Source organism: Canis lupus, chromosome X (genome assembly GCF_048164855.1).
Source record: "Canis lupus baileyi chromosome X, mCanLup2.hap1, whole genome shotgun sequence".
NCBI classification, from domain to species: Eukaryota; Metazoa; Chordata; class Mammalia; order Carnivora; family Canidae; genus Canis; species Canis lupus.
The window spans coordinates 58,215,281-58,287,369 of NC_132876.1; the positions used below are offsets into that span (position 1 = coordinate 58,215,281).

At 38.8% G+C, this 72,089-nt stretch overlaps 1 protein-coding gene and 2 pseudogenes across 6 annotated transcripts in view; 2 read left to right on the top strand and 1 right to left on the bottom strand.

The window, feature by feature from the left end:
* The first annotated feature begins 7,676 nt into the window (after positions 1-7,676).
* LOC140628480 (neuromodulin pseudogene) lies at positions 7,677-24,774 on the top strand (annotated as a pseudogene).
* A 19,394-nt stretch (positions 24,775-44,168) lies between these two features.
* Positions 44,169-72,089, bottom strand: part of APOOL (apolipoprotein O like) — a 245,795-nt gene continuing 217,874 nt past the window's right edge. For all 6 annotated transcript variants that reach the window (XM_072817926.1, XM_072817927.1, XM_072817932.1 and 3 more), the window contains one exon: positions 44,169-44,374. In XM_072817926.1, coding sequence (XP_072674027.1) covers positions 44,184-44,374 — 191 coding nt within the window. In that variant the 3' untranslated portion in view covers positions 44,169-44,183. The remainder of the gene's footprint in view (positions 44,375-72,089) is intronic.
* On the top strand, positions 45,620-47,957 carry LOC140628394 (RNA-binding protein EWS pseudogene; annotated as a pseudogene).

Below are 72,089 nucleotides of genomic sequence, written 5' to 3' on the forward strand. Positions count from 1 at the left end.
CTGAAAAGGAGAAAATTACATGCAAAATGGAACAAAATATAAATAGAATTTGTAAAGAGGAAGAAAGCAATAGAGAACTTAATACTTTAAAGATACTGTTTGGTTGTCTTTGAACCTCCATTCCTCTTTTTTCCTCTGGCCACTTTCAAATTTTTCCCTTAATTTTTGGTTTTCAGCAGTTTAACTGTGATGTGCCTAGCTGTAATTTTCCTCATGTTTGTATTGCTTCAAGTTTGCCGAGTTATTGGCAACTGTAAGTGTATGTTTGCAACAATTCAGTGAAATTTTCATTCTTTATTTCTCCAAATATTTTTTCTGACTCCATTTCTCTGGTATTCCAACTTATTTGTAAGCTACACTGTTTCCTTATAGTCATCTTTATTTCTCTGTCTTTAGATGATACAATATCTTTTGACCTATCATCAGGTTCACTGGCACTTTCTTTTGTGACCTGCATTTTGCTATTGAGTCTATCCAGTTCTATTTACAATAGCCAAGACATAGAAGCAACCTAAGTGTCCATTGATAGATGAATGGACATTATATTATATATTATGTATTATATATATAATGGAATATTACATGCCATGAAAAATAATGAATCTTGCCATTTGTAAAAACATGGATGAATCTAGAAGGTATTATTCTGAGTGAAATAATTCAGAAAAAGACAAATATATGATTTCGCTTATATGAGTTATGTAAAAAACAATACAAATGAACAAGCAATGGAGCAAAACCAGACCCATAAATACAGAGAACAAACTTATAGTTGTCAGAATGGACAGGTGGTAGACAAAATGGGTGAAGGAGAGTCCGAAGTACAGGCTCCTAGTTATGGAATGAATAAATCACAGGGATGAAAGGGACAGCATAGAGAATATGGTCATGGTACTGTAAGAGCATTGTATGGTGACAGATGGTAGCTACTTTTGTAGTAAGCACAGAATAGTGTATAGAGAAGTTGAATCACTATACTGTACACCTGAAACTAATGTAAACTTGTGTGTCAGCTAACTTCAATAAAAAATGAAAAAGTGAAAAAGTATGTATTAACACACAATACAATCTTTAAAATTATCCTTTAACAGAAGACATGAACAGACATTTCCCCGAAGAAGGCATGTAAATAGCAGACACATGAAAAGATGCTCAACATCACTCATCATCAGGAAAATGAAAATCTAAACTATGATGAAATATCACCTTACACCTTCCAGAATGGCTAAAATAAAAAACACAAGAAACAACAAGCTTTTGTGAGGATGTGGAGAAAAAGGAACACTTGTGTACTGTTGGTGGGAATGCAACCTGGTGTGGCCACCGTGGAGGACAGTATGGAATATCCTCGAAAGGTAAAAATATCACTACTCTAACATCCAATAATCACACTACAGAACACTAATAAAAAGTATAAAACACTAATTCAAAGGGATACATACACCATTATTTTACAGCAGGATTATTATATCTTTATTTAAATTCAATTAATTAACCTATAGTGTATTATTACTATTCTAAGGGTAGAATTCAGTGATTCATCAGTCTTATATAATACCCAGTGCTGATTAATTCACATGCTCTCCTTAGTGTCCATCATCCAGTTACAGAATCCCCCCACCCCTGCCCCTCCAGCAACCCTCAGTTTGTTTCCTATGATTAAGAGTCTCTTATGATTTGTCTCCCTCTCTGATTTGCTCTTGTTTCATTTTTCCCTTCCTTGACATATGATCTTTGGTTTTCTTTCTTAAATTTCACATATGAGTGAGATCATATGATAATTGTCTTTCTCATATTGACTTATTTCACTTACCATAATATCCTCTACTTTCTTTTTTCTTAAAGATTATTTATTTATTTGTTTATTTATTTATTTATTTATTTATTTATTTATGATAGACAGAGAGAGAGAGAGAGAGGCAGAGACACAGGAGGAGGGAGAAGCAGGCTCCATGCCGGGAGCCTGACGTGGGACTCGATTCTGGGACTCCAGAATCGCGCCCTGGGAAAAAGGCAGACACCAAACCGCTGAGCCACCCAGAGATCCCTAATATCCTCTACTTTCATCTATGTCCTTGCAAATGGCAAAAAAAAATTTTTGATGACTGAGTTGTATTCCATTATGTGTATATGGTATGTATATATATGTAAATATATACACTATACATATATATACATACCATATCTTCTTTAACCATTCATCTGTCTATGGACATCTGGGCTCTTTCCAAAGTTTGGCTATTGTGGATATTTCTTCTATAAACATTGAGATGCAGGTGCTCCTTTTTTTTTTTTTGTCTTTTTTACTGGTGTTCAATTTGCCAACATACAGAATAACACCCAGTGCTCATCCCCTCAAGTGCCCACCTCAATGAGCGCCACCCAGTGATCCCCAAACCCCACTCTCTTTCCCTTCCACCACCCCTAGTTCATTTCCCAGAGTTAGGAGTCTTCCATGTTTTGTCTCCCATTCTGATATTTCCTAACCATTTCTTCTCCCTTCCCCTCTATTCCGTTTCACTATTATTTATATTCCCCCAAATGAATGAGACCATATAATGTTTGTCCTTCTCCGATTGACTTATTTCACTCAGCATACTACCCTCCAGGTCCATCCAAGTAGAAGCAAATGGTGGGTATTTGTCATTTCTAATGGCTGAGTAATATTCCATTGTATACATAAACCACATCTTCTTTATCCATTCATCTTTCGATGGACCCCAAGGCTCCTTCCACAGTTTGGCTATTGTGGACATTGCTGCTAGAAACATCGGGGTGCACGTGTCCCGGCATTTCACTGCATCTGTATCATTGGGATAGATCCCCAGGAGTGCAATTGCTGGGTCATAGGGTAGGGCTATTTTTAACTATTTTTAACTCTTTGAAGAACCTCCACACAGTTTTCCAGAGGGTCTGCACCAGTTCACATTCCCACCAACAGTGTAAGAGGGTTCCCCTTTCTCCCCATCCTCTCCAACATTTGTTGTTTCCTGCCTTGTTAGTTTTCCCCATTCTCACGGGTGTGAGGTGGTATCTCATTGTGGTTTTGATTTGTATTTCCCTGATAGCAAGTGATGCAGAGCATTTTCTCATGTGCTTGTTGGCCATGTCTATGTATTCCTCTGTGAGATTTCTGTTCTTGTCTTTTGCCCATTTCATGATTGGATTGTTTGTTTCTTTGCTGTTAAGTTTCAGAAGTTCTTTATAGATCTTGGACACTAGCCCTTTATTCGATACGTCATTTGCAAATATCTTCTCCCATTCCGTAGGTTGTTTTTTAGTTTTGTTGACTGTATCCTTTGCTGTGCAAAAGCTTCTTATCTTGATGAAGTCCCAATAGTTCATTTTTGCTTTTGTTCCTTTTGCCTTCGCGGATATATCTTGCAAGAAGTTGCTGTGGCCGAGTTCAAAAAGGGTGTTGCCTGTGTTCTCTTCTAGGATTTTGATGAAATCTTGTCTCACATTTAGATCTTTCATCCATTTTGAGTTCAACTTTGTGTATGGTGCAAGAGAGTGGTCTAGTTTCATTCTTCTGCATGTGGATGTCCAATTTTCTCAGCACCATTTATTGAAGAGACTGTCTTTCTTCCAGTGGATAGTCTTTCCTCCTTTATCGAATAGTAGATGACTATAAAGATGAGGGTCGACTTCTGGATTCTCTATTCTGTTCCATTGATCTAGGAGTCTGTTTTTGTGCCGGTACCACACTGTCTTGATGACCACAGCTTTGCAGTACAACCTGAAATCTGGCATTGTGATGCCCCCAGATAAGGTTTTCTTTTTTTAAAATTCCCCTGGCTATTCTGAGTCTTTTCTGGTTCCACACAAATCTTAAAATAATTTTTTCTAACTCTCTGAAGAAAGTCCATGCTATTTTGATAGGGATTGCATTAAACATGTAAATTGCCCTGGGTAACATTGACATTTTCACAATATTAATTCTGCCAATCCATAAACATGGAATGTTTTTCCATCTCTTTGTGTCTTCCTCAATTTCTTTCAGAAGTGTTCTATAGTTTTGAGGGTATAGATCCTTTACCTCTTTGGTTAGGTTTATTCCTAGGTATCTTATGCTTTTGGGTGCAATTGTAAATGGGATTGACTCCTTAATTTCTCTTTCTTCAGTCTCATTGTGAATGTATAGAAATGCCACTGACTTTTGAGCATTGATTTTGTATCCTGCCACACTGCCAAATTGCTGTATGAGTTCTAGCAATCTTGGGGTGGAGGCTTTTGGGTTTTCTATGTAGAGTATCATGTCATCAGCGAAGAGGGAGAGTTTGACTTCTTCTTTGCCAATTTGAATGCCTTTAATGTCTTTTTGTTTGATTGCTGGGGCTAGGACTTCCAGTACTATGTTGAATAGCGGTGGTGAGAGTGGACATCCCTGTTTTGTTCCTGATCTTAGGGGAAAGGCTCCCAGTGCTTCCCCATTGAGAATGACATTTGCTGTGGGCTTTTCGTAGATGGCTTTTAAGAAGTTGAGGAATGCTCCCTCTATCCCAACATTCTGAGGAGTTTTGATCAGGAATGGATGCTGTATTTTGTCAAATGGTTTCTCTGTATCTATTAAGAGGATCACATGGTTCTTGGTTTTTCTCTGATATGATGAATCACATTGATTTTTTTATGAGTGTGAACCAGCCTTGTGTCCCAGGAATAAATTCTACTTGGTCATGGCAAATAATTTTCTTAATGTATTTTGGATCCTATTAGCTAGAATGTTGTTTAGAATTTTTGCATCCATGTTCATTGGGGATATTGGTCTGTAATTCTCCTTTTAGGTGGGGTCTTTGTCTGGTTTTGTAATTAAGGTGATGCTGGCCTCATAGAACGAATTTGGAAGTACTCCATCTCTTTCTATCTTCCCAAACAGCTTTAGTAGAATAGGTATGGTTTGTTCCTTAAACGTTTGATAGAATTCCCCAGGAAAGCCATCTGGCCCTGGACTTTCGTGTCTTAGGAGGTTTATGATGACTGCTTCAATTTTCTCCCTGGTAATTGGCCTGTTCAGGTTTTTTATTTCTTCCTGTTCCAGTTTTGGTAGTTTGCGGCTTTCCAGAAATGCGTCCATTGCCTAACTTATTGGCGTATATCTGTTCATAATATGTTTTTTAAAATCATTTGTATTTCCTTGGTTTTGGTAGTGATCTCTCCTTTCTCATTCATGGTTTTATTAATTTGAGTCTTTTCTCTCTTCTTTTTAATAAGACTGGCTAATGGCTTTTCTATCTTATTAATTTGTTCAAAGAACCAACTCCTGGTTTTGTTGATCTGTTCCAAAGTTCTGGTCTCGATTTCATTGAGTTCTGCTCGACTCTTTATTAACTCTCCTCTTCTGCTGGGTGTAGGATCTATTTGCTGTTTTTTCTCTAGCTCCTTTAGGTGCAAGGTTAGCTTTTGTATTTGAGATCTATCCAGTTTTTGGATGTATGCTTGTATTGTGATGTATTAGCCCCCTCAGGACTGCTTTTGATGTATCCCACAGATTTTGAGTTGTTGTATCTTCATTCGCATTACTTTCCATGAATTTTTTTATTTCTTCTCTAATTTCCTGGTTGACGATTTCATCTTTTCGCAGGATGGTCCTTAACCTCCACTTGTTTGAAGTCCTTCCAAACTTCTTGTTGTGATTTAGTTCTAATTTCAAGGCATTATGGTCTGAGAATATGAAGAGGATGATCCCAATCTTTTGATACCGGTTCAGACCTGATTTGTGACCCAGTATGTGGTCTATTCTGGAGAAAGTTCCATGTGCACTTGAGAAGAATGTGTATTCAGTTGAGTTTGGATGTAAAGTTCTGTAGATATCTGTGAAATCCATCTGGTCCAGTGTATCATTTAAAGCTCTCATTTCGTTGGAGATGTTGTGTTTAGAAGACCTATCGAGTGTAGAAAGCGCTAGATTGAAGTCACCAAGTATAAGTGTATTATTATCTAAGTGTGCCTTAATTTTGGTTATTAATTGATTGATATATCTGGCAGCTCCCACTTTCGGGGCATATATATTGAGGATTGTTAAGTCCTCTTGTTGCATAGATCCTTTAAGTATGATATAGTGTCCCTCTTCATCTCTCACTACAGTCTTAGGGGTAAATTTTAGATTATCTGATATAAGGATGGCTACCCCTGCTTTCTTTTGAGGACCATTTGAATGGTAAATGGCTCTCCAACCTTTTATTTTCAGGCTGTAGGTGTCCTTCTGTCTAAAATGAGTCTCTTGTAGACAGCAAATAGATGGGTCCTGCTTTTTTATCCAGTCTGACACCCTGCGCCTTTTGATGGGGTCATTAAGCCCATTCACGTTCAGAGTTACTATTGAAAGATATGAGTTTAGTGTCATCATGATATCTATTTGGTCCCTGTTTTTGTGGATTGTTCCATTGGACTTCTTCTTAAAGGGGAATTTTAAGAGTCCCCCTTAAAGAAGTCCCCCTTAAAATTTCTTGCAGAGCTGGTTTGGAGGCCACATATTCTTTCAGTTCCTGCCTGTCTTGGAAGTCCTTTATCTCTCCTTCCATTCTGAATGACAGCCTTGCTGGATAAAGTATTCTTGGTTGCATGTTCTTCTCATTTAAGACCCTGAATATATCCTGTCAGCCCTTTCTGGCCTGCCAGGTCTTTGTAGTGAGGTCTGCTGTTACCCTAATACTCCTCCCCATAAAGGTCAGGGATTTCTTGTCTCTTGCTGCTTTAAGGATCTTCTCTTTATCTTTGGAATTTGCAAGCTTCACAATTAAATGTCGAGGTGTTGAACGGTTTTTATTGATTTTAGGGGGGATCTCTCTATTTCCTGGAGAATGCCTGTTTCCCTTCCCAGATTAGGAAAGTTTTCAGCTATGATTTGTTCAAATACATATTCTGGCCCTCTGTCCCTTTCAGCGCCCTCGGGAACCCCAATTAAACATAGGTTTTTCTTCCTCAGGCTGTCACTTATTACTCTTTTTTTTTTAAAGGTTTTACTTATTTAATCAAGAGAGAGAGAGAGATAGAGGCAGAGAGAGAAGCAGGCTCCATGCAGGGAGCCTGACGTGGGACTCGATCCCGGGTCTCCAGGATCACGCCCTGGGCTGTAGGCGTGCTAAACCGCTGAGCCACCTGGGCTGCCCTGTCACTTATTACTCTTAATCTATCCTCATGATCTTTTAATTGTTTTTCTCTTTTTTCCTCAGTTTCCTTCTTTGCCATCAACTTGTCTTCTATGTCACTCACTCGTTCTTCCACCTCGTTAGCCCTCGTTGTTAGGACTTCTAGTTTGGATTGCATCTTATTCAATTGATTTTTAATTTCTGCCTGATTAGATCTAAATTCTGCAGTCATGGAGTCTCTTGAGTCCTTTATGCTTTTTTCTAGAGCCACCAGTAGCTTTATAATAGTGCTTCTGAATTGGCTTTCTGACATTGAATTTTAATCCAGATTTTGTAACTCTGTGGGAGAGAGGACTGTTTCTGAATCTTTTGTGGTGTGATTTTCCTTCCAGTCATTTTTCTCTGTGCAGAGTGGCTATAAACAGGAAAAAGGGGGAAAGTGGAGGGAAAAAAAGGGTGGAGGAAGCAAACAGAACCCAAAAATAAGGGGGAGTATACTCTCATTCTATATACTGTAAATCCCTCAACTTTCCTTGGAACTTTCAAGTGCTGCTTTGTCAATAACTTGCTATTCTCCTGTCCTTCCACATGGTCTTCTGGGGGGAGGGGCCTGCTGTGCTGATTCTCTGGTGTGTGCACCTGGCAGAGCTGCCCAGCCCCCTGCCAGGTGCACGGCTCATTGGGAACTATGTATCCTGTGAGACCCCTGCTCAGTCCCAGGTACAAGGTGACACCAGGAGGAACAGCCACAGTGGAGGCGGTGAGCTCTCCAACTCTGGAATCAGCTTCTGCTTTAACTACCGCATCTCCCAGTTGGCAGGGAACCTCGATGCTCTGGGGATGGGGGGTGCCGATCTGCACAGCTCGGGGCTGGCTGGCGGCCGGAGTGTCCTCACTATCCTGGGCCCTCTCAGCCTCCGCCTGTCCCAGGGGAAGTGCCGGATCTTGAACTGTGTCCCCCAATTTCCCTTGGCCCTGGGGCCTGCACCCCTGGAATCATGCTCCCAGGGCCGCACAGCCCCCTCCGTGTGCAGAGCAGCTGCCTCATCGGTCGCGCGAGCTGCTCCTGGGAACGCACTGGCCGCGGGCTCCAGCCCTTTAGGAAGCTTGGCCTGCAGTGTGTGGGGCGCTCTTTCCGGGGCGCAGGTCCCTGTTAGTGTCCCTGGGAGCCTGAGGGCATCCCCGCCCCTCCTGGGATCCTGCCCGAGCTCCCTGAGAGCGCCTTTCCATCTAGGAAGATTGGAAAAGCTCCTCCTTCTCTGGGACTGGGCTTCCTGTCCTGGGGGCACTCACCTGGTAGGCCTTAGTGGGCTCCTCTCGGGGCCCCTCCTCCTTGGATGCTTTTTTATTTCTTTATTTTTTTCCGTCTTCCTACCTTGATAGAACCCGAACTCTTCTCACTGTAGCATTCCAGCTGTTCTTTCTTTAAATCTCAGGCCAGGGGATCCCTGGGTGGCGCAGTGGTTTAGCGCCTGCCTTTGGCCCAGGGCGTGATCCTGTATTCCCGGGATAGAGTCCTGTGTTGGGCTCCCTGCATGGAGCCTGCTTCTCTCTCTCGATCTCTCTCTCTCTCTCTCTCTCTCTCTCTCTTTCTCTCTCTCTCATGAATAAATAAATAAATCTTTTTTAAAAAAAGAAATCCTTTAAAAAAATAAATCTCAAGCCAAATTCATAGTTTTTCAGGATGATTTGAAAGTTATTTAGGTAAGTTGGTGGGGACAGGTGACTTGGGGACCCTACTCTTCCACCATCTTGCCCCGCCTCTGATAAGTTCTTTATAGACTTTGGATACTAACCCTTTATTTGATAAGTAATTTGCAAATATTTTCTTTCATTCTTTAGGTTATCTTTTGGTTTTATCTATGCTTTCCTTTGCTGTGCAAAAGCTTTTTATCTTGATGAAGGCCCAATAGTTCAATTTTGCCTTTGTTTCCCTTGCCTTTGGAGACCTTTATAGCAAGAAATAGCTGCAGGAGGTCAAAGAGGTTGTTGCCCGTGTTTTTCTCTAAGTGTTTGATGGATTCGGGTCTCGCATTTAGGTCTTTCATTCATTTTGAGTATATTTTTGTGTATGATGTAAGAAAATGGTCCAGTTTCATTCTTCTGCATGTGGTTGTCCAATTTTCTCAACACCATTTGTTGAAGAGGTTGTTCTTTTTTCCATTGATATTCTTTACTGCTTTATCAAAGATTAGTTGACCATAGAGTTGAGGGCCCATTTCTGGGTTCTCTATTCTGTTCCATTGATCTATATGTGTCTTTTTTTGTGCCAGTGCGATGCTCTCTTGATGATTACCACTTTGTAATACAGCTTGAAGTCCAGGATTGTGATGCTGCCAGCTTTGGTATTCTTTTTCAAATTTCCTTTGCCTATTCATAATGTTTTCTAGTTCCATACAAATTTTAGAATTATTTGTCCCAGCTCTGTGAAAAAAAATGTTGATGGTATTTTGATAAGGATTGCACTGAATATATGTATTACTCTGACATTTTATCAGCATTTGTTCTTCCAATCCATGAGTATGAACATTTCTCCATTTTTTTGTGTGTCTTTCTCAATTACTTTCATGAGTGTTGTATAATTTTCTGAGTACAGATACTTTGCCTCTTTGGTTAGGTTTATTCCTAGTTATCTTACAAATTTTGATGCAATTGTAAATGGGATTTATTCTTTAATCTCTATTTCTTCTGTCTCATTGTTATAGTATAGAAATGCGACTGAGTTCTGTGCATTGATTTTGTATCCTGCCACATTGCTGAATTCCTGTATGACTTCTAGCTAATTTGGGGTGGAATCTTTGGGTTTTTCACTTTTTTAAAGATTTTATTTATTTGTTCATGAGAGACACACAGAGAGAGGCAGAGACACAGGCCGAGGGAGAAGCGGGCTCCTTGCAAGGAGCCTGATGTGGGACTCGATCCCGGATCATGCCCTGGGCCAAAGGCAGACACTCAACCGTTGAGCTACCCAGGCATCCCTTTAGGTTTTTCACATAGTGTGTCATGTTATCTGTGAGGAGTGAGAGTTTGACTTCTTTCCAATTTAGATTACTTCTTTTCTTTTTTTTCTGATTAAGTCTTTTTTTTTCTTGTTTGATAATCTTTTTTTCCTTTTATAATTTATTTTTTTGTATATCTTTTATTGGAGTTCGATTTGCCAACATATAGTATAACACCCAGTGCTCAACCCATCAAGTGCCCCCCTCAGTGTTGTCTGACTGCTGAGGCTAGGACTTCTAGTACTATGTTGAACAACAGTGGTGAGATTCTGCAATCACAGTTGGCAGCTTGAAGAACTGGAGACTTGGAAATGCACTGACAGGCTTAGAACACACAGGGACATCCCTGTTGTATTTCTGACCTTAGGGGAAAAGTTCTCAGTTTTTCCCCATTGAGAATGATATTTGCTGTCGGCTTTTTGTATATGGGTTTTATGATATTGAGGTATGTTCTCTCTGTTGCTACAATGTGAAGAGTTTTAATCAAGAAAGGATGCTGTACTTTGCCAAATGTTTGTCCTGTATCTATTGAGAAGATCATATGGTTCCTGACCTTCTTTTATTAATGCAGTGTATCATACTGATTGATTTGAAGATGTTGAACCATGCTTGTAGACAAGGAATAAACTCCATTATTCATGATGAATAATCCTTTTAATGTACTGTTGGATCCTATTGGCTAGTATCTTGGTGAGAGTTTTGGCATCTATGTTCATCACGGATACTGGTTTATAATTCTCCTTTTTGGTGGGATCTTTGTCTGGTTTGGGAATTCAGGTGATGCTGGCCTCATAAGAAGAGTTTGGATGATGTCCTTCCATTTCTGTTTTTTGAAACAGCTTCAGAAGGTAAGTATTATTGTTCTTTCAATGTTTGGTACAATTCCCCTGAGAAGTCATACAGTCATGGATTCTTGTTTGCTGGGATTTTCTGATTACTGCTTCAATTTGCTTTCTGATTATGAATCTGTTCAGGTTTTCAGTTTCTTCCTGTTTCAGTTTTGGTAGTTTATATGTTTCCAGGAATGCTTCCATTTCTTCTAGATTACCTAATTTGTTTCCACATTGTTGCTCATAATATGTTCTTTTTTAAAAGAAGGATTTTATTTATTTATTTGAGAGAGAAAGAGGGAGAGTGCAAGCATGAGTGGGGAGGGAATGAGAAGCAGGCTCCCCACTAAGCAAAAAGCTCAATTTGGGGCTTGATCCCAGATCCCAAGACCATAACCTGAGCTGAACGCTGATGCATAACTGAGTGAGCCACGCAGGTGCCCTGCTAAAAACATGTTCTTATAATTGTTTGTACTTCTTCAGTGTTGATTGTGATCTCTCCTCTTTCATTCATGATTTTATTAATTTGAGTGCTTTCTCTTTTCTTTTTGATAAGTCTGCCCAGGAGATTATCAGTCTTATTCTTTCAAAGAACTAGTTCCTAGTTTCTTTGTTCTGTTCTACTTTTCTTTGGGTTTCTATTTCATTGATTTCACTCTAATATTTATTAATTCTCTTCTCCTGCTGGGTTTATGCTTTATGTGCTCTTTTTTCTCCAGCTGCTTTAGGTGTAAGGTTAGGTTGTGTATTTGAGACCTTTCTTATTTCTTTTTTTTAAGATTTTATTTATTTATTCATGAGAGCGAGCAAGAGAGAGGCAGAAACACAGGCAGAGGGAGGAGCAGGCTCCCCACAAGGATCCCAATGCAGGGCTTGATCTGGGACCCTGGGATTATGCCCTGAGCCAAAGGCAGATGCTCAACCGCTGAGGTGCCCAGGCATCCTGAGGCCTTTCTTATTTCTTGAGAATAGTTGACATTGTTCTATACTTCCCTCTTAGGATTGCCTTTGCTGCATTACAAAGGTTTTGAACTGTTAGTTGTGTCTTCATTTTCATTTTTTCCATGAATTTTTAAAATTATTCTTTAATTTCCTGATTGGTTCATTTATTCTATAGTAGGATGAGCTTTAACCTCCAAGTATTTGAGTTCCTTTCAAATTTCCTCTTGTGATTGAGTTCAAGGTTCAAAGCATTGAAGTCTGAAAATATGCAGTGGATAATCCCAATCTTTTGGTACTGGTGGAGACCTGATTTGTGACCCAGTATGTGATTTATTCTGGAGGATGTTCCATGTGCACTTGAGAAGAATGTTTATTCTGTTACTTTAGGATGAAATGCTCTGTATATACCTTTGAAATCCATCTGGTTCAGTGTGTCATTCAAAGCCCATGTTGCCTTGTTGATCTTTTGTGTAGATGAGTTGACCACTGCAGTGGGCAGGGTGTTAAAGTTCCCTATTATTTTTATATTATTATTAATGTATTTCTTTAATTTTGTTATACATTGGTTCATATAATTGGTGCTTCCATGTTAGGGGCATAAATTTTTTTTGTATATTTTTTATTGGAATTCAATTTGCCAACAATAAATATTTACAATTGTTAGATCTTCTTGTTGGATAGACCCATTAATTATGATATAGTGACCTTCTTTATTTCTTATTAGTCTTTGGTTTAAAATCTAGTTTGTTTGATATAAGGATTACTACCCCAGCTTTCTTTGATGCCCGTTAGCATGATAAATGGTTCTCCACCTCCTCACTGTCAATCTGGAGGTGCCTTTGGGTCTAACTTGAGTCTCTTGTAAAGAACATATGGATAAGTCTTAGTTTTTTATCCATTCTGATTCCTTGTGTCTTTTTATTGGATCATTTTGCCCATTTACATTCAGAGTACCTATGGAAAGATATGCATTTAGTGCCATTGTATTTCCTATAAAGTCACTGTTTCTGTATATTGTCTTTCCTTTCCTTGTTCCTTTCTGGTCTATGTTACTTTTGGGCATTCTCTTCTCTTTGAGGATCCCCTTTAATATTTCTTGTAGGACTGGTTTAGTGATCACAAATTCTTTTAGTTTATGTTTGTCCTGGAAACTCTTTATATTTCCTTCTATTCTGAATATCAGTCTTGTTGTATAAAGTATTCTTGGCTGCATGATTTTCTCATTTAGTACCCTGAATATATCATGCTTGTCCTTTGTGGCCTGCCAGGTCTCTGTGGATAGATGTGCTGCCTGCCTTATGTTTCTACCTCTGTGGATTATGGACCTCTTGTCCTGAGATGCTTTTAGGATTTTCTCTTTGTCTCTAAGTTTTGCAAGCTTCACTCTTATATGTTGGTGTATTGACCTATTTTTATTGATTTTGAGGGGGGTTCTCTGTTTCTTCTGGAGTTGAATATTGCAGCATTTTTTTACAGCAGCCAAATTATGGAAGCAGCCTGAATCTCAATTGTTAGAGAAATGGATAAAAAATGAGAGGTATATATCTATAGACAAATAGATACGGTTAAGAGTCCAGTTATTATCATGTGCACTGAGTAATGTTTTGAATCATTAAATTGTACATCTGAAACTAATATAACACTATATGTTAACTGTAATGTAATTAATATTGAAAAACTTGATACAAATATAAATAAAATACAAAGAACCATTTAAAACTAGTATAATAGAGCCTTAATCTCCTTTAAAAATTCATTTAAAAATCTCCTTTAAAAATACACTTTGCTATTATATGTTTAAATTATTCCTAGCCAGAAGCGTCAAATCTAATGAAATTTAGTGGTTGGTTTTTAAAATTTTTTATGTTCAGAAACACTTTTATGTTTTTTCTAAAGTTTTTATTTAAATTCCAGTCAAGAGGGACACCTGGGTGGCTCAGTGGTTGAGCGCCTGCCTTCAGCCCAGGGCGTGATCCTGGAGTTCCAGGATCGAATCTCACATCGGGCTCCCTGCATGGAGCCTGCTTCTCTCTCTGCCTGTGTCTCTGCCTCTCTCTCTATGTCTCTCATGAAAAAAAATAGATAAAATCTTTAAAAATAAATAAGTAAAAAATAAATAAAATAAAAAAACAAAAATAAATAAATAAATAAATTCCAGTTAACATACAGCGTAATATTAGTTTCAGGTATACAATATGGTTACTCAACACTTCCATACAAAACGGGTTGCTTGTCACAACAAGTGCACTCCTTAATCCCCATCACCTATTTAACCAGTCCCCTCATCCACCTCCCCTCTGGTAACCATTAGTTTGTTCTCTATAGTTAAGAGTCTGTTTCTTTGTTTGCCTCTCTCTCTCTTTTCTTCTATATGCTTGTTTGTTTTGTTTCCACATATGAGTGAAATCATATGATATTTGTCTTTCTCTGACTGTGTATCAGATCTAGCAATTTTTGTGTTGGAGTCTTTCAGGTTTTCTAAATAGAATATCATGCCTCTGCAAATAGTGAAAGTTTCACTTTGTCTTTGCCAATTTGTATAACTTTCATTTTTTTGTGTTCTCTGATTGCTGTGGCTAGGACTTCTAGTACTATGTTAAACAATGGTGGTGAAAGTGAATATCCTTGTCTTATTACTGTCTGAAGAAGAAAAGCTCTGATTTCCCCATTGAGCATGATATTAGCTGTGTATTTTTCACATATCATGTTTATGATGTTGAGGTATGTTCACTTTAACCCTACATTGTTGAGAGTTTTTAATCATGAATGGATGGTGTACTTTGTCAAATGCTTTTTCTACATCTATTGAAAAGATCACGTTTCTTTTTTTAAAGATTTTATTTATTTAGTCATGAGAGACATAGAGAGAGAGGCCAGAGATACAGGCAGAGAGAGAAGCAGGCTCCATGCAGGGATCCCAACGTGGGACTCGATCCCATGACTCCGGGATCATGCCCTGGGCCAAAGGCAGGTGCTAAACCGCTGAGCCATCCAGGGATCCCTTGAAAAGATCATGTTTCTTATCCTTTCTTTAATTTATGTAGTGTGTCACATTGATTGATTTGTGAATACTGAACCACTTGCAGCCCAGGAATAAATCCCACTTGAATGTGGTGACTGATTCTTTTAATGTACTGTTGGATTCATTTTGCTTGTATTTTATTGAGAATTTTTGCATCCATGGTCATCAGGGATATTGGCCTATAGTTCTCTTTTTCTGTAGTGTCTTTATCTGGATTTGGTATCAGGGTAATGCTAGCCTCATAGAATAAATTTTGAAGTTTTCTTTCTGTTTCTCCTTTTTGGAAGAGTTTAAGAAGAGTACATATTAACTCCTCTTTACATGTTTGCTAGAATTCACCTGTGAAGAGATCTGGCCCTGGAGTGTTGTTTATTGGGAGATATAATGACTGATTCCATTTCTTTGCTGGCTATTAATCTGATCAAGTTTTCTATTTCTTCCTGTTTCACTTTTGGTAGTTTATGTGTGTCTGGGAATTTACCCATGTTTTCCAGGTTTTCCAATTCATTGGCATATTGTTTTTCATAATAATCTTTTATAATTGTATTTTTCTGGTGTTGGTTATTTCTCCTCTCTCACTTTTCACTATGAACTTGAATCTTTCTCTTTGATAAATCTAGCTAGGATTTTATTGATTTTATTAATTTTTTTCAATGAACCCGCTCCTGGTTTCATTGATCTGTTCTCCTGTTTGGGAGGTTTTGTTTTGTTTTTAAGTGTCTATATAATTTATTTCTGTTCTAAACTTTATTATTTCCCTACTTCTGCTCACTTTAGGCTTCATTTTCTATTCTTTTTCTAGCTCCTTCTTTGTATAAGGTTTGGTTTATTTATTTGAGATATTTCTTGCTTCTTGAGGTAGGTCTGAATTACTATATACTTCCTTCCTAGGACTGCTTTTGCTGCATCCAAGAGTCATTGGACCATAATGTTTTCATTTTCATTTGTTTCCATGTATTTTTTTATTTCTTCTTTAATTTCCTGGTTGACCTATTCATTCTTTAGTAGCATGTTCTTTAACCTCCATATATTTGTGATCTTTCTAAATATTTTCTTGCGATTGACTGTAAGTTTCATAGCATTGTGGTCAGAATATATCCATGGTATGGTCTCAGTTGTTTTGTACTTTTTGAGGCCTGATTTTTGACCTACTATGTGATTTATTCTGGATAATGTCCCAACTGCACCTGAAAAGAAAGTGTAGGGCAGCCCCGGTGGCTCAGCAGTTTAGCACCACCTGCAGCCAAGGGTGTGATCCTGGAGACTCTGGATCCAGTCCCACATCAGGATCCCTGCATGGAGCCTGCTTCTCCCTCTGCCTGTGTCTCTGCTTCTCTCTCTCTCCTCTCTGTGTATTCTCATGAATGAATAAATAAATAAAATCTTTAAAAAAGAAAAGAAAAGAAAGTGTATTCTGCTGCTTTAGGATGAAATGTTCTGAATATATCTGTTAAGTTCATCTGGTCCAGTGTGTCATTCAAAACCATTTTTTCCTTGTTGACTTTCTGCCTAGATGATCTGTTCATTGATGTAATTGGGGTGTTGAAGTCCCCTATTCTTATATTATCTACAATGAATTCCTTTATTTTTATTATTGTTTTACATATGTTGGTGCTTCAAAGTTGGGTGCAAAAATATTTACAATTGTTAGATCTTCCTGTTGTATAGACCCCTTTATTATGATATAGTGCCATTCTTCATCCCTTGCTAGTCTTTGGTCTAAAAATCTATTTTGTTGGAGGAGGGGCAAGATGGCTGAAGAATAGGGTCCCCAAATCACCTGTCTCCACCAAATTACCTAGATAACCTTCAACTCATCCTGAAAATCTACGAATTCGGCCTGAGATTTAAAGAGAGACCAGCTGGAACACTACAGTGAGAAGAGTTCGCACTTCTATCAAGATAGGAAGGCGGGAAAAAAGAAATAAAGAAACAAAAGGCATCCAAGGGGGAGGAGCCCCGCGAGGAGCCGGGCTAAGGCCGGGGCGAGTGCGCCCAGAACAGGAGAGCCCCGTCCCGGAGAAGCAGGAGCTGCACCAACCTTCCCGGGCAGAAAGGGGCTCACAGGGAGTTAGAGCAGGACCCCAGGAGGGCGGGGATGCCCTCGGGCTCCCTGGGACACTAACAGACACCTGCGCACCCAGGAGAGTGCCCCATACCCTGCGGCCGAGCTCCCTAAAGGGCTGCCGCGCGCCCCGTGGGACCCGGAGCAGCTCGGAGGAGCTCGGGCGGCGGTTCCACGGAGAGGGGGCTGCCCGGCCGGGAGCCCGAATCCAACAGCGCAGGCCCCGGAGCACAGGGCGCCGGGGACACAGCCTGGGATCCGACCTCCCCCCGGACAGGCAGAGGCTGGGAGGGCCCAGGACAGCAAGGACGCTCCTGCCCCGAGCTGAGCAGAGCAGCGGCCCCGCCCGGAGCCTCCAGGCCCTGCAGGCGGAGAGCTCCAGAGTTCCTGTGGGGGCTGCTCCAGATTTCCAGAGCTGACACCGCCACCGTGGTTGTTCTTTCTGGGGCCTCACGGGGTAAACAACCCCCACTGAGCCCTGCACCAGGCAGGGGGCAGAGCACCTACCCCAAGTGCTAACACCTGAAAATCAGCACAACAGGCCCCTCCCCCAGAAGACCAGCTAGATGGACAAGTTCCAGGGGAAGTCAATGGACTTAAAATATACAGAATCAGGAATCCCTGGGAGGCGCAGTGGTTTGGCGCCTGCCTTTGGCCCAGGGCGCGATCCTGGGGACCTGGGGTCAAGTCCCACGTAGGGGTCCCAGTGCATGGAGCCTGTTTCTCCCTCTGCCTGTGTCTCTGTCTCTCTCTCTCTCTCTCACTGTGTGCCTATCATAAATAAAATAAACAAAAATATACAGAATCAGAAGATACTCCCCCATGGTGGTTTTTTTTTTTTGATGACTTTGCTTCCCCCACCCTTTTTTCCCTTTCATTCTTTTTCTTTCTCTTTCTGTTTTTCTTCTCTTTTTTCTTTTTTTCTTCCTTTATTCTTTTTTCTTTTTCTCTTTTCTTCCCTTCTTTCTCTTTTTCTCCTTTTCTCAATAAAGCTTGTTTTTAGCCATTCTGCACTGAGCAAAATGACTAGAAGGAAAACCTCACCTCAAAAGAAAGAATCAGAAACAGTCCTCTCTCCCATAGAGTTACAAAATCTGGATTACAATTCAATGTCAGAAAGCCAATTCAGAAGCACTATCATACAGCTACTGGTGGCTCTAGAAAAAAGCATAAAGGACTCAAGAGACTTCATGACTGCAGAACTTAGATCCAATCAGGCAGAAATTACAAATCAATTGAATGAGATGCAATCCAAACTAGAAGTCCTAACGACAAGGGTTAATGAGGTGGAAGAACGAATGAGTGACATAGAAGACAAGTTGATGGCAAAGAGGGAAACTGAGGAAAAAAGAGACAGACAATTAAAAGACCATGAGGTTAGATTAAGGGAAATTAACGACAGCCTGAAGAAGAAAAATCTACGTTTAAATGGGGTTCCCGAGGGCCCCGAAAGGGACAGAGGGCCAGAATATGTATTTGAACAAATCATAGCTGAAAACTTTCCTCATCTGGGAAGGGAAACAGGCAAACAGATCCAGGAAATAGAGAGATCCCCCCCTAAAATCAATAAAAACCATTCAACACCTCGACATTTAATAGTGAAGCTTGCAAATTCCAAAGATAAAGAGAAGATTCTTAAAGCAGCAAGAGACAAGAAATCCCTGATTTTATGGGGAGGAGTATTAGAGTAACAGCAGACCTCTCCACAGAGACCTGGCAGGCCAGAAAGGGCTGGCAGGATATATTAAGGGTCCTAAATGAGAAAAACATGCAACCAAGAATACTTTATCCAGCAAGGCTCTCATTCAAAATGAAAGGAGAGATAAAGAGCTTCCAAGACAGGCAGGAACTGAAAGAATATGTGACCTCCAAACCAGCTCTGCTAGAAATTTTAAGGGGGACTCTTAAAATTCCCCTTTAAGAAGAAATTCAGTGGAACAATCCACAAAAACAAGGACTGAATAGATATCATGATGACACTGAACTCATATCTGTCAATAGTAACTCTGAACGTGAATGGGCTTAATGACCCCATCAAAAGGCGCAGGGTTTCAGACTGGATAAAAAAGCAGGACCCATCTATTTGCTGTCTACAAGAGACTCATTTTAGACAGAAGGACACCTACAGCCTGAAAATAAAAGGTTGGAGAAACATTTACCATACAAATGGTCCTCAAAAGAAAGCAGGGGTAGCCATCCTTATATCAGATAAACTAAAATTTACCCCGAAGACTGTAGTGAGAGATGAAGAGGGACACTATCTCATACTTAAAGGATGTATCCAACAAGAGGACTTAACATTCCTCAATATATATGCCCCGAATGTGGGAACTGCCAAATATTTAAACCAATTAATAACCAAAGTGAAGACATACTTAGATAATAATACACTTATACTTGGTGACTTCAATCTAGCTCTTTCTACCCTCGATAGGTCTTCTAAGCACATCTCCAACGAAACGAGAGCTTTAAATGATACACTGGACCTGATGGATTTCACAGATATCTACAGAACTTTACATCCAAATTCAACTGAATACATATTCTTCTCAAGTGCACATGGAACTTTCTCCAGAATAGACCACATACTGGGTCACAAATCGAGTCTGAACCAATACCAAAAGATTGGGATCTTCCCCTGCATATTCTCAGACCACAATGCCTTGAAATTAGAACTAAATCACAAGAAGCATGGAAGGACCTCAAACAGGTGGAGGTTAAGGACCATCCTGCTAAAAGATGAAAGGGTCAACCAGGAAATTAAGGAAGAATTAAAAAGATTCATGGAAACTAATGAGAATGAAGATACAACCATTCAAAATCTTTGGGATGCAGCAAAAGCAGTCCTAAGGGGGAAATACATCGCAATACAAGCATCCATTCAAAAACTGGAAAGAACTCAAATACAAAAGCTAACCTTACACATAAAGGAGCTAGAGAATAAACAGCAGATTGACCCCACGCCCAGCAGAAGAAGAGAGTTAATTAAAATTCGAGCAGAACTCAACGAAATCGAGACCAGAAGAACGGTGGAACAGATCAACAGAACCAGGAGTTGGTTCTTTGAAAGAATTAATAAGATAGATAAACCATTAGCCAGCCTTATTAAAAAGAAGAGAGAGAAGACTCAAATTAATAAAATCATGAATGAGAAAGGAGAGATCACTACCAACACCAAGGAAATACAAACGATTTTAAAAACATATTATGAACAGCTATACGCCAATAAAGTAGGCAATCTAGAAGAAATGGACACATTTCTGGAAAACCACAAACTACCAAAACTGGAACCGGAAGAAATAGAAAACCTGAACAGGCCAATAACCAAGGAGGAAATTGAAGCAGTCATCAAAAACCTCCCAAGACACAAGAGTCCAGGGCCAGATGGCTTCCCAGGGGAATTGTATCAAACGTTTAAAGAAGAAATCATACCTATTCTCCTAAAGCTGTTTGGAAAGATAGAAAGAGATGGAGTACTTCCAAATTCATTCTATGAGGCCAGCATCACCTTAATTCCAAAACCAGACAAAGACCCCACCAAAAAGGAAAATTATAGACCAATATCCCTGATGAACTAGGATGCAAAAATTCTCAACAAGATACAAGCCAATAGGATCCAACAGCACATTAAGAATATTATTCATCCTCAGGCTGTCGTTTATTTCCCTTAATCTATCTTCATGGTGGTTTAATTGTTTGTCTCTTTTTTCCTCAGTTTCCCTCTTTGCTATCAACTTGTCTTCTATGTCACTCACTCATTCTTCCACCTCGTTAACCCTCGTCGTTAGGACTTCTAGTTTGGATTGCATCTCATTCAATTGATTTTTAATTTCTGCCTGATTAGCTCTAAATTCTGCAGTCATGAAGTCTCTTGAGTCCTTTATGCTTTTTTCTAGAGCCACCAGTAGCTGTGTAATAGTGCTTCTGAATTGGCTTTCTGACATTGAATTGTAATCCAGATTTTGTAACTCTGTGGGAGAGAGGACTGTTTCTGAAAATATACCTGCCCTACGACCCAGCAATTGCACTGTTGGGGATTTACCCCAAAGATACAAATGCAATGAAACGCCGGGACACCTGCACCCCGATGTTTATAGCAGCAATGGCCACGATAGCCAAACTGTGGAAGGAGCCTCGGTGTCCAATGAAAGATGAATGGATAAAGAAGATGTGGTTTATGTATACAATGGAATATTACTCAGCTATTAGAAATGACAAATACCCACCATTTGCTTCAATGTGGAGGGAACTGGAGGGTATTATGCTGAGTGAAGTAAGTCAGTCGGAGAAGGACAAACATTATATGTTCTCATTCATTTGGGGAATATAAATAATAGTGAAAGGGAATATAAGGGAAGGGAGAAGAAATGTGTGGGAAATATCAGAAAGGGAGACAGAATGTAAAGACTGCTAACTCTGGGAAACGAACTAGGGGTGATAGAAGGGGAGGAGGGTGGGGGGTGGGAGCGAATGGGTTACGGGCACTGGGGGTTATTCTGTATGTTAGTTAATTGAACACCAATAAAAAATAAATTAAAAAAAAAAGAAAATTATTCACCACGACCAAGTAGGATTTATCCCCAGATCACAAGGCTGGTTCAACACTGGTAAAACAATCAATGTGATTCATCATATCAGCAATAGAAAAACCAAGAACCATATGATCCTCTCATTAGATCCAGAGAAAGCATTTGACAAAATACAGCATCCATTCCTGATCAAAATGCTTCAGAGTGTAGGGATAGAGGGAACTTTTCTTGACATCTTAAAAGCCATCTACGAAAAGCCCACAGCAAATATCATTCTCAATGGGGAAGCACTGGGAGCCTTTCCCCTAAGATCAGGAATAAGACAGGGTTGTCCACTCTCACCACTGCTATTCAACATAGTACTGGAAGTCCTAGCCTCAGCAATCAGACAACAAAAAGACATTAAAGGCATTCAAATTGGCAAAGAAGAAGTCAAACACTCCCTCTTCGCCAATGACATGATACTCTACGTAGAAAACCCAAAAGTCTCTACCCCAAGATTGCTAGAACTCATACAGCAATTTGGTAGCGTGGCAGGATACAAAATCAATGCCCAGGAATCAATGGCATTTCTATACACTAACAATGAGGCTGAGGAAAGAGAAATTAAGGAGTCAATCCCATTTACAATTGCACCCAAAAGCATAAGATACCTAGGAATAAACCTTACCAAAGAGGTAAAGGATCTATACCCTAAAAACTATAGAACACTTCTGAAAGAAATTGAGGAAGACACAAAGAGATGGAAAAATATTCCATGCTCATGGATTGGCAGAATTAATATTGTGAAAATGTCAATGTTACCCAGGGCAATTTACACGTTTAATGCAATCCCTATCAAAATACCATGGACTTTCTTCAGAGAGTTAGAAAAAATTATTTTAAGATTTGTGTGGAATCAGAAAAGACCCGAATAGCCAGGGGAGTTTTAAAAAAGAAAACCATATCTGGGGGCATCACAATGCCAGATTTCAGGTTGTACTACAATGCTGTGGTCATCAATACAGTGTGGTACTGGCTCAAAAACAGACACATAGATCAATGGAACAGAATAGAGAACCCAGAAGTGGACCCTGAACTTTATGGTCAACTAGTATTCGATAAAGGAGGAAAGACTATCCATTGGAAGAAAGACAGTCTGTTCAATAAATGGTGCTGGGAAAATTGGACATCCACATGCAGAAGAATGAAACTAGACCACTCTCTTCCACCATACACAAAGATAAATTCAAAATGGATGAAAGATCTAAATGGGAGACAAGATTCCATCAAAATCCTAGAGGAGAACATAGGCAACACCCTTTCTGAACTTGGCCACAGTAACTTCTTGCAAGATACATCCACGAAGGCAAAAGAAACAAAAGCAAAAATGAACTATGGGGACTTCATCAAGATATAAGAAGCTTTTGCACAGCAAAGGATACAGTCAACAAAACTAAAAGACAACCCACAGAATGGGAGAAGATATTTGCAAGTGACATATCAGATAAAGGGCTAGTGTCCAAGATCTATAAAGAACTTATTAAACTCAACACCAAAGAAACAAACAATCCAATCATGAAATGGGCAAAAGACATGAACAGAAATCTCACAGAGGAAGACATAGACATGGCCAACATGCATATGAGAAAATGCTCCGCATCACTTGCCATCAAGGAAATACAAATCAAAACCACAATGAGATACCACCTCACACCCGTGAGAATGGGGAAAATTAACAAAGCAGGAAACCACAAATGTTGGAGAGGATGCAGAGAAAAGGGAACCCTCTTGCAGTGTTGGTGGGAATGTGAACTGGTGCAGCCACTCTGGAAAACTGTGTGGAGGTTCCTCAAAGAGTTAAAAATAGACCTTCCCTACGACCCAGCAATTGCACTGTTGGGGATTTACCCCAAAAATTCAGATGCAATGAAACGCCGGGACACCTGCACCCCAATGTTTATAGCAGCAATGTCCACGATAGCCAAACTGTGGAAGGAGCCTCGGTGTCCATCGAAAGATGAATGGATAAAGAAGATGTGGTTTATGTATAGAATGGAATATTACTCAGCCATTAGAAACAACAAATACTCGTCATTTGTTTCAACGTGGATGGAACTGGAGGGTATTATGCTGAGTGAAGTAAGTCAATCGGAGAAGGACAAACAGTGTATGTTCTCATTCATTTGGTGAATATAAATAATAGTGAAAGGGAATATAAGGGAAGGGAGAAGAAATGTGTGGGAAATATCAGAAAGGGAGACAGAACATAAAGACTCCTAACTCTGGGAAACGAACTAAGGGTGGTGGAAGGGGAGGAGGGCTGGGGGTGGGGGTGAGTGGGTGACGGGCACTGAGGGGGATACTCGACGGGATGAGCACTGGGTGTTATTCTGTATGTTGGTAAATTGAACACCAATAAAAATTATTTTATTAAAAAATAAAATAAAATAAAATCTATTTTGTCTGATATAAGTATCACTACTCAGGCTTTATTTTCATGTTCATTTGCATAATAAATATTTCTCCATCCCCTCACTTTCAATCTGCAGTGATCTTTAGGTCTAAAATAAATCTGTTGATGGAGAGAAGGTGGGCAGAAGCCAAAGGATGATACAACTGTGTTGTGCTGTATGAGAAGAACCAAACTGGTAAAAAAAAAAAAAAATCATGAGAACCAAAAGATCGAACAAGCTGACATCAAACCAGAAGATAAAGCTCATAAGGCCTCGGCCAAAATTCAGGCTAACTTCCATGGACACATAATAAGGAAAAAGCTCAAAGGAGAGAAGAAGGGTGATGCCCAAGCTGCTGATTCAGAGGCGAACAGAAGGATGAAGCCCCTATTCCTGATGGCATGGAGAAGGAGGGAGAATGTCCTACTCCCACAGATGCAGCCCCTACCTCCAGCCCCAAGCCTGAGGAAACTGGCTTCCGAGGAGAAGGGGGGGAGAGTTCCCCTGATGCTGCCAAAGAGCAGGCAGTCCTCCAGGCTCTGTCCCCTCAGAGGAGGAGCCCAGCTCTGCTGAGACAGAAAGTGCCACTAAAGCTTCCACTAACAACTCGTGGTCCTCTGAAGACACCCCAGCCACGGAGGTGCTTAAACAAACCAATGTGCCTGCTGCTCTCATTGTTGCTGCCACTACCCCACTGCAGAAGATGCTGCTGATAAGGCAACAGCCCAGCCTCCAGTGGATGCTGTGGAGAGCAGCCAAGCTGAGGAAAAGGTAGAAGCTGTAGGTGAAATTAAACTTAAGGAAAGTGCCTGGCAGGATGAAGGTAAAGGAGAAGAACATGAGATGGAATAAGAACATGCCTGATCTTAAAGAAATGGCTTTCCATGTCCCTCCCCTCCCCTCTCCTGAATCCTGTCTCTCCCCACCCTCTTCTCAACTCCACTCTGAAATTTCCCTTCCTGTCTTGCTCACATTCATGAGTCTGTCCTCTCCTACCCACTACCTCACTTTCTGTCAGTGTGGCAATTTTTTTTTAAAAGCAGTAGAGATCCCAAGTCACACAGTGTGGTTTAAACATTTTTTTTTGTTTCTTGATGCTGTTATGGTGAATTTTTGGTAATGATGATCCAACCATTTTGGGAAATTCTTGAACTATATCAAAATTTTTAATCTGGTGCATGTGGCCCTGTGGGAATCCATTTTCCTCCCTATCTCTGTTCCAATTGTGTGTGCAATGATTTTTTTCATTTGAGGAGTCTAAAATATAGAGTGAATTCAAAACCAGTTTTTTGTTCTTCCTTTTAATACGATGGAATAAAAAGAAATTAAGAACCCAGTTTGTTTTGAAAATAAAAAAATAAAAAAAGCAAATAAAGCAAATGTGAAATTAGAGTGAAAAAATAAAATAAATTTCTTGTAGGCAGCATGTATTCGGGTCTTTTTAAAAATCTATTCTGAAATTCTATGTATTTTGACTGGAATGTTTAGTCAATTTACATTCAGACTAATTATTGGTAAATATGCATTTAATGCCATCTTAATACTTTTTTTTGTCATTGTTTCTGGACATTTTTCCACTCAGAGTCTCCTTTAATATTTGTAGCAGTGTTGGTTTAGTACTTATGAACTCCTTTAGTTTTTGTTTCTCTGGGTAGCTCTTTATATTTCCTTCTATTTTGAACCATGGCCTTGCTAGATAGAGTATTCTTGATTTTAGAGTTTTCCCGTTCAGCACATTGAATATATCATGCCACCCTCTTCTGGCTTGCCCAGTTTCTATGGAGGGATCTTCATCTAGCCTCATGGGTCTTCCCTTGTAAGTTAGGGACTTGTTTTGTCTTGATGCTTTTATGATTTTTTATCACTATATTTTACAAATGTAATTACAATATGTCATGATATGGGCCTGGTTTTGTTGATTTTGATGGAAGTTCTCTGTACTTTCTGGATCTGTCTGTTTCCTTTACCAGATTAGGGAAACTTTTAGCTATTATTCCCTCAAGTTAATTTTCTTCCTCCTTTCTCTCTTCTTCTTCTTCCGGGGTTCCTATAATACAAATGTTATTATATTTGGTGGAGTCACTGAGATCCCTAAGTCTATTCTCCTATTCCATAATTATTTTTTTCTTTCTTTTGTTCAGCTTCATTATTTTCCATTATTTTGCTTTCTATATCATGTATTCACTTCTCTGCTTTTTCCAGCCTTGTGTTCATTGATTGCATCAAGCCTGTGTCCAAGCTCAGTTATTGTATTTTCTTTTCTGGTGGAATATTTTTAACTCTGTTATCTCTGTAGTAAGGGCCTCCCTGAAGTATTCCATTCATTTCTCAACCTCAGCAAGTATCCTCATGATTGTTGCCCTAATTTCTCCATCAGGGATGTTACTTATATTGATCTGCTTAGATTTCTGGTCATGACCTTATTTTGTTGTTCCATTTGGGATGAATTCCTCTGTCTTGGCATTTTGTCTGAATCTCTGCCTTCTGTATTTTAATTAGTTCATTAAGTTTCTTTCTCCTGAGAGTAATGATTTTATGAAGAATATATTATATAGTGCCCTGGGCCTCCCTCTTCAGGGTGTCTCTGGTGTGTGCTGTGTGTGCTGTACTATTGTGTTTTGGCTGCTCTGTCCTTAGAGTCCAGTCATCTGCAGAGGCTATCTTTGTCTGCAGTAGGCAGTGTTTTGTCCTTGGCCGGAATGTGGCAAGATTTAACCAGGTGTACTCCGATATGCTCTTTATTTTTTTAAAATATTTTATTTATTTATTCATTAGAGACACACAGAGAGAGGCAGATACATGGACAGAGGGAGAAGCAGACTCCCCACAGGATCAGGACTCGATCCCAGGACTCTGGGATTACAACCTGAGGCAAAGGCAGATAGATACTCAACCACTGAGCCATCTAGGTGCCCCTCCAATATGCTCTTTAAATGAGACCTGATACTACTTCCACTAGAACAGAAGCCCTGCAGAACTCTCTGCTTGGGAGAGGTCGTGTGGGCAGGTGTTTCTGCTGGCCTTCTGAGGAAGGAGTCTGCCACACTGGGTTGACTGAGAATGGCAGTACAGCCAGAATGCAATGGTGTGGGACTTGATATAAGCAGGTTGGACAATCAGTGTCAGCACTGTGGTGCTTATTGTAGGTGGCTCCTACAATATGCCAAGGGTTGGGGTGGGAGGGAAATGGCATCAGCCAGCTCCTTTATCCCTGGAGAGGCATCTCCATGTATGCTGCCTCTCAGGGAAGCACTGAGAGAAAAGAACACAATATATCCCACTGTATATCCTAGGCATTTTTCAGTTCACTGTTTCCACACTGTCTACCTCTAGGTTGTTTGTTTGCTTTCTGTTTAAGAGCAGCGTGGTGCCCTCCAGGCTGTATTCAAGAGAAGTCTGCTGAATTTTAAAACTCCAGGCTTTATCTACATAGTGTTGGCAGGGGCCTGCACTGGTCTTCTTAGGGAGGGTCCTGATACAGTGGTACACAGGGAAGATTGACCAAGAAGGGAAGTTATGCCAGAGCACAGGGGTATGGGACTTGGTGTAAGCAAGTAAGGCAGCGAGTGTCAGGGCTGAGCTGCTTTTTGTAGGTGGCTCTATTTTTATGCTGAGAGTTGGGGTAGGGAAATGGTGCTAGATGGCTCCTTTGTCCCGGGAGAGGCCTCTCGGTGAATACTGCCTCAGAGGGACAAGCTCCAAGAAGAGTGAATAATCTCCCCTCTGTGTGCCCGAGGCATTCTTCAGATTACTGTTTCCATGCCATCTGTCCTCAGGTTATTTGCTTGACTTCTATTCATGAGTAGGGCAGAGCACTCAAGGTTCTATTCCAGCCAAGTCCAAAAACTCCAGTGTTTAAGACCTGCTTGTTGCAAGAACTCATGAAAATTAGCCCCTCTTGTTTTCCCAGCCAATAGCTTCAGGGAAATGTTCTCCTAGTGTGTTCGTCTATGTGCTCCTCTCTCTCACCTTCTACCATGATCATGGCTACCTCCACTCTGCAGTACCCATGATCCATTTATCCCCTAAACCATGTCTCTGTATCTCCTACCTTCTTTGGTGTGGCTTCTTTTCTCCCTTTAGTTGTGGAGTTTGTTCTTTCAGTCTTCAGGTTAATTTCTGTGGTATTTAGAATGATTTGATAGTTATCTAGCTGTGTTCATACGATGAGACAAGCCTAGGGCCCTCCTGCTCCTCCACTATCTTATCTCCCTACTACAAAATTAAATAATGAAAAGTTATTAGTAAAGCCTGTTCATAGTTTTGATCAAAATTACACATATACATATGCACACTTGCATAAACACACACACACACTTTTAGGTGAATTTGTTGGAAGCTGCATTAAAAATGTAGCAATCTCCATTGGGTTCTATTTAATACTATAAAACAATACCCTGAATTATTGTAGACCAGAAAGAGTGAGTGAATTTGCCAAAGGTACACATTTTACAACTGTTGAGTAATTTAAATCCTGAGGGAATCAGACTCATGTTACCCACAGTTCCTTCCATTGACACTACACTTAATAGAAACACCATATATCTTCAATCTTTATATGAACAACACTGACTTCATGTAACTTATATTAAAAATGGAAATCTGCCTTATGTATTACCTATATATTATGCCATATCTGTGCAAAAAATACACAAAATAAACACACAGATTCTCTTAAAAAACTTTTTTAGACATGTCCTTATGTTCAGATAAATAAATATAATTACTATTCATGTATTACCTTTCATGTTAAGGAAATTCCTCTATGAGTCAGCAATGAATAAGAGAACACAAAATTTAGTGAGATGAGCCTAATTATCAAAGGTAAGTAAGTGTTTTATCATTACTTCTTTTTTAAAAGATTTTATTTATTTATTTAGTCATGAGAGACACAAAAAGAGGGAGGCAGAGACATAGGCAGAGAGAGAAGCAGACTCCATGCAGAGAGCCCAATGTGGTATTCAATCCTGGGACTCCGGGATCATGCCCTGAGCTGAAGGCAGATGCTCAACCACTGAGCCACCCAGGTGTCTCTACTTCTTTTTTTAAAAAAAACTGAAGGATAGTTGACATACAATGTTATATTAGTTTCAGGCATACATCATAGTATTTCAACGATTCTATATTCTGCCATTACAAGTGTAGTTACCACATCACTATATTCCAATATTTTTGACTATATTCCCTATGTTGTACTTTTCATCACCATGACTTATTTATTTTATAACTGGAAGTTTGTACGTCTTAATCCTATTCACTTATTTTAACCACCCTTCTCACGTTTGTTCATTGTATTTATGATTCTGTCTCCGTTTTTGTTTGCTCTTGATTTGTTTACTTTTTAAGATACTACAAAAAGTGAAAGAATATGGCATTTGTCTTTGTCTGACTTATTTCACTTGGCATAATGTCTTCCAGGTCCAAACGTGTTGTTGCAAATGATGATATCTCATTCATTTTTATGGCTGATAGTCCAGTGTGTGTGTGTGTGTGTGTGTGTGTGTGTGTGTGTGTAATATGTCATATCTTATTTATCCATTTAACTATCAATGGACACAGGTTGCTTCCATAAGGTAAATAATAATTGTAAATAATGCTGAAATAAGCATAAGGGTGCATATATCATTTGAATTAATGCTTTCATTTCATTTGGGTAAATACTCAGTGGTAGAATTGTTGGATCACATGGTGCTTCTATTTTTAATTTTTGAGAAAACTCCATGCTATTTTCCACAATATTTTAAAATATTTATTTATTCATTCATGAGAGGAACAGAGAGGCAGAGGGAGAAGCAGGCTCCACACAGGGAGCCTGACGTGGGACTCGATCCCAGGTCTCCAGGATCATGCCCTGGGCTGAAGGCAGACACTAAACTGCTAAGCCACCCAGGGATCTCTTCCACAATTGCTTCAATTCATACTCCCACCATAATTGCCTGAGGTTTAAGGGAAAAGTGCTATTATTACTTCTTTTTTAAAATCCGTATGCTGTGACACCTGGGTAGCTCAGCAATTGAGCATCTTACTTTGGCTCAGGGGGTGATCCCAGGGTCCCAGGATTAAGCCCTACATCAGGCTCTTTGCGTGGAGTCTGCTTCTCCCTCTGCCCATGTCTCTGCCTCTATCTCTCTGTCATGAATAAATAAATAAAATCTTTTTTTAAAAAATAACATAAAATCCATATGCTTTCTTTGATTGATCAAATCTACTTCCAGAGTTTTATTACCAGCTCTACATTATGTACCCTCTCAAAGCCTCAACTGCCTCATTTTAAAATGGGAATAAAAAGAAAGGAAGAGGATGGCTGAGGAGTAGGGGACCCTAGTTCCTCTGGTCCTGGAATTCAGCTAGATAGCTTTCAAGTCATTATGGACACCTGTGAACTCATCTGGAGCTCTAAGAGATTTGCTGCAATACTACAAATAGAAAAGTGACCACTTTTTGCAAGGTAAGAGGTACAGAGAGGTGAATCCAAGGCAATATATTGGACAATAAATCCAGGGGGACGGAAACCCATAAGCTGACTAATGGAAAGTTATATAGTAGTGGAGCATGAAATCAGAACTTTAAAAAATCTGCTCTGCTGGGGGATATCCCTGCCTAAAAGGCGCTCATGTGGTGAAGCAGGGCAGAATCCTAGATAGGACAGTGTGCTCTCAGGAATCCCAGGGTCACAGAAAGAATGAAGGTGCCTGAGTGTGGCAGAGTTCCCAAGCATAGAAACAGTGAAGCTGGCTGCAAAGTGAGCCCAGGAGTGGGTTTTCAGCATGGTGTTCCCATAAACCAAAAATCTAGGCAAAATCAGGTAACCACTCTCTGAGCAGGTACTCAGGAATATGCACAACAGCACCAAGATCACCTTTCTTTTGTTTAAAATACATTTATTTTTTAATGGTGTTCAAGTTGTCAACATATAGAATAAAACCCAGTGCTCATCCCGTCAAGTGTCCACCTCAGTGCCCGTCACCTAGTCACCCCCACGCCCCGCCCACCTCCCCTTCCACCACCCCTAGTTCGTTTCCCAGAGTTAGGAGTCTTCTATGTTCTGTCCCCTTTCTGATATTTCCCACTCATTTTTTCTCCTTTCCCCTTTATGCCCTTTCACTATCTTTTATATTCCCCAAAAGAATGAGACCGTATAATGATTGTCCTTCTCCGATTGACTTATTCCACTCAGCATAATACCCTCCAGTTCCATCCACGTCAAAGCAAATGGTGGGTATTTGTCATTTCTAATGGCTGAGTAATATTCCATTGTATACATAAACCACATCTTCTTTATCCATTCATCTTTCGATGGACACCGAGGCTCCTTCCACAGTTTGGCTATCGTGGACATTGCTGCTATAAACATCAGGGTGCAGGTGTCCCGGCGTTTCATTGCATCTGTATCTTTGGGGTAAATCCCCAGCAGTAAAATTGCTGGGTGGTATCTCATTGTTGTTTTGATTTGTAGTTCTCTGATGGCAAATGATGCAGAGCATTTTCTCATGTGCTTGTTGGCCATGTCTATGTCTTCCTCTGTGAGATTTCTGTTCATGTCTTTTGCCCATTTCATGATTGGATTGTTTGTTTCTTTGCTGTTGAGTTTACTAAGTTCTTTATAGATTGTGGATACTAGCCCTTTATCTTATACGTCATTTGCAAATATCTTCTCCCATTCTGTAGGTTGTCTTTAGTTTTGTTGACTGTGTCCTTTGCTGTGCAAAAGCGTCTTATCTTGATGAAGTCCCAATAGTACATTTTTGCTTTTGTTTCCTTTGCCTTCATGGATGTATCTTGCAAGAAGTTACTGATGCCGAGTTCAAAAAGGGTGTTGCCTGTGTTCTCCTCTAAGATTTTGATGGAATCTTGTCTCACATTTAGATCTTTCATCCATTTTGAGTTTATCTTTGTGAATGATGCAAGAGAGTGGGCTATTTTCATTCTTCTGCATGTGGCTGTCCAATTTTCTCTTTATTGAAGAGACAGTCCTTTTCCAGTCGATAGTCTTGAATATTAATTGACCATAGAGTTGAGGGCCCATTTCTGGATTCTCTATTTGGTTCCATTGATCTATATGTATGTTTTTGTGTCAATACCATACTGTCTTGATGACCACAGCTTTATAGTACAACTTGAAATCTGGCATCGTGATGCCCCCAGCTCTGGTTTTCTTTTTCAATATTCCCCTGGCTATTCGGGGTCTTTTCTGATTCCACACAAATCTTAAGATGATTTGTTCCAACTCTCTGAAGAAAGTCCATGGTATTTTGATAGGGATTGCATTGAACGTGTAAATTGCCCTGGTAGCATAGCATTTACACAATATTAATTCTTCCAATCCACAAGCATGGAATATTTTTCCATCTCTTTGTGTCTTCCTCAATTTCTTTCAAAAGTGTTGTGTAGTTTTTAGGGTCGAGATCCTTTACATCTTTGGTTAGGTTTATTCCTAGGTATCTTATGCCTTTGGGTGCAATTGTAAATGGGATTGACTCCTTAATTTCTCTTTCTTCAGTTTCATTGTTTGTGTATAGAAGTGCCACTCATTTCTGGGCATTGATTTTGTATCCTGCCACAGTGCCGAATTGCTGTATGAGTTCTAGCAATCTTAGGGTGGATTCTTTTGGGTTTTCTATGTACAGTATCATGTCATCTGTAAAGAGGGAGATTTGACTTCTTCTTTGCCAATTTGAATGCCTTTTATTTCTTTTTGTCGCCTGATTGTGGAGACTAGGACTTGTAGTACTATGTTAAATAGCAGTGGTGACAGTGAACATAACTTTCATGTTCCTGATCTTAGAGGAAAAGCTCCCAGTGTTTCCCCATTGAGAATGATATTTGCTGTGGGCTTTTCATAGATGGCTTTTAAGATGCTGAGGAATGTTCCCTCTATCCCTGCACTCTGAAGAGTTTTGATCAGGAATGGATGCTGTATTTTGACAAATGCTCTCTCTGCATCTATATAAAGGATCATATGGTTCTTGTTTTTTCTCTTGTTGATATGAACTAGCACATTGATTGCTTTACGAGTGTTGAACCAGCCTTGCATCCTGGGAATAAATCCCACTTGGTCATGGTGAATAATCTTCTTAATGTACTATTGGATCCTATTGGCTAGTATCCTGTTAAGAATTTTTGCAACTGTGTTCATCAGGAATATTGGTCTCTAATTCTCCTTTTGGTGACAACTTTGTCTGGTTTTGGAATTAAGGTGATTCTGGCCTCATAGAACGAGTTTGGAAGTATTTCATCCCTTTCTTTCCTTTAGAACAGCTTTAGTAGAATAGGTATTGTTTCTTCTTTAAAGATTTGATAGAATTCCCCTGGGAAGCCATCTGGCTCCGGACTTTTGTGTCTTGGGAGGTTTTTGATGACTGCTTCAATTTCCTCCCTGGTTAATGGCCTGTTCAGGTTTTCTATTTCTTCCAGTTCCAGTTTTGGTAGTTTGTGGTTTTCTAGATATGCGTCCATTTCTTCCAGAACGTCTAATTTATTGGCGTATAGCTGCTCATAATATGTTTTTAAAATCGTTTGTATTTCCTTGGTTTTGGTTGTAATCTCTCCTTTGCCATTTGTGATTGTATTGAGTCTTTTCTCTTTTGTTTTTAATAAGGCTGGCTAATGGTTTATCTATCTTATTTTTTTCAAAGAACCAACCCCTGTTTTTTTTTTTTTTTTTTGATCTGTTCTAGAGCTGTTGTGGTGTCTATTTCATTGAGTTCTGCTCAAATCTTTATTAACTCTCTTTTCTGCTTGGTGTAGGTTTTATTTGCTGTTCCTTCTCCAGTTCCTTTAGGTGCAAGTTTAGGTTGTGTTTTGAGTTTTTTCCGATTTTTTTGAGGGATGCTTTTATTGTGATGTATTTCCCTCTTAGGACTGCCTTTGCTGTATCCTAAATATTTTGAATGGTTGTATCTTCCTGTTCATTAGTTTCCATGATTTCTTTTAATTCTTCTCTAATTTCCTGGTTGACCCTTTCATCTTTTAGCTGGATGCTCTTTAACCTCCACTTGTTCGAGCTTCTTCCAAATTTCTTCTTGTGATTTAGTTCTAGTTTGAAAGCATTATGGTCTGAAAATATGCAGAGGACAATTCCAATATTTTGGTATCAGTTAAGTCCTGATTTGCGACCCAGTATGTGGTCTATTCTGGAGAAAGTTCGATGTGCACTTGAGAAGAATGTGTATTCAGTTGCATTTGGATGTAAAGTTCTGTAAATATCTGTGAAATCTATCTGGTCCAGTGTATCATTTAAAGCTCTTGTTTCTTTGGAGATGTTGTGCTTAGAAGATCTGTCATTGGCCTAAAGCGCTGTGTTGAAGTTTCCGAGTATTAGTGTATTATTATCTAAGTATGTCTTTACTTTGGTTATTAATTGATATACTTGGGAGCTCCCACATTCGGGGCATAGATATTCATGATTCTTAGGTCCCTCATCCTTTAAGTATGATATAATGTCCCTCTTTTTCTCTTACTACAGTCATTGGGATAAACTTTACCTTTTTTTTTTTTTAACTTTAACTTATCTTATATGAGGATTGCTACCCCTGCTTTCTTTTGAGGACCTTTTGAATTGTAAATGGCTTTCCAACCGTTCATTTTCAGGCTGGAGGTGTCCTTAAGTCTAAAATGAGTCTCTTGTAGACAGCAAATAGACAGGTCTTGCTTTTTTATCTAGTCTGAAAACCTGCATCTTGATGGGATCATTAAGCTCATTCACGTTCAGAGTAACTATTGAATAATATGAATTTAGTGTCTTCATAATACCTACTCAGTCCCTGTTTTTGCGGATTATTTCTTTGGGTTTCCTCTTTCTTTTACAGAGTCCCCCTTAATATTTCTTTCAGAGCTGGTTTGGTGGTCACATATTCTTTCAGTTTCTGCCTATCTTGGAAGCTTTTTATCTCTCCTTTTATTCTGAATGACAGCCTTGCTAGATAAAGTATTCTTGGCTGCATGTTCTTCTCTTTTAGGATCCTGAATATATACTGCCATCCCTTTCTGGCCTGCCAGGTCTCTGTGGAGAGGTCAGCTGTTAATCTAATATTTCTCCTCATATAAGTTCAGGATATCTTTTTTTTTAAGATTTTATTTATTCATGATAGACATAGAGAGGGAGAGAGAGGCAGAGACACAGGCAGAGGGAGAAGCAGGCTCCATGCCATGAGCCCTACGTGGGACTTGATACTAGGACCCCAGGATCACTCCCTTGGCCAAAGGCAGGTGCTAAACTGCTGAGCCACTCAGGGATCCCCAAGTTCAGGATATCTTTTCTCTTGCTGCCTTAAGGGTTTTCTCTTTATCTTTGGAATTTGCAAGTTTCACTATGAAATGTCAAGGTGTTGAATGGTTTTTATTGATTTTAGGGTGGGATCTCTCTATCTCCTGGATCTGAATGCCATTTTCCCTCCCCAGGTTAGGGAAGTTCTCAGCCATGATTTGTTACATATGCTTTCTGGTCCTCGGTCCCTTTCAGCGCCCTCAGGAACACCAATGAAATGTAGATGTTTTCTTCTGAGTCTGTCATTTATTTCCCTTAACCTATCCTCATGGGCTTCTGAATGTTTTTCTCTTTTATCTTCAGCTTACTTCCTTGCCATCAACTTGTCTTCAATGTCACTCACTCACTTTTTAATTTTGGCCTGATTAGATCTAAATTTTGCAGTCATGAAGTCTCTTGAATCTTTTGTGCAGTTTTCCAGGGCCACCAGTAGCTTTATAATTGTGTTTCTGAATTGGCTTTCTGACATCTAATTGTAATCCAAATTCTTTAACTCTGTGGCAGAGAGTACTGCTTCTGATTCTGTTTTGTATTGAGTTCTTCTTTCTAGTTATTTTGCTCAGTGCAGAGTGGCTGTACGAGCGGCCTGTGTCAAGGATATCAACCATGACCTAAGTCAATTATACCCTAGATGATTCTGCCAAGGTAGAGACCAGAAGTTGAAAACAAAGATCAAGATGAAATAAAACAAAAGGATCACTAAGGTGAAAAGCAAATTTTAAAACAAAGTAGTAGAAAATAGAAGGTCAGGAATCCTAAAGATGAAGAAGAAGAAAAGAAAAGAAAAGATAAAAGAAAAGAAAAAAGGAAAGGAAAGGAAAGGAAAGGAAAGGAAAAAAGAAAAAAAAGAAGACAAAATGGGAGGCGGGGGGACTGGGAGATGGTGGTTGCGAAAAGTTGTAGTGGAGAGAGAATGTAGTCTACCTGAGGGGTTCTAGAGGGTGTTCCTCTTGTTTCTGTGTATTTTAAGTTCTGTATATTAGAATATGCTCAGTCCCAAATTTATATAAACCAGAAATACTTGTAGATAGCCCCAACACTGACCACCAAAACATAAAGGAGGTAAAAGTTGAGGGCCAAATTGGAATGAGGAATCTCACAGAATGAACCAGCACAGTATACCACTTGGTTATGGGTACATACTGGTCATGTTTTAGAAGGTATTAACTTCCGCCAGTATAGAACAAAATGAGGCAGAGAAAACAAAAAAATACAGAACAACAACAAAAACATATCTTGTATATCTCCCAAAATTAAGTTGAGTATGTTGAAGGGAATCTAGAAGTGGAAAATACATCTAGAATACATCTAGGACTTATAATTGTAGAAATATGTAAGTCAAAAAGGAAGAATCTTAAAAATGAAGAGGTGGTAAAATATTGTCGTTAAAGTGGGAGAAAGTTAAAGTTAAAATATTGAAGTTAAAGTGAGAGAAAAAATTGAAAATTTACAGTCTCATATATAAACGAATTGTTCTGGAAAAAGGAAGGAAAATAAAAGGAGGGGTATCCTCTGGTTCTATATACTATAAATCCCTTGACTTCCCCTGGAGCTTTCCAGTGCTGCTTGGTCAAGAACTTGCTCTTCCCCTGTCCTTCCAGCTGGTCTGGGGGAGGGGTCTACTGTGCTGATTCTCAGGTGTGTGCACCTGGGGGAGCTGGCCCGCTCCCTGCCAGGTGCTGGGCTCTGTGGAAGCTGTTTATCCTTTGAGGCCCCTGTTCCCTGGGGCCCCCCTGCCCTGTCCCAGGCACAGGGTGACACAAGGAGGAACAACAACACTGATGGCGGCCAGCTCTCCAGCCCTGGAATCAACTTCCGCAGTAACTACCACAGCTCCCAGTCTGCACAGGCCTGGATGCTCTGGGGGAGTGGGGTGCTGATCTGCACAGCTTGGAGGTGCCCAGAGGCAGGAGAGTCCTTGCTGTCCTGTGCCCTCCCCACCTCCACTGTCCTGGGTGGAGCACAGTATCCTGGGCTGCATCTGCCTGGGGCCCTGGGATCTGGGGCCTGCAATGCTGGAATCGCACTCCCGGGCCATGGCTCCGGAAGGCAGCAGGGCACAGCCCCCTTGGTGTGGAGCCCCCTGACCCACCGGCTTCTTCCCGAGGGCCCGCGGGGCACGTGCTCCAGCCCTTTACTGAGGTTGGCCCACAGTCTGTGACGTGCTCTCCCCTGGGGTGCAGTTCCTTTGTTAGTGACCCCAGGAACATGGAGGCTCCAGTGACCCTCCTGCAATTCTGCCCAATTTTCCTGTTAAGCACTTTTCTGTCCGGGAAGAATCTGATGCAGAGTTTTAAGTTTCTGCTTCCCTGGGACTGGGATTTCCAGTCCTGGAGGCCCTTGCTGTCTGGCCTTAGCTCGGCTCCTCTTGGGGGCCCCTTCCTCACTTGATTCTTTTTTTTTTCCCGCCTTCTTACCTTGTTAGAAGCAAAAACCCTTCTCTCTGTAGTGTTCTGGCTGTTCTCTCTTTAAATCTCAGGGTGAATTCGTAGGTGTTCCCAATGATTTGAATGTTATCTAGGTAAGTTCATGGGAACAGGTGACTTAGGGACCCTACTCCTCCACTATCTTACCCCACCACCTCTGACATCCATTTTCATGATATATATTTCTCCATCCCTTCACTTTCAATTTTCAGGTATCTTTAGATGTAAAATAAATCTCTTACAGTCAATATATAGAAGCATCTTATTTTTTATCCATTCTGACACCATGTCTTTTAATTGGAGTGTTTAGTCAATTTACATTCAGCATAATTAATTATAGATATGTATTTGGTGCCCTTTTATTACTTATTTTGTCACTGTTTTAGTAGATTTTCTCTGTTGCTTTCTAGTCTTTATCACTTTTTTTCTTTCCTCTTAAAATGTCCCCTTTAATATTTGTAGCAGGGGTGATTTAGTGGTCATGGACATCTTTAGTTTCTATTTGTCTGGGAAACTCTTTATCTCTCCTTCTATTCTGAATGATAGCCTTACTTTATAGTGTATTCTTGGTTGTGGTTTTCCCATTCAGTACGTTGAATATATCATGCTCCCTCTTCTGGCTTGCCAAGTTCCTCTGGAGAGATCTTCAGCTCACCTAATGGGTCTTCCTTTGTAAGTTACGGACTTTTTTACCTTGCTGAATTTATGATTTTTTTTCTTTATCACTATATTTTGCAAATGCAATTACAATATGTCTTGATGTGGGCCTGGTTCTGTTGATTTTGATGGGAATTCTCTGTGCCTTGTGGATCTAGATGTCTTTCTCCTTTACCAGAATAGGGAAGTTTCTAGCTGTTATTCTTTCAAGTAAATTTTCTGCCCCCTTTCTCTCTATTTTCTTCTTAAGGACACTTATAATACAAACATTATTACAATTGATTGAGTTACTGAGTTCCCTAATTCGAATCTTCTAATTCCATAATTCTTATTTCTCTTTGATATTCAGCTTCATTATTTTCCATTATTATTTCTTGTATATCACACATTTCTTTGCTTCTTCTATCCTTGTTTGCATTAAAACTAATCTGTTTTGAATCTCAGTTATTGCATTTTTCATTCCTGCCTGATTGTTTTTTAACTATTTTATCTCTGTGGCAGGGGCCTCCTTGAAGTCTTTCATTCTTTTCTCAATCCCAGTGAAAATCCTTATGATAGTTGCTTTAAATGCCCAATCAGGCATATTACCTCAGAGAATGTTACCTCTCTGGTAAAGCTCCAAGAAGTACGAATAACCTCTCCCATGTGTGCCCCAGGTATTCCTCATATCCCTGTTTCCATGCTATATGCCTCCCCGGGTTGTTTGCCTACTCTCTTTTCAGAAGTAGGGCAGAGCCCTCAGGGCTCTATCCCAGCCAATCCAGTTGACTTTTAAAACTCTGGTCTTCAGGGCACCTGGATGGCTCAGTTGTTTAAGCATCTGACTCTGGATTTCAGCCTGGATCATGATCTCATTATCATGAGATGGAACCCCATGTCAAACCCCATGCCAAGCCCTGTATTGAGTCTATGTTTGGCCCCATGCTGGGTGTGGAGTCTGCCCAAAATTCTCTCTCTCCTTCTCCCTCTGCTCCTCCCCACCCCCTCTTACATGTGCTCTCTCTTTCTCAATAAATAAAAATGTTTAAAAATCTTTTTTAAAAAAGTGTGCAACTCAATGTTTTTAGTATATTCACAGAGTTGTGCAACCCTTACTGCAATTGTAGAGTATTTTCATCACACCCAAAAAGAAACTCTGTACCTTCTAGCAGTCATTCATCATTTCCCCCAAATGCTATCCTTCCAATCTCTGCCCTAGGCAACCATCAACCTACTTTCTGACTATAGATTTGCTTGTTCTAGATATTGCACATAAATTGAATCATATAATATGTAATCCTTTGTTACTGGTTGTTTTCATTTAACACAACGTTTTCAGGGGTCATCCATGTTGTAGCATTTATCAGTATTACTTTCCTCTTTTTTTTACCAACAAATATTCCCTTCTGTTGATGTACCACAATTTTTTTTTAACTATTCATTAATTGATGGAAATTTGAGTTATTTCTACTTTTTGGATCTTATGAATAATGCTGCTATAAACAATTGTGTAAAGGTTTTGATTGGATATAAAATTTTAATTCTTTTATGTAAATACCAAAGTAGAATTGAAATTCATATGATAACTCTGTTTACCTTTTTTTCAGGACTGTTTTACAAAGTGGCTGCATAATTTTACATTCCTGCTAGCAGTGTTAGAGTTTAAATTTCCCCACATCCTCACTGACACTTATTATTGTCTATCTTTTCTATTATCGTCATCCTAATGGGTATGAAGCAGAATTTCATTTTACATTTCCCTGATAGCTAATAATGTTGAACAACTTTTCGTGTGCTTACTGACCATTTGTATATATTCTTTAGAAAAATGTCTATTCAGATACTTTGCCGCATTTTAATTAGATTATTTATCTTTATTTTTGAGTTGTAGGAGCTCTTTATATATTATGGGTATAAGTCCATTGTAAGACATGACTTAATAAATTTTCTGGGATTTTTTTTTCCTTTCTTAATGATGTTCTTTGAAGCACAAAAGTTTAAATTTTTGTGATTTTTAATTTATCTATTTTTCTTTTACCAGTTGTGCTTTTGTTGTGATATCTAATAAGTTATCCTTTAAACCAGTCACGAAGTTTTATATTAGTTTTCTTCTACTAAGAGGTCTATAGTTTTAGCTCTTAGTTTTTTATCTTTGATCTTTTCTGAGTTAATTATTGTGTGTGGTGTGAGATAAGTAATAAAATTCTATTATTTTGCATATGAACATCCAGTTGTCACAACAAAGTTTTTGAGAAGAGTATTCTTTCCCTCACTGAATTGTATTGGTGACAGACTTTAATGTGAAGATTTATTTCTGAACTCTCAATTCTGTTCCATTCATCTATATGTTTATCTTTGTATCAGTACTTCACGATCTTTTTTTGAAAAAGCTTTTTATTTTTTTATAGAAGTCTCAATACTTTTTGTTCTTTTTCAAGATCACTTTTTCTATTCTGGTTCCCTTGTATTTTCATATTTCATATAGTAGGATCAGAATGTCCTTTTCTGCAAAAAAAGACAGTTGGAATTTTGATAGAAGTTTCACTGACTATACCAATTTGAGGGGTTTGGTCATCTTAACAATATTAAGTCTTTCAATCCATGAATATTGGATGTCTTTCTGTTTAATAAGGTATTCTTTACTTTTTTCAACAATATTTTGTAACTGGTAGCTTTGTATTTCTTTTGTTAAATTTATCTCTAATTATGTATTCAATATGAAGCTATTGTAAATAGAAATATCTTAATTTCATTTTAGAATTGTTTCATCACTAAAAGAATAAATGTTTCCTTGCTAGTATATAGAAAAATAGTTAATTTATGTATATTGATCTTGTATTCTGCTCAATATTATCCTTAGCTTCAATATAATCTGAGGTTATATTCAGTCCTGTGGCTAGTGTGGATTTCTAGAAAAGTTTTGGGTATACTATGCTTTTTTTAAGTGCTAAAACCCTGTTTTGTTCTCCTGCCTTGAGTAATTCACACATTTATGAAATAATTTAACTATCTCCAATTCAATCTTCACATGTTGTCATAGTGACCTTTGTAAAATGCAATTCTGAACATGCACCCAACTTTCTGAGACACCACAGCCAAAATTATTTTGATCCAGATCCATATTTACCTGCTTGTCTCGAGTTTCAATAAAAAATATGTTCTTTCAGAATCCCACCTCCAATCAACTCTTTGATCTTAAATGTTCTCCACAAACAACACTATTTCTTGAGCTTTTCATGCTCGGTCTTCTTAAAAAACGTGTGGACCATATTACTTCTATTTCTTTACTACCCACTCTTCTCAATCTACTACTATATGCCTCTTGTCTTCCACTAGTCCACTGAAAACAAGCTCATTCTGAGTCTATAGCCCAGAAGAAAAGCCTTAGCTAGAAATAAACATTTTGGAGTTATTTACTCCCATGTTTTAAGTACTGTATCTTTGTGATATTACCGAAATCAATATTTACAGTCAAGATCTTTCTCCTAAGATGCACACCTATATATTCAAATGTCTACTATATGTCTCCACCCTCATGGCCCACAGGTCCTTCATACTTAATAGAGCCAAAACTGTTGTCTCCAAAACTGTTCCTTCTTCCTTACTCCCACTCTTAGTGAATAGTATATATCCAGTACCCAAATCAGTAATCCAAACACTCAGTAACCCAAATAAGAAATCTAAGACCTTATTCTGGACTCTCCCTTTTATGTAACATACATAACTTTCCATATCTCTCAGTTCTGTGTTTTAAATATCTTTTTCACTCCCATTATTACTATGTCAGTTCAGGTCATGATTACATTTTGCCTTATTTGTTATCTGTCTCTGACCTTGTCAAATGTTTCCTGCACTCCCATCCATTCTGCCTATAATAAATAACCAGTGACATTTCTAAAATGCAAGTCTGATCATGACACTCTTATTTTTAAAATTCTTCAGTTATCTTCCCCAATTCTCCACTCCTTTGTCACAGTCTTCAGGATAAAATCCTTTACCATGACTTAGATAGGTTTTGAATTGGACCATATCTTTTTTTTACCTCCATTTCCTATATTCCAGATACATTGAAACATGTATATATTGTGTACAGTTCTTAAATTGGTTCGCACATTCACTCACTTCCATGTCTTTCCATGGATTCTTGTGACTGGATTATCTACCCTGCATCTTTGTGTAACTAACCCTTACTTATCTCTGGGTAGCCTTTCTTTTTTTTTAATTTTTTATTTATTTATGATAGTCACAGAGAGAGAGAGAGAGAGAGGCAGAGACACAGGCAGAGGGAGAAGCAGGCTCCATGCACCAGGAGCCCAACGTGGGACTCGATCCCAGGTCTCCAGGATCGCGCCCTGGGCCAAAGGCAGGCGCCAAACCGCTGCGCCACCCAGGGATCCCCCCTTTCTTAACATCTCTTGGGATAGGCACATTTATGATCACATAATACCCTGTGAGTATTTCTCTATTACGGAATTGATCACATTGTACTGTCATCATTTTTTCTCCCTATTATACTATGAGTTTGATTACCATGTATAAACATATATTTATATTTAGCACTTTGTACAATACCTGCAATCAATTACTCAATAAATGTACTCAATAAACATCTGCTGAATTATGTGGAATATAAGATACTATTGTCTCCTGATATTTTCGTATCTTCCAAAAACACAAATGTCTATGAGACAAGATGGCAGAAGGGTAGGGGGGTCCTCCTTTCATCTGGTCTCCTGAATAAAATAGATAAATATCAGACCATTCTGAATACCTATGAATTCAACATGAGATGTAAGAAAAGAATGTCTGGAAACCTACAAATAGAAAAGTGACCATTGGGGGGGGAAGTGGGGGCAAGATGGCGGAAGAGTAGGGTCCCCAAGTCACCTATCCCCACTAAATTACTTCAAATAATAGATAACATTCAAATAATCCTGAAAATCTACAAATTTGGCCTGAGATTTAGAGAGAGAACTGGAATGCTACAGTGAGAAGAGTTCACGCTTCTATCAAGGTAGGAAGATGGGGGAAAAAAGAAATAAAGAAACAAAAGGCATCCAAGGGGGAGGGGCCCTGTGAGGAGCCGGGCTAAGGCCAGGGTGAGAGCCCCCAGGACAGGAAAGCCCCATCCCAGGGAAGCAGGAGCTTCACGAACCTTCCTGGACCAAAAGGCGCAGGCAGGGAGTTGGAGCAGGATCCCAGGAGGGGCGGGGATGCCCTCAGGCTCCCAGGGGCACTAACAGAGGACCTGTGACCCAGGGGAGAGCACGCTACACTCTGCGGCCGAGCTCCCTAAAGGGCTGCAGTGCATGCACCGCTGGATCCAGGAAAACCTCAGGGGCGGCTCAGGCAGCGGCTCACGTGGAGGGGGCTGTGTGGCCCCGGGAGCAGCTCAGCCTGGCTTGGGCAGTGTCTCCGCACAGAGGGACCTGTGCGGCGGGGAGTACGATTCTAGCAGCACAGGCCCGGGAGCACAGGGCACTGGGGACACAGCCCAAGATCCGGCGCTCCCCCTGGGACAGGGAGAAGCCAGGAGGACACAGGACAGCAAGGATGCTCCAGCCTCTGGGTGGCCCCGAGCTGAAATCAGCGCCCCCGAGCATCCAGGCCCCTGCAGACTGAGAGCTCCATAGTTACTGCAGGAGCTGACTCTAGGGCTGGAAAGCTGGCCGCTGCTACTGTTGTTGTTCCTCCTGGGGCCTCACAGGATAAACAACTCCCACTGAGCTTCACAGTGGCCTCACAGGATAAATAGGTTAAACAAATTTCCCCGAGCCCTGCACCAGGCTGGGGTTGAGCAGCTAAACCCAAGTGCTAACACCTGAAAATCAGCACTGCAGGCCCCTCCCCCAGAAGACCAGCTAGACTGACGGGGAAAAGCAAATTATTGACCAAGCAGCACTGGAAAGTTCCAGGGGAAGTCGAGGGATTAACAGTATACAGAATCAGAGGATACTCCCCCTTGTTTTTTTTTTTATTTCTGTTTGCTCCCCCCCTTTTTTTCTTCTCTTCTCTTTTTTTTTCTTCTTTTTTTCTTTTTCTTTCTTCTTTCTCTTCTCTCTTTTTCTCCTTTTCCCAATACAACTTGTTTTTGGCCACGCTGCACTGAGCAAAATGACTGGAAGGAAAAACTCACCTAAGAAGAGAGGTGAAAGAATCAGAAGAAAGAATCAGAAACATTCCTCTCTCCCACAGCATTACAAAATTTGGATTACAATTCAATGTCAGAAAGCCAATTCAGAAGGACTATTATAAAGCTACTGGTGGCTCTAGAAAAAAGCATAAAGGACTCAAGAGACTTCATGACTGCAGAATTTAGATCTAATCAGACAGAAATTAAAAATAAATTAAATGAGATGCAATCCAAACTATAGGTCCTAACGACGAGGGTTAACGAGGTGGAAGAACAAGTGAGTGACATAGAAGACAAGTTGATGGCAAAGAGGGAAACTGAGGAAAAAAGAGACAAACAATTAAAAGATCATGAGGATAGATTATTCACCATGACCAAGTGGGATTTATCTCTGGGATGCAAGGCTCGTTCAACACTCGTAAAACAATCAATGTGATTCATCATATCAGCAAGAGAAAAACCAAGAACCATATGATCCTCTCCATAGATGCAGAGAAAGCATTTGACAAAATACCGCATCCATTCCTGATCAAAACTCTTCAGAGTGTAGGGATAGTGGGAGCATTCCTCAGCATCTTAAAAGCCATCTACGAAAAGCCCACAGCAAATATCATTCTCAATGGGGAAACACTGGGAACCTTTCCCCTAAGATCAGGAACAAGACAGGGATGTCCACTCTCACCACTGCTCTCCAACATAGGACTAGGAGTCCAAGCCTCAGCAATGTGGCAACAAAAAGAAATAAAAGGCATTCAATTTGGCAAAAGAAGAAGTCAGACACTACCTCTTTGCAGATGACATGTTACTGTACATAGAAAACCCAAAAGACTCCACCCCAAGATTGCTAGAACTCATTCAGCAATTCAGCAGTGTGGCAGGATACGAAGTCAATACCCAGAAATCAGTGGCATTTCTATACACTAACAATGAGACTGAAGAAAGGGAAATTAAGGAGTCAATCCCATTGACAATTCCACCGAAAAGCATAAGATACCTAGGAATAAACCTAACCAAATAGGTAAAGAACCTATACACTAAAAACTACACAACACTTCTGAAAGAAATTGAGGAAGACACAAAGAGATGGAAAAATATTCCATGCTCATGGATTGGAAGAATTAAGATTGTGAAAATGTCAATGTTACCCAGGGCAATTTACACGTTTAATGCAATCCCTATCAAAATACCATGGACTTTCTTCAGAGAGTTGAAACAAATCATCATAAGATTTGTGTGGAATCAGAGAGGGAAAGCGAGAGGGAGACGGACGTTGAGAGAATGAGAGGGAAGGAGAGAAAATGGCGTCCACGGATTACAGTACCTACAGCCAAGCTGCAGCCCAGCAGGGCTACAGTGGATACACCGCCCAACCAACTCAAGGATATGCACAGACCACCCAGGCATATGGGCATCAGAGTTATGGAACCTATGGACAGCCCACTGACGTCAGCTATACCCAGGCTCAGACCACTGCGACTTATGGGCAGACCGCCTATGCAACTTCTTATGGACAGCCTCCCGCTGGTTATACTACTCCAACTGCCCCTCAGGCATACATTCAGCCTGTCCAGGGGTACGGCGCTGGTGCTTATGATACCACCACTGCTATGGTCACTACCACCCAGGCCTCCTATGCTGCTCAGTCTACATATGGCACTCAGCCTGCTTACCCAGCCTATGGGCAGCAGCCAGCGGCCACCGCACCTGCAAGACCACAGGAAGGTAACAAACCTGCTGAGACTAGTCAACCTCAATCTAGCATAGGGGGTTACAACCAGCCCAGCCTAGGATATGGACAGAGTAACTACAGTTATCCCCAGGTACCTGGGAGCTACCCCATGCAGCCAGTCACAGCACCACCATCTTATCCTCCTACCAGCTACTCCTCTACACAGCCGACTAGTTATGATCAGAGCAGTTACTCTCAACAGAACACCTATGGGCAGCCGAGCAGCTATGGACAGCAGAGTAGCTATGGTCAACAAAGCAGCTATGGGCAGCAGCCGCCCACTAGTTATCCCCCTCAAACTGGATACTACAGCCAGGCTCCAAGTCAATATAGCCAACAGAGCAGCAGCTACGGGCAGCAGAGTTCATTCCAACAGGACCACCCCAGTAAGATGGGTGTTTATGGGCAGGAGTCTGGAGGATTTTCCGGACCAGGAGAGAACCAGAGCATGAGTGGCACTGATAACCGGGGCAGGGGAAGAGGGGGATTTGATCATGCAGGCATGAGCAGAGGTGGACGGGGAGGAGGACGCGGTGGAATGGGCAGCGCTGGAGAGCGAGGTGGCTTCAATAAGCCTGGTGGACCCATGGATGAAGGACCAGATCTTGATCTAGGCCCACCTGTAGATCCAGATGAAGACTCTGACAACAATGCAATTTACGTGCAAGGCTTAAATGACAATGTGACTCTAGATGATGTGGCTGACTTATTTAAGCAGTGTGGAATTGTTAAGATGAACAAGAGAACCGGACAACCCATGATCCATATCTACTTGGATAAGGAAACAGGAAAGCCCAAAGGTGATGCTACAGTATCCTATGAAGACCCACCAACTGCCAAGGCTGCTGTGGAGTGGTTTGATGGGAAAGATTTTCAAGGAAGCAAACTTAAGGTTTCTCTCGCTCAGAAGAAACCTCCAATGAACAGCATGCGGGGTGGTATGCCTCCCCGTGAGAGCAGAGGGATGCCACCGCCACTCCGTGGAGGTCCTGGGGCCCCATGGGTCGCATGGAAGGCCGTTGGAGGAGACAGAGGTGGCTTTCCCCCAAGAGGACCCCGGGGCTCCCGAGGGAACCCATCTGGAGGAGGAAATGTCCAGCACCGAGCTGGGGACTGGCAGTGCCCCAATCCGGGGTGTGGAAACCAGAACTTCGCCTGGAGAACAGAATGCAACCAGTGTAAGGCCCCGAAGCCTGAAGGCTTCCTTCCACCACCCTTCCTGCCCCCGGGCGGTGACCGTGGCAGAGGCGGCCCTGGTGGCATGCAGGGAGGAAGAGGTGGCCTCATGGATTGCAGTGGTCCGGGTGGGATGTTCAGAGGTGGCCGCAGTGGAGACAGAGGGGGCTTCCGTGCTGGCCGGGGCATGGACCGAGGTGGCTTTGGTGGAGGAAGACGAGGCGGTCCTGGTGGGCCCCCTGGACCTTTGATGGAACAGATGGGAGGAAGAAGAGGTGGGCGTGGAGGACATGGAAAAATGGATAAAGGCGAGCACCGTCAGGAGTGCAGAGACCGGCCCTACTAGACGCAGAGACCCCGCAGAGCTGCATTGACTACCAGATTTATTTTTTAAACCAGAAAATGTTTTAAATTTATAATTCCATATTTATAATGTTGGCCACAACATTATGATTATTCCTTCTCTGTACTTTAGTATTCTTCACCATTTGTGAAGAAACATTAAAACAAGCTAAATGGTAGTGTGCCGAGATTTTTTTCCTTCTTTTAAAGATGGTTGTTTAACTAAAGACTAAACAATGGGAACCCCTTGTGAGCATGCTCAGTACCATTGTGGAGAACCAGGAGGGCCTCTAACTGTAACAATGTTCATGGTTGTGATGTTTTTTTTTTTTTAAATAAAATTCCAAATGTTTATTTAAAAAAAATATTTGTGTGGAATCAGAAAAGCCCCCAAATATCCAGGGGAATATGAAAAAAGAAAACCATAGCTGGGGGCATCACAATGCCAGATTTCAGGTTGTACTACAAAGCTGTGGTCATCAAGACAGTGTGGTACTGGCACAAAAACAGACACATAGATCAATGGAACAGAATAGAGAACCCAGAAGTGGACCCTCAACTTTATCGTCAACTAATACTTGACAAAGGAGGAAAGACTATCCACTGGAAAAAAGACAGTGTCTTCAATAAATGGTGCTGGGAAAATTGGACATCCACATGCAGAAGAATGAAACTAGACCACTCTCTTGCACCATACACAAAGATAAACTCAAAATGGATGAAAGATCTAAATGTGAGACAAGATTCCATCAAAATCCTAGAGGAGAACACAGGCAACACCCTTTTTGAACTCGGCCACAGCAACTTCTTGCAAGATACATCCATGAAGGCAAGAGAAACAAAAGCAAAAATGAAGTATTGGGGCTTATTCAAGATAAGCTTCTGCAGAGCAAAAGAAACAGTCAACAAAACTAAGAGACAACCTACAGAATGGGGGAAGATATTTGCAAATGACCTATCAGAAAAAGGGCTATTATCCAAGATCTATAAAGAACTTATCAAACTCAACAGCAAAGAAACAAACAGTCCAATCCTGATATGGGCAAAGGCAAGAACATAAATTTCACAGAGGAAGACATAGACATGGCCAAGAAGCACATGAAAAAATGCTCCGCATCACTTGCCATCAGGGAAATACAAATCAAAACCGTGATGACATACCACCTCACACCAGTGATTATGGGGAAAATTCACAAGACAGGAAACAACAAATGTTGGAGAGGATGCGGAGAAAGAGGAACCCTCTTGCACTGTTGGTGGGAATGTGAACTGGTGCAGCCACTCTGGAACACTGTGTGAAGGTTCCTCAAAGAGTTAAAAATAGAACTGCCCTATGAACCAGCAGTTGCACTGCTGGGGATTTACCCCAAAGATACAGATGCAGTGAAATGCCGGGACACCTGCTCCCCGATGTTTATAGCAGCTATGTCCACAATAGCCCAACTGTGGAAGGAGCTTCAGTGTCCATTGAAAAATGAATGGATAAAGAAGATGTGGTCTATGTATACAATGGAATATTACTCAGCCATTAAAAACGACAAATACCCACCATTTGCTTCGACGTGGATGAACCTGGATGGTATTATGCTGAGTGAAATAAGTCAATCTGAAACGCACAAACATTATATGGTCTCGTTCATTTGGGGAATATAAAAATTATGGAAACGGAATAAAGGGAAAGGAAAGAAAATGAGTGATAATATCAGTGAGGGTGACAAAACATGAGAGACACCTAACTAGTGGAAGTGGAGGTGAGCGGGGTGTTGGGGTGCCTGGGTGTTGGGCACTGAGCAGGGCACTTGGTGGGATGCTCATTGGGTGTTATGCTATATGTTGGCAAATTGAACTCAATAAAAAAATTAAAAAAAACTAAAGTAAAGAAACACATTGATAATTTTACATTAATAGCAAGAGATCTCCATACTCTACTCACTGCCATGGACAGATCATCTATGCAGAAGATCAACAAAGAAACAAAGGCCTTGAATGACACACTGGATCAGATGGACTTCACAGATTCATAAAGAATATTCTATCCTCATGCAAGGGAATAGACATTCTTCTCAAGTGCACATGGAACTTTCACCAGAATAGACCATGTACTGGGTCACAAGTCAGATCTCAACTGCTGCCAAAAGATGAGGATCATTCCCTGCATATTTTCAGACCACAATGCTTTGAAACTAGAACTCCATCAGAAGAAGAAGTTTGGAAGGAACTCAAACTTTTCGAGGCTAAAGAATATCCTACTAAAAAATCAATGGGTCAACCAGGAAATTAGAGAAGAATGGAAAGGATCCATGCAAACTGAGAAAAATGAAAGCACAACTGTTCAAAATCTTTTGGGATACATAAAAGACGGTCCTAAAAGGGAAGTACATTTCAATACAAGCCTCCCTCAAAAGATTAGAAAAATCTCAACTACATGAGTCAAACTTACACCTAAAGGAATTGGAGAAAGAACAGGAATTAAAGCCTAAACTCAGCCGGAGAAGAGAAATAATAAAGAGCAGAACTCAAATGGAAATCAGAATTACAGTAGACCACATCAACAAAAACTAGGAGCTAGTTCTTTGAAAGAATTAATAAAATCAGTAAACCATTGCCAGACTTATCAAAAAGAAAAGAGAAAGGACCCAAATTAATAAAATCATAAACGAAAGAGGAGTGATAATTAGAAACACCGAGGAAAGACAAGCAATTTTAAGAAAGTATTCTGAGCAATGGTATGCCAACAAATTAGGCAATCTGGTGGAAATGGATGTGTTCCTGAAAACTTATGAACTACCAAATCTAAAACAGGAAGAAATAGAAAACCTAAAGAGACACATAACCAGAAAGGAAATTGAAGGAGTGATCAAAAACCTCCCAAGAAATAAGATTCCCAGAGGAATTCTACCAACATTTAGAGAAGAAATAAAACTTTTTATTGAAGCTGTTTAAAAAGATAGAAAAGGAAGGATAACTTCCAAACTTGTTTTCTGAGGCCAGCATTGCCTTGATCCCAATACCAAGGACCTCATCAAAAAAGAGAATTACAGACCAATATCCCTGGTAAACATGGATGTCAAAATAAAACAAAGAAGCCAATAGGATCCAACATTATATAAAAGGATTATTCCCCATGACCAAGTGGAATTTATTACTGGACCTCAAGGTTGGTTCAACATCTGCAAATCAATCAATGTGATAGATCACATTAATAAAAGGAAGGCCAAGAAGCATATGTTCCTCTCAATTGATGCAGAAAAAGCATTTGACAAAGTACACCATGCTTTCTGGATTAAAACTCTTCAAAGTGTGGGGATAGAGAGAACATTCCTCAACATCATAAAAGCAAAGTATAAAAAGCCCATATTACATATCATTCTCAATGGGGAAAAACAGAGCTTTTCCCCTCAGGTTAGGATCACGACAGGGATGCCCACTCTCACCGTTGTTGTTCAACATAGTAATATAAGTCCCAGCCTCATCAATCAAAGAACAAAAAGAAATAAATGGTATTCAAACTGGTAAAGAAGAAGTCAAATTCTCACTCTTTGGAGATGACATGATAGTTTGTGTGGAAAACACCCAAAACTTCACCCCCAAATTGCTAAAACACTTTCAAGACATGTCTATAAAGGCAAGGGAAAGAAATGCAAAAATGGACTATTGGGACTCCATCAAGATAAAAATATTCTGCACAGCAAAGGAAACACTCAACAAAACTAAAAGGCAACCTACAGAATGGGGGAAGATATTTGCAAATAACATATCACATAAAGGCTAATATCAGGATCTATAAATAACGTATCGAAGTCAACACCCAAAAAACAATCCAGTCATGAAGTGAGCACAAGACATGAACAGACATTTCTTCCAAGAAGACTTATAAATGGTCAACAGTCACTTGAAAAAATGCTCCACGTCACTTGGCATTAGGGAAATATAAAATCAAACCAAAATGAGGGGATCCCTTGGTGGCTCAGTGGTTTAGTGCCTGCCTTCAGCCCAGGGTGTGATCCTGGAGCCCTGGGATCGAGTCCCATATCGGGCTCCCTGCAAGAAGCTCTGCCTGTGTTTCTGCCTCTTTCTCTCTCTCTCTCAATCTCTATCTCTTTAATAAATGAATAAAATCTTTAAAAAATGAGATACCACTTTACACTGATGAGAATGGCTAAAATTCACAAGACAGGTAACATCAAATGTTGGCAAGGATGTGGAGAAAGAACTCTTATACTGTTAGTGGGAATGCAAGCTGGTATAGCCACTCTGTAAAACAGTATGGAGGTTCATCAAAAAGTTAAAAACAGGGCTATCTAATGATTCAGCAACTGAACTACTGGGTATTTACCCCAATGATACAGATGTAGTGAAATGAAGGGGCACATGCATCCCAGTGTTCATAGCGGCAATGTCTACAATGGAATATTAATGTCACATCTTCAGTGGAATATTAGCCTTCAGAAAAGATGAATACCTACGATTTACATCAACGTGGATGGAACTGGAGGATATAGCGCTGAGTGAAGTCAGTCAAAGAAAGGGAATTATCATATGGTTTCACTCATATTTGGAACATAAGCAATAGTGCTAGGGACCATAAGGGAAGGAGGGGAAACTGAATGGGGAAAAGGCAGAAAGGAAGGCAAACCATCAGAGACTCTTAACTCTGGGAAACAAACTGAGGGTTGCTGAAGGGGAGGTGAGTGGGAGGATGGGGTAACTCAGTGACGGGCATTAATGAGAGCATGTGATGTGATGAGCACTGGGTGTTATACTATATGTTGGCAAATTGAATTATAAAAAATAATTAAATAAAATTTTAAACCCCAAAAGTATACAACTCCCACTGCAGATACAATAATGGCTTGATTTTGATTAAAACTGTTCTACTGTTTTTAGTTTTCTTTTTCCACTGTTTTTTTAGAATGAAAGTATCAAGAGTAGAGACTAGTAGAGGTCAAATACTTAATATTAAAATTTGCCCATGATTTTAAAAATACACATATATGTTTTATTTGCATCATATTATGTATATCTTATTTACCAAACACCATCTATCAATATAGTCAAGCAAATTATCTAACGTAATTTTTGAGAACTTACTAGGTTCTAGGTATCCTGCTTAACAGCAGGGATAAATAAGAATCTGACATGTTTCTGGTCTGCCCTCAAATATTTAAAAAAATACGGAGATATATAGGTGTAGATCCTTATAAGGCAACGTAGAATACACTGTAGGGCTAGTGTGTATGAAATGTGGGAGCACAAAGACAAAGCAAATGATTGACTTTATCAGAAAAAGTTTTACAAAGAATGTGTCTTTTGATCTAAGCTTTGAAGGATGAATATGAATTTTTCAGGTATGTGGAAGTAGGGCTCAAATGAAAAGGAAGGCTTCAGGGCTAAAGACAATAACATGCTCAAATCATGGAAAGTGTGAATATATAGGGAGTGTTTGTGGAACTCTAAGTACCTTGAAATGGTTAGCACTCGGGATGATGGGTGGAAGGGAGGTCATAGAAAATGATGTTGGCAAAGAATTCAGAGAGCCTACCAGGAAAGTCTTTATGAGACATGCTAAGGAATATGGTATTTACCCTATAGGTTACTGGGCACCATCACAATGTTTTAAGTCATGGAAATAACAGGATTTGGTTTCTCTTATGGAAAGATCATTCTAGATATACTATGGAAAATTGATGGTGAAGTTTGGAGTAGGGCAGAACTGGAAGCTGACAGACCAGTTAGAAGGCTATGATAACAGGTCAGGTGAAAGATTATGTCTGTTTAAACTAAGATAGTAACAATGGAGAATCGGACACTTGATGCATTTAAGAAATATGAAGAGTTATCAGGTGGAACTTGGTAATTGATATGGCAAGTGAGAAAGAGATAATAGTCAAGGATCACGTCTATGTTTTGGGGTTGGATAACATGGGTGGGAAGTGGTCTCTTACTGAGAAGTTAACCTGTCAATGGATTACACTATTAGGGGCTTATAGTAGATATATCATATGTTGAAAGATCACTAAACAGGAGTCTTAAAGAATATACAGATATTGGCTTGCTTCAGAGAATATAGGAAACACAATAACAAATCCCTAAATCACCATTTGCTTATAATATTCTCTTATATTCCACTTAAATAAATGCCAGAGACTTGACCTCTTAAGCAAGAGCACTAGTAGTATTTCCAGCTCTATCTCTGCTTCAGAAGTCAGGCTGTATATTTCATAAGGATATTTCCTACAAGGTAATAACCCTCAGTTATAGTCAAAGCTTGGCCACCAAGTGATCCCACAGAATTGTGCACAGGTCATCAGGTTTGTTCTGGAGAACATAATGTTACTATCACTTGAACCTCAAGTGATACATTCACATTTTTAAAAGGAAATATTGACCTCTATTGAGACTGAAAAAAAATATGCTTGCTAAGGAAACAATGATAACATTTCCCAGCTATGCTGATAATACTAAATTTGATTCTCATTCAATTCAATACTTTAACAATCCTCTTATGCCCACATATCAACATGTCACAAAATGTATATTTGGTTTTATTTTTTATGGTAACACATGCCTTATACTAGTTGATAAATCATTTTTCTTCTGTACCTACATGCATAAGTGTTAATACGTTCATTTGGCAGGCAGGGAGTGACTTTCTTCTTATTCTACTATATTAGTCTGTAAGATGAAAACAGAAAGCTTAAATTAGGCACTTTATTCAGGCTGAGAATGTAATGTATTTTTTAAAGATTTTACTTACTTATTCATGAGAGACACACACACACTCACAGAGAGAGAGAGAGAGAGAGAGAGAGAGAGAGGCAGAGACACAGGCAGAGGGAGAAGCAGGCTCTATGCTGGGAACCTGATGCGGAACTCGATCCCAGGTCTCGAGGATCACACCCTGGGCTGAAGGCAGTGCTAAACCGCTGAGCCACCCAGCCTGCCCAATGTATTTGTACTTAGAAAAAGAAGCAATATTACATACATGCATTTGACATTTTAATTTTAATAGATTGATCTGGACATTTTGGCAAATAAATTAAAATGATTGATTATTGGCATGTTCATAGTAAATTAATCCTCTAAGAATCAAGTCTTAATTTCACCATGGTTACATTAACTTCTCTAGCCCACATTTATTTCTCCTTAAACTTATCCATTTTATTTATTTATTTATTTTTTTAAATATTTATTTATTTATGACAGACATAGAGAGAGAGAAAGAGGCAGAGACACAGGCAGAGGGAGAAGCAGGCTCCATGCCGGGAGCCCAACGTGGGACTCGATACCGGGTCTCCAGGATCGCACCCTGGGCCAAAGGCAGGCGCTAAACCGCTGAGCCACCCAAGGATCCCAAACTTATCCATTTTAAATGTATGTCTTTCCAACTTTATTTTAAGCTCATGGAGGCAAGGAAAATACCTTGTACTTCTTCATTATTCTGTACAACATTTAACATAGCAATACTGGATTAGTTTATTCAAATACCATGTGTATAGCAGTACTGCCTTCTAGGGTACATGAAATTAATCGCCTGTATACCTGACAATATTCCAAGTCTAAGTTTTCATATTTGTATCAGCTCTTCTGATAATTTAATGAGGCTGATTTTTTGTTTAGCTTATGAGAATTGGCCTCATTATTTTATAGTAGAATTGTGAACTTTCTTCTCTTTGAATGAATGATAGAGTTTGGTGATAACACAATTAAATAAAATTGCTAACTGAATAAATTCCATTTTAAAGATAAGTTTATTTATTTTAACTAATCTGCACAGTCAATGCAGGGCTTGAACTCAGGATCACAAGATCAAGAGTTATATGCTCTTCCAACTGAGTCAACCAGGTGTCCTAAATTCCACTTTTTAATTAATTTTAATTAAACAGCAGAATAGTTGTTCTAATATCTAGTATATCTTTCATTGGGTATTACATAAGTATTCTGTTATTCGTGTTGATAGTTCTTTTAGAGTTCATTTGCTAGTGATTAATCTTAACATAGTTATCACAAATATTAGGGAAATAATGCAAGCAGGACTGAGTTCCATGAAAAATAGGACCATAATCTTTATCCAGCAAGATTAGATACCATTATATGTGGATTGAACATTTGTAGATAATCATGTTTTTAGTATTATTTCTATTGTTACTTTATTTTTATATCAGATAACTATGACTTTAACTTATTCAAACAGGACAGATAGTATTGGATATAGACATTGGTTATTAGAATAAATTTTTTTCTGGTGAGACAAAAGCTTTTTATATACTAAATTTTATTTGTTATTTCTCAATTTTATTTCTATTATTTCTAATGTTACATGTCTTTCTTACAGGCAAGACTTTTTTGTCCTTAGGTCATTACAACAAATACAGTATTGGTCAAATGTAACTACGTTTTTAACCACAATTTCAGAATAATATGTTTTAAAATAATTTTGTTAAGTAGCAACCTGCAATAACTATAAAGGCTGATAGTGGATATCATGTTTATTTGTAATTCAACAAAAGAACATGGTTAAGCATGAATAAGGGAATGCTAAAATTTTTAAGTTTTTACATTTCTAAAAAGGAACTTGGCAATCATATTTTCAATTTAGTAATAGATTGGTTTGGGAATAAATTAGAACTCATCAGCAAGGAAATGATAAGAAAATAGGTTGCTTTCTGTGTGCATTCACTTACTGAATGTTCTCTTAGCAATTCTGACTATGTTGTATAGTTAGCAGTTGTCTGGATCCAGCTGTGCAATATACATATTAGAGCAATACACACCAATTGATATCAAATCCTGCCAAGTAGTATTCATGGTCTTGTGTTACAAATGTCTTGCTCTGCCTGATTTCTGAAAACTCTATATATGATTTAAGTGGATATTTGCATTAACTTCATAGAGAAATTCTATCTAAGGAGGGAGGTTTTGAAGCAATAGTTATACAAAGTGGCTCCTTTTTTGGGTGCCATGCAGCTGTCAGGAAATCTTACGTGATTACATTTAAGCCTTGACCAGTGGGGAAGCCAAAAACTGTTCCATACATATGCAGAATTCACTAAGTTTCAATGCTGGAACCTCGATGAAGACCTTTTAATATAACAAAATTGCCACATCGAAATCTGTCTGCTTCCAAAAGGGACTCCTTTGCAGCAAGTTTTCTGGGAAATCATGTGCTTAGAACCAGGAATAGAAACTTTTAAAGATAGAACATTCTAGCAAAGCTAACAGAAATGAAACTTCACAGTTTCTATGCTTATCACATAGGACTAAAATAACTGGAGCCTGAAAGAAGTTGGTAAAGTTATTTTGATAAGCCTAATGGCTGAATTATATTGCTGCATTGGTGAGATAATTAACTGTGTGATCAACAATTTGTTCCATACACTGAAATGCAAATCTAAGAATATTGTTACCAATTTGTTAGCTATATATTGATATAGATAATGCTTTGCTTTTAATGCAGTATGAAAGCTAGAAGTGAGAAACAAAAAGAATATCATTTACTAGATATCTCTGTTCTTCATTATAATTAAATATTAATTGAGCATTTACAAGGTACTTAGCACTCATAGAAACATAAAGAGTTATCAAAATGAATGCCAGATGCTATTTATTAAGAGATTTGGAATCCAAGTGGAAAATAATGAAGATATTTACTATTTTATAATAATCTTTTGTGAAATGTGCTGTTTTGCATGTACACATATGCTTGAGAAACCTATCTCTGCATTAAAAGGTTATGGATAATTTACATTAATAATTACTTCTGTGTAGAGATTCCCTTTCATAATTTTAACTATTTTTACTTCTTACCATAAAACCCACATGCTCCTCTTCCTAACATCCTCTTTAAATCTCTGGATTGTCCCACCCTTTTCCATTCATAGACATTTTAAAAAATCTTTAAATGCACACTAGCTTGAAATTTTAATAGTTAATTATTTTATTAAAAGTATGGGGAGAAAAGTTTTCTATATCCCCACCCAATTAAATATTATTTGCATTTTCATATGTCTGTTATGGATAAAAATCTTTTTACATACTACATTTCTTACATGCAAAAAATTTAAAAATTTAATTTCCAGAGATAATAATGGTAGAATATACTAAAAATGTATCTGACACCTTTCACAGAATCATAATACTTTTTAGATGAACAAACTAGAAACTTAGAATTTATCCTTCCTTTTAAAAAAATTTTAGACTAGGGGTTAGAGGTTTCCAGAAGAATTTAAAAGGTTTAGAACTTTGAAGTGTTTAAGATGGCAATGTAATAGGATCCTAGGCTCCTCTTGTCCCTTGAACAGTTATATATAACTATCAAATCATTCTGAATACCCAAGAAAATGACCTGAGAATTGACAGAACACATTGCACAACTAGAGGGAGAGAAGTCACATCAAAGAAGGTAGGAAATGTGGAGATGTGGTTTGGGGAAGGAACAGATTGTAGGTGCTGCAGAGGAGAGGGAGCCCTGGTCATGGAGAAAAGTGAAAGAGGGAGCACAGCACACAGGGGAATGCACAAAGAGAACACTTCCCCAAAGCTATTGGCTCAGAAAATGAGAGGAGCTGACTTTCACAAGCTTCTGCAACTAGCAGAGCTCAAAAACAAGTTTCAGAGGTTGGTGGGCTATGCTGTGATAGAGGACTGAAGGAGCTTCCCTACTCCTGGAGAGAAGGCAGGCAAGCTACCCGAGGGGCAAAGAGCATGATCTGAGGATTGCCTAAGGGACACAGGGAGAGATTATTGCTTTTTTTGAAACACATCTGTGAGAGGTGGCCTTTTCAGAGATGCCTCTCCAGGAAAAAAAGAACCAGTAGTTTGCATTAACCTCCCCCACCCCTTAGCATAGGTGCAGAGACACCTGCTGAAGGCAGCTAACGCAGAAGCTGGCTGTTTACCTGTCTTGTTTCAAATTCCATGCCCATGACCTATGGTGTAACTGCCCTTCTAGGTCAAACCTACGTCCATCCCAGTGCAGTGAGACCCTCTCCCAAAAGAGCAATGCAGGCCGCCACCACAGCAGGTCCCTAAAATTTGGAGTTTTAAAAGTCTGCATGCTTGGCTGTGATACAGCCCAAAGTGTGCTGCTCCAGGAAGACAAGCAACCTGGAGATAGATATTTGAAAAATGCCTGGGATGCACATAGGGGAAATTATTTAGTCTTCTGGGAGTGCTTCTCTGAGAGCAGCAAGCACAGAGACCCCTCTCTGGGGACAAAGGAGCTGGCTGGAGCCAGTTCCTTCCCCCATCCATTAACATAAACCAACTTCAGTAAACATCACAGTGCCAACATTGACTGCCTAACCTGCTTAGGTCTCCTGCATTCTGCTGATATTCTTTTTCTTAAGCAAGAGTGCTTAAGAACCAACACAGTGGGCCCCTTCATGAGAAGATGACGAGAAACTCCTTCACACACCATGTCTACCAACCATAGAGTTCAGCAAGGCTTCAGTTCTAGTGGAAGTAGCATCAGGACTCATTTAACAAGCAGACCAGAGCACACCTAATTAAAACTTACCACACTCTGGCCAAGATCCAAACATTTTGTACTGTAGGCAAGGAGAGCCTCTGCAGATGACAGACTTGAGGGTTAGAGCAGACAAAACACAGCAGCAGAATGAACACAACATACATCAGAGATACTTCTTGAAGCACCGGACCCTGGATACCATAGGATCTCTTCTTTATAAAGCCAATACTCTCAGGAGAAGGAAATATAATGGGGTTTTCTAACACAGAGAAGATAGAGACCTAGACAAAATGCCATGAAAGGGAATTCATCCCAAAAGAAAGACTGAAAAAAAGGTAATGGCCAGAGATCTAATCAAAAGAGATATAAGTAATATTCCTGATAGAGAATTTAAAGCAACAATCATAAGGATAGTCACTGGGCTTGAGAAAAGCATGGAAAGCATCAGGGAGACCCTTACTGCAGAGACAAAAAGAGTTAAAAATCAGACAGAAATGAAAAATGCAATAAGTAAGAGTCAAAACAGATTGGATGTAATGACCACAAGGATGGAAGAACCAGAAGAACAAATAAGTGATATAGAATATAGAATAATGGAAAATAATGAAGGTGAAAAAGGAGAGAAATAGCTTTTATGGATTACAAAAATAGACTTAGGGAACTCAGTGACTCCATAGAAAGTAATAACATTCATACCATAAGAGTGCCAGAAGAAAAGAGAGAAAATGGGGCAGAAGATTCATTTGAGGAAATAATAGCTGAAAAATTCACTAATGTGGGGAAGGAAACAGACATTCAAATCCAAACTACCATTAAAATTTTCAAAAGCAGGCCAACACCAAGATATATTGTAGTTAAATTTGCAAAATATAGGGATAAAGAAAAAAATCATCAAAGCAGCAAGACAATCGAAGTCCCTAACTTAGAAGGGAAGACTCATAATGCTAGCTACAGAACTCTCCACAGAAACTTAGCAATCCAGAAGAGAGTGGCATGATATATTCAATGTACTGAATGGGAAAAGTCCGCAAACAAGGTTATCCAGCAAGGTTATGATTCATAATAGGAGAGAAAGGGAGTTTCCAAGACAAATAAAAACCAAAGGAGTTCAGGACCACTAAACCAGCCCTCATAGAAATATTAAAGGATTAAAGGGGACTCTTTGACTAGGAAAGAAAGACTAAAACTGACTAAGACTAGAAACAGAGAAAATCTCCAGAAGCAACGACAAAAGAGTAATAAAATAGCACAAAATACATTTCTATCAATAATTACTCTGAATGTAAATTGACTAAACACTCTAATGAAAAGGCATATGGTGTCAGAATGGATAAAAAACAAGACTCATCTATATGTTGCCTACCAGAGACTCATTGTACACCTAAAAACACCTGCAGATTGAATATGAGGGGATGGAGAAACATTTATCATGAAATGGAAGTCAAAAGAAAGCTGAAGTAGCAGTACTTCTATCAGACAAACTAGATTTTAAACCAAAGACTGTAAGAAGAGATGAAGGGTACTGTATCACAATAAAGGGTTCTACCCAACAAGAAGATCTAACAGTCATAAATATTTATGTTCCCAACTTGAGAGCACCCAAATATATAAAACAACACACATAAAGCAACTCATTGATAATAAAATCATGGTAGGGGACTTTAATACCCCACTTACATCAATGGGAAGATTATCTAAGTAGAAAATGAACAAGAAAACAATGGCTTTAAATGACACACTGGACCAGATGGACTTAATAGGTATATTCAAGACATTTCATCCTTACATATTCTTCTCCAGTGCACATGGAACATTCTCCAGAATAGATCACATACTGGGTAAAAATCAGACTTCAACAAGTACAAAAAGATTGGTATCATATCATGCATGTTTTCTGACCATGATGCTATGAAACTTGAAGTCAAGCAGAATAAATTTGAAAAGAACACAAATACATGGAGTTTAAAAACATGCGACTAAAGAATGAATGGGTCAACTAGGAAATTAAGGAAGAAATTTAAAAACATGTAAACCATTACAATGAGAACATGATGATCCAACATCTCTCAGATGCAGAAAAGCAGTCATAAAATGGAAATATATAGCAATATTGGGATTATGTCAAGAAGCAAGAAAACTCTCAAACTACATAACCTTACACCTAAAGGAGCTACAAAAAGAACAACAAATAAAGCCTAAAGACAACAGATGAAGGGAAATAATAAAGAATAGAGGAGACATAGATGATATGGAAACTTAAAAAAAAAACAAGAGGATAGGCCAATGAAACTGCGAGCTCATTCCTTGAAAAAACTAATAAAATTGATAACACCTTAGCCAGACATATCAGAAAGAAAAGGAAAGGGCCCAAATGAATAAAATCGCAAACAAGAGAGGAGAAATAACAACTAACATCACAGACATACAATAATAAGAGAATCTTATGAAAAACAATATGCCAACAAATCAGAAAATATGGAATGAATTGATGAATTCCTAGAAACCTATAACCTAACCAAAACTGAAATGGAAAGAAATAGAGAACTCAAACAGATTGACAATCAGCAAAAATGTCCATCAGTAATCAAAAATCTCTCAGCAAACAAAAGGCCCGGGCCAGATGGCTTCACAGGGGAATTCTACCAATATTTAAAGAGCTAACACCTATTGGGATGCCTGAGTGGCTTAGTAGTTGAGTGTCTGACTTTGGCTCAGGTCATGATTCTGGAGTCCTGGGATCAAGTCCCACATCAGGCTCCCCATAGGAAGCCTGCTTCTCACGCTGCCTGTGACTCTGCCTGTCTCTCTCTGTCTTTCATGAATAAATGAACAAAATCTTTTTTTTAAAGAGCTAATATCTATTGTTCTGAAACTATTCCAAACAAGATAAATAGAAGGAAAATTTCAAAATTGATTCTATGAGGCCATAATTACTCTGCTTCTAAAACCAGGCAAGAATTCTACTGAAAAAGAAGACTACAGGACAAAATCCCTGATGAACATGGATGCAAAATTCTCAATAAAATACTAGCAAACCATATCCAACAGTGCATTAAATGAATCATTCACCACAAGTAAGTGGGATTTATTCCTGGGCTGCAAGGGCGGTTCAATATTCACAAATCAATGTGATATAGCACATTATTTTTTTTATTTTTTATTTTTTTATTTTTTTTTACATTATTTTTTTTAAAAGGATAAAATTCATATGATGCAGAGAAGCATTTGACAATGTACAACATTTTTTCATAATTAAAAACCCTCAACAAAGTAGGAATAGATGGAACACACTTCAACATCATAAAGGCCATATATAAAAAACATAGTTAATATCATATTCAATGGGGAAAAACTAAGAGCTTTTCCTCTACAGTCAGGAACAAGACAGGGATGTCCATTCTCATTATTATTTAACATAGAACTGGAAGTCCAAGCCTCAGCAATCAAACAATGCAAAAAATAAAAGGTATCCAAATTTGAAAAGAAAAAGTCAAACTTTCACTGCTTGCAGATGACATGGTATTCTATATAGAAAACCCAAATGACTCCACCAAAAATTTGCTAGAACTGATATATGAATTCAGTAAGGTCACAGCATAAAAATAAATGTACAGAAATCTGTTGCATTTCTATACACTAATAATGAATCAGAAGAAAGAGAAATCAAGGAATCGATCTCATTTACAAATGCACCAAAAGCCATAAGATACCTGGGAATAAACCTAACCAAAGAAGCATATGATCTATACTCTTAAAAGCATGGAACACTTATGAAAGAAACTGAAGATGACACAAAGAATTGGAAACACATTCCATGCTCATGGAGTAGAAGAACAAATATTATTAAAATGCTCATAATACCTAGAGCAATCCACACATTTAAAACAATTCCTATAAAAATACCAACAGCATTTTTCACAGAGCTAGAACAAACAATCCCAAAATTTGTATAGAGCCACAAAAGACCCTGAATAGCCAAAACAACCTGAAAGGAAGGAAGGAAGGAAGGAAGGAAGGAAGGAAGGAAGGAAGAAAGAAAGAAAGAAAGAAAGAAAGAAAGAAAGAAAGAAAGAAAGAAAGAAAGAAAGAAAGAAAGAAAGACAAAGGGGGGAGGTATCACAATTATGGACTTCAAGTGATGATACAAAGCTGCAGTGATACAGACCATACACTGACTGGGATAAGAACAGACACATAGATCAGTGGAAGAAAATAGAGAACCCAGAAATGAACCCACAATTATACAGTCAACTAATCTTCAACAAAGCAGGAAAGAATATCCAAGGAAATAAAGACAGTCTCTTCAACAAATGGAGCTGGAAAAATGGAGTTTCACAACATGCAAAAGAATGAAACTGAACCATATTCTTGCAGCATACACAAAAATAAATCCAAAATGGATTAAAGACCTAAATGTGAGGAAGGAAGCCATCAAAATCCTAGAGAATACAAGCAGTAATTTCTTTGACATTGGCTACAGCAACTTCTTACTAGATATGTCTCCTGAACAAGGGAATGAAAAGCAAAAATGAACTACTAGGACTTCATCAAAATAAAAATATTCTGCAGAGTGAAGGAAACAATCAACAAGCCAAAGATCAACTGATGGAATGGGAAAAGATATTTGCAAATGACATATCCAATAAAGGGTTAGTATCTAAAATATATAAAGAAATTATCAAACTGAATCCCCCCAAAATTATCCAGTTAAGAAATGGGCAGAACACAAGAATAGATATTTTTCCAAGAAGACAAACAGATGTCTCACAGATAAATGGAAAGATGCTTAACATCACTCATCATGAGGGAAATACTAATCAAAACTACAATGAGATTATCATGTCACATCAGTCAAAATGGCTAAAATTAACAATACAAGAAAAAACGGGTGTCGGTGGGGATGCAGAGAAAGGGAACCATCTTAGACTCTTGGTGAGAATGCAAACTGGTTCAGCCATTCTGGAAAACAATATGGAGGTTCCTCAAAAAGTTAAAAATAGAACTACCCTATGATCCAGCAATTGAACTACTAGGCATTTACCCAAGGGATACAGAAATACTGATTCAAAAGGAGAATTCACCCCAATGTTTATAGCAGCATTATCAACAGAACAATAGCCAAATTGTGGAAAGAGCCCAAATGTGTGTTGATTGATGAATGGATATAGAAGATGTGATACATCGTATGTATGAAATATGTATGTATGTATGTATGAAATCATACAGTATTTGTCTTTCTCTGACTTATTTCACTTAGCATAATACTCTAGCTCCATCTTTGTTGGAAATGGCAAGATTTTCAACAAATGGCAAGATTTCATTATTTTTTATGGCTGAGTAATATTCCATTGTGTGTGTGTGTGTGTGTATCTTGCCATTTGTTGGAAATCTTGCCATTTCCAACACAGATGGAGCTAGAGTATTATGCTAAGTGAAATAAGCCAGAGAAAGATAAATACTGTATGATTTCACTCACATGTGGAATTTAAGTAACAAAACAGATAAACATAAGGGGAAAAAAAGAGAAGCAAAAGAGTATACAGACTCTAATTATAGAGAATAAACTGAGGGTTACCAGAAGGGGCATGGGCAAGGGATGGTTTAAATAGATGAGGATTAAGGAGGTTACTGGTTGTAATGAGCACTGAGTGTTGCATTTAAGTGATGAATCACTAAATTCTATATCTGAAACTAATATCACACTGTATGTTAACGATCTGTAATTTAAATAAAAGATTAGAAAAATAAAAGGTTTAGAACTTTAAAAAATAATGACTTGTTTTATTTTGAGTGGTATGTATTTTTTTAAAGGATTTATTTATTTGAGGGAGAGAGAGAGCAGGGGTGAGGGGCAGAAGGAGAGGGAAAGGAAGTCTTAAGCAGACTCCACATAGAGCATATAGCCTGATACAGGGCTCAATCTCATGTCCCTGAAATCATGACCTGAGCTGAAACCAAGAGTCAGACACTCAATCAATTGTGCCACCCAGGCACCCCTTTAGTGGTATATGTTTTTAATGTGCACAAAATCCAGAAAAAAAATGTGCACATTACCTTAGTGCTTAATACAAAAAAATTTTTGCTCCTTTCTCTATAATAATATATTATTTTGTGTAACAATTTTGGTTATTTTTTTATTTTTTAGTAATAAAAGGCACGCATTTATTTAATGTTAACCATAAGTTAGACACTATTCCAGAAGTTTATATATAAAGATCCATTCAATCCTCAAAATAACAGGTACAATCACAATACTATTTCACAGCTGGCAATGAAGCCCAAAAGAGATAAAGGAAATTGATCTAAGTTGAAATCACAAAAGCCTGGAGGATTCAAAACAAGAGAGTTTGGCTCCAGAGCCTGGACACATAACCACCCTGCTCTGTGCTTCTAGCATCATTAGGTTTGTAAATGTTGTTTCCTCTACCAAGGACCAGATTCCTGAGGGATGGCTTCCTAACTTAATCAATTTAGAAATTCCAGCACCAGCCTCCATGCCTGGTACATAGTGGTGTTTACTGAATACAGAAAGAAAGGAATGTAAATGTGCAGGACAGATTAGAAAACTAACTATGAAGTTAACCATAATTCCAATAAAATCCATTGTAGAAAGCTGTCCTCTGTCTTTCCTACCTCTGTTACATTACCCCTTCCACTCAATTCTTTGCAGGATCTTCAAAATCCCAGAAAGAAGTCTATAAAATATGTTACAACAGGAGCAATTGGAATCAGCAGAAGAAAGAAGAAAGAATGGGAAAAAAGTATTCTCTTTCCCTGTAGCAGGAACTACTTAATACCTCTTTAGGCTTTCATTTGTTATATTAAAGCAGAGTTTAGTGCTTTCATTGTAGTTTTAAAAGTATACTTGTTTGTTGATCTCAAGAGGAAAACAATATAACCATATGATTTGATTTTTCCAGCAGAGAACCAAATAATAGTCACTGATTCTTATTGAGCGATTATCAAGTTCCAGGCCCTGAGCCAGCTGATTTCTCTGGATACTATTATCAGTTCCACAGTACACTTGGGGAAATTGAGGCAAAGAGAATTGTTGGAGGACTAGCCTGGGACAAAGGGGCAAATACATGGAAGACAGAAATTTTAACATAGGCCATGTGCCTATGGAGCTTCTGCTTTTAACCTCCAAAGCTGGACAGTTGCTCCCCATGAAAATGGGTTCTAAAAAGCCTGTACAGTTATGAGTTGGGGATAGGAGGCCATCCATCATTGGGAATATTTTCCCATTTTGTGAGGGATGGTGAGGAGAGCTGTTTCTCGATTCTATGGCCAATGCAGAGAAGTTGCAATAAAAAAAACACCACCCAAGAGGAAAGACACACTAATTTAAGTGTTGAGGAGCAGAAGAACCATGATTGTCCAATTTTGGTTATTTTAAGTACTTTACCTTTATTATCCCACTGAATATAAACAACAGCTTTATAAGACAGACAGGAATGGCACATATTCCTATCTCCTTTGTTTTATAGATGTTGAAACTAAAATAGAGAGCTGTGATTTGATTGTGTTCACATAACCAAAACTCCATACTGTTTCTGAGAGTTCAGCATCATTGAAGTAATTTAGATGCTTGGTTTTACAAATTAGTTTTAGGTTTTCTTTTAGAGTTAAAGGTGAGTGTCTGGTGACTAAAACTCATAATAATTCATCCCTTTCTCCAAGCAAGTTGGATTGGAGTCATGCTAGAATGCTCCCAGAGATCTTGATCTGTATTGAATTCTCCAGCTCCTCCCAAAGTAAAATTGAAATGCTAGGTTAAACTGGGAATGGCCTCAAGTCTTTAAGAGTAATAGGCATCTAGAATCTTTCTAGACTTAAGGTTATCTTTTTGTTCTTCCTTGGACTGAACCAGAAATGGAGCGCCAAAAGAGATAAGGAGGAAAACAACTTATACCTGAGCAAATGCCTAGGTGAATTTTTTCTTTTAAATTTAGTTCCAAGATGTGAACGTACATACACATATGTATGTGTACACACATACATATGTACACACACGCACACACTTACACTCAGCTATTTTTCACCTATTTTTTCAAGTTGAACTATTTTATCAAATGACAAGCTTTACTATTTTTTAATAATAAATTTATTTATTGGTGTTCAATTTGCCAACATACAGAATAACACCCAGTGCTCATCCCGTCAAGTGCCCCCCTCAGTGCCCGTCACCCATTCACCCCCACCCCCCACCCTCCTCCCCTTCCACCACCCCTAGTTCGTTTCCCAGAGTTAGGAGTCTTTCATGTTATGTCTCCCTTTCTGATATTTCCTACCCATTTCTTCTCCCTTCCCTTCTATTCCCCTTTCACTATTATTTATATTCCCCAAATGAATGAGAACATATAATGTTTGTCCTTCTCCGATTGACTTGACAAATACCCACCATTTACTTCAATGTGGTTGGAACTGGAGGGTATCATGCTGAGTGAAACAAGCTTTACTATTGTTAAATGATTTTTATGAGCTTGGCCAGCACTACTTCTAATCTTTCTTTTTTTTTTAATTTATTTTTTATTGGTGTTCAATTTACTAAAATACAGAATAACCCCCAGTGCCCGTCACCCATTCACTCCCACCCCCCGCCCTCCTCCCCTTCTACCACCCCTAGTTCGTTTCCCAGAGTTAGCAGTCTTTACGTTCTGTCTCCCTTTCTGATATTTCCCACACATTTCTTCTCCCTTCCCTTATATTCCCTTTCACTATTATTTATATTCCCCAAATGAATGAGAACATATAATGTTTGTCCTTCTCCGACTGACTTCTAATCTTTCAATTTAGATTGTATTTAATGTATACTGGAGCAGAGAAGATAAGATAAAAAGGATAAAACATACACTCTAAGCCTGAAAATGTCTACAAATACATTTTGAGTATATGATAAAAACAAAAGATCTAGAAGGGGAACATTGAAATGTGTGAGACAAAGAATAAGTAAAAGGGAATAAGGAAAAAACTGGATCAGGATTTTATAAACAAGATTATTACTTCACTGGTAATTTTGCATCCAGTCTAACAACCCTTAAACACTTTCTCCCTTGGCCCTGCTAACCTCAATATAATTAGAATAAAACTTGTATCAGGAACCAAATTTGCAATAATAAAAGATGTATATAAGTGACTTTGCTTTCAGATAAAATGTGAATAAAGGAGTGAAGGGTTACTGAAAAGAATGGAAGAGAAAAAGACTTTTGGAGACACAAATATGATTTTTATGTACCTTTGTAATCTGCCCACAATCTCTGAACTTTGTATAATACTTTGTACATGATGAACACTAAAAACATATTTTGAAATTGAAGTGCAAAGAGAACCTCAAGCCAGTCAATTATTATGCTTACAGAAAAATGAGGGTGGTAGAAGAGCTGATTTATCAAATCTTCCTTGGATTCCTAAAGTATTTGACCCTGATAACTTAAAGTTATAGAGTCTATGTTTTATAATTTCTTCTCTGTAAAACTCATAGGTTATTGTGAGGATTAAATAGTTATGTATGTAAAATATTTAGCATACTTATTGAAACATAAATGTTAACCTAATGCTAGTTATTTTAGTGTTTTTTTTAATTACTCCAGTGGAAGCTATAGTTTAGTGGAAAGAAGATTGAGCTTAGACTTAAAAGACCTGTTTTTTTGTCCTCGTTCTGTTGTTTAGTCCTGTGGCAATGTGTGGGTCACTTGACCTATCTTATCCTTGTTTTTTCATTTTTAAAAAAATAGGAGGAATAAGATGCAGCAAAGTCATGAGAATTAATCACATGAATTAAAATAGATATTCTACATTACAGATATCTTATGATTAATAAAATGCCTGGTATATGGTAGGTGTTTGATAAATGTTCATTCTTCTCTACTCCATTACCTCACTTGTATCCCAGAGTACCTTGATGAGCAGCTTAATGAGTACTGAATGATGGCTGATTGGGGAAAAAAATCATTGGAGCTACTCAATTGCCATGATTAAACAGATTCATATTTTAAAATGTAAAAAGATCAAGGTCACAGAACCAATTCTCATACTCTAATCACATGGTTCAGAGCTTTTCACACTCTAATACAAAGAAGGAAATGAAAGAACATGTACAAAAGCTACTCTTAGAATTTAAATATATATCATATATATTAATATATATTAGAAAAGAGACTATATGGGTTATTTTCATTGATTTTTACTGAGGGAAATTAAAAATTTGTTTGTCTTAAAGTGCTTAGTAAATCAAATAGGTCAGAGGTACAGGAGAAAATTATTTTAAATGTGTAAAATGGTCTATATCTGTTCTATCTAATATTGCAGACACTAGCCAGATTTGCCTACTTATATTTTAATCAATTAAAACAAAATAAAATAAATCCATTCCTTAGTCAAATTAGCCACAATTTAATTCCACTATATCCCCATGTGGCAAGTGAATGACATATTAGACAGCATAGATTTATAGAACATTTCTGTCATCACAGAAAATTCTATTGGAAATCATTTGTGAGGACTTAATATACTAGGTGTAGGAAAATCATAAGGGCCAGAAAGCATTTCCTCAACAATTTGAAGGAACTAAAAGTTGAAACTGTGGAATAGATGACCATAATGTGTTATATTTTGTCATAAATTACCACTATGTCAACTCCAATTTATAAGGATAGAACCTGAGAACTATAGATCAAGAATTTTTACTCTTCCACTGTAGGTGAGGTAGCAAATTAACAAACAGCAATATCATCAAATGTTTAAGAAATGTAAAAAGTTTTTTTACATTTAAATGTTTAAGAAAAAATAACTACTACATAACTGCTAGGTAAAAGCAATCATGATTTCTGTAAAGGAAAATTTTGACTGATGAAGTCAACTAAGTTTTTTTCAGCATTTTGAATAAAGAGGTTAAAATGGTTGTAACTAATTTAGACTTTATTTTTTTTAATTTTTATTTATTTATGATAGTCACACAGAGAGAGAGAGAGAGGCAGAGACACAGGCAGAGGGAGAAGCAGGCTCCACGAACCGGGAGCCCGATGTGGGATTCGATCCCGGGTCTCCAGGATCGCGCCCTGGGCCAAAGGCAGGCGCTAAACCGCTGCGCCACCCAGGGATCCCGCTGCGCCACCCAGGGATCCCTAATTTAGACTTTAAACAAACTTTAACAAGTTTCAACACCAGAGACCTTTTAAAATTTAGGTAACATGGGACTAGAGGATAGACCCCTAAAATTTCCAAACTAACATTTGATGCTGGCCTTACTGAAAATGATCTGCCAACTTGATAAAGACAATCTGTATGGAGAACTCTTAAGGCTGGATGAGTGGATAGAACTCAGCAGATAAGCTTCAATGAGCTAAATGTTATTAGAAAATAGGCTTCAAAAAAATAAAAGAAAATAGGCTTCAAAGAATGACCTTGACATTTAACATACCAAAAACACAGGAGTTGAATGGTAGCAAAAACAAGAGCCTTTTTGATTCTTCAAATATGAAGGAAATTGAAGAAAATTTAAAGTACAATATGCCAAACAGCATAACAAATCTTAGAGTTGACTATCATCGAACCTAGCTTGCACTCTTTCCTGAAGATGTCACTCCTGTCTCATCCTAGCCTTTTCTGGAATACCTCCAGTTTTGATAAGTATATCCCCACACTGGAACAATGTATATATTTAGTTATTTGATTGCTCCAACTGTTAGAAGATAAATGTATTAACATACAGTTGTGTCTGACATACTGCTTTTTAAAAACATGGTTTTATTTATAGCATTATTAAAAGCAAAATATTCTGAAAACTTTTGAATGAATAATATTTTAAGAAATAAAGTTCTCTTTCTCATCTCTGCTCCCTAACCACTCATTTTTCACCCTCTAGTATTCTAAGCAGCAATTATTTTTATACTTGCTTGTGTATTAATTCAGAGTTTATTTATATAAATATAAGCAAATATTAACATATATTCTTCATTTCTCCCATTTTTCCATGAAAGGAAGCATACCACACACACTCTATTGCACCTTCCTCCCCGCCAGTGATCATTTCTTGGAGAGCTTTACATATCAGGACACAAAAAATTTTCTTCTTTTGAAAAGCTCTATAGCATTCCATTGGATGGATGTAAAATAAGCTATTTAATCAGCCTCTCTTGATAGGCATTTGTGTTATTTCCAATCCTTTCCAATTGCAATTTATAATTGCAATAAAAATCTTGGAAAATACATCAGTTTTTATCTGTGGAAATATGTCTGTAGAATATACTCCCTGATGTGACATTGCTGGGTCAAGTGATATGTGTATTAGTAATTTCCTGAATGCCTGTCAGGTGTTTTCCTCATAACTTCTCTAATAGGGTATATTATTAATCTTTTCTATACTTACTAAAGTGATAAGCAAACAAAAACATATTTCAGTGTAATTATAGTCACATTTCTCTCATAATAAAAGGGAACATGAACATCTTTTCATGTTTGAGAGCTATTTAAATTTTCTTTTTAAGTGAAATGTCAGTTCATCTTATTTCCCATTTTTAATTGAGTTATGATTATGAAGATTTTTTACATATGAAGGAAAATTAGCTTTTCTTATAAATTTTGCTGGATATCATCTGTTTGTTCCTTTAGATCTACCACTCATCTTTCTCACTCCTGTTCTGTGCCTCAGAATACTGACTTATATCATATCAATGGTCTCCCTAGGCCTATAATAGTGTTTGGTTGATAGGAACTCTCATTAGGAGTTAAGAGAGAGGGAGGAGAATTAGAGGTAAGTAGATATTACTACAGTGTCCTCCCTACAAGGTTGCCTTGAGATGACTGCTTACTTTGATCAAGGTGGTCTTCTCCATATAACTCTTTCCTTCTAGGTTTCAGTAATCATTCCCTCTTCTCACTCCCTTAAGCCTAAGGGTGGTAAAAACTTTGATGTTACTGGTTCTGGGGTATTTTTATCCTTGTTATTCCCTTATTTATGCTGTCCACACTTGTATAAGTGGTTCCTTTATTAAACTTTCCTT